Source organism: Homalodisca vitripennis, chromosome 4, assembly GCF_021130785.1.
Source record: "Homalodisca vitripennis isolate AUS2020 chromosome 4, UT_GWSS_2.1, whole genome shotgun sequence".
Classification (NCBI taxonomy): Eukaryota; Metazoa; Arthropoda; class Insecta; order Hemiptera; family Cicadellidae; genus Homalodisca; species Homalodisca vitripennis.
The window spans coordinates 150,135,898-150,197,226 of record NC_060210.1 but is presented as its reverse complement, the minus strand read 5'-3'; the positions used below and the strand labels follow the sequence as shown (position 1 = coordinate 150,197,226).

The 61,329-nt window shown below is 32.0% G+C and overlaps 1 protein-coding gene across 5 annotated transcripts; it reads right to left on the bottom strand.

The window, feature by feature from the left end:
• Positions 1-10,550: 10,550 nt before the first annotated feature.
• LOC124360330 (Golgi integral membrane protein 4-like) lies at positions 10,551-55,892 on the bottom strand. Of its 5 annotated transcripts, none has more exons than XM_046813864.1 (12): positions 55,144-55,890; positions 46,909-47,087; positions 44,975-45,133; positions 44,327-44,473; positions 39,674-39,772; positions 35,911-36,015; positions 34,645-34,692; positions 29,148-29,387; positions 28,276-28,406; positions 23,511-23,602; positions 18,591-18,661; positions 10,551-10,766 (listed from the first exon to the last, which is right to left on the bottom strand). In XM_046813864.1, exons 1-11 carry the CDS (start codon positions 55,322-55,324, stop codon positions 18,606-18,608), a joined length of 1,437 nt encoding a protein of 478 aa, XP_046669820.1. In that variant the 5' UTR covers positions 55,325-55,890; the 3' UTR covers positions 10,551-10,766; positions 18,591-18,605. The 5 variants fall into 5 exon arrangements, with proteins under 5 accessions (XP_046669820.1, XP_046669818.1, XP_046669819.1 ...); XM_046813862.1 differs by lacking the exon at positions 18,591-18,661 and adding an exon at positions 19,940-20,022 and having other exon boundaries at positions 10,551-10,764; positions 55,144-55,889; XM_046813863.1 differs by having other exon boundaries at positions 10,551-10,764; positions 18,588-18,661; positions 55,144-55,889.
• Between the last annotated feature and the right edge of the window lie 5,437 nt (positions 55,893-61,329).

Genomic DNA, 61,329 nt, shown 5'->3' with positions numbered 1-61,329 from the left:
TGTCATTGAAAAAACAGATAGTGATCTGAATGCTAGTGATGCTAATAACACTGTAAACCACATGTGTGTCATCTAGTAGTAGTAATGCTAAAAATACCCTTGGTACTGATGTGGGCTGGGACATATGAGGGTAAGTAAAAAACCTTTCAAGTCGATCAGACTCCAAATTTCAATTTCAAACCACCTGATGATGCAAAACCTATTACATTTTCTGACCATTACTTGACTGATGAAGTAACTGAAATGATGGTTATTGAAACCAATCACAAAGAAATAAAGTAATTTCTTAACTGCGAGTCAGCCGTAAGAGTAGCCTAAAAGAATGGAAAAATACTAATTCATAGGAAAGAACAAATTTATTGGTTTGCTTGTATGTATGGGTTTAGTATCACCTCCATGTATAAGTGATTACAGGACACAAACTTTTGTATAGCTCCTCTGTTGCCGGAAAAGTAATGTATAGAAACAGATTCCAGTTGCTTTTACGTTTCTGGCATTTCAATGGCAACAAAAAATATGGATGATAATAAGCTTTTTATTTTTAATTTGCTTTCAAAGATTTTAAAATCATTAAAGATTTTACGTTTTCAACATTCAATGATATTTCAAAACGTGGATAAATGGATGGTGACAAATTTAAATCCGTCACATACATTTATCAGTCACGTAGTTTTGAAAAAATTCAAAATATTATCTTAACTGTTTTACATGGCTATAGCCAAGAAGGATATAACAGTCAAGAGTTAACTGATAAGAGTTAATATAATAACCTATATTTCAATTACACTTCATATAGAGAACAAAATACTTCATGCAAATTATAAATTTAGATTTCATGTTAGTAATAATGTATCAATCACATGGACAATAACATATCTTTCATGTGGATAATAACTCGTATCCACTCCCTAATAACAAACCTTTTCATATAAAAGAATCCATCTTTCATGTGGGTTATAACACTTTTTAAACTTTTAGTAAACTCTCTAACAAACTTCAGTCTACTTACGTTTTTAAATTTTTTTGTAACATACTTTAATGTGAATTACTCCTTACTTAGCTAAGCATTTATATATAAATGGTGTTCTTTGCAGAGTTGAACGATGTTGGTGAATTAAGTTTAAAAAATACAAGTTAAATGAATTGGAAGAAAATAAGATATATAACATTTTGAATTTAGACCAAATTGGAACAAAATTTGGTTTGACAACTACTGTAGAATTAGAAGATATTAATGTGAATTTACCAAATAGATTTTTAAATGTTTTGGATGATTAAAAAATTAAAGAAATAAAAAAAGATCATTTACATTTAATGGTTAAAGATAAAAAGATTATCAAGAAACAAATATTTATTAAAATTTAATTTTTTGAATAAAATGTAATAAGTTTAAACTGTAAAATAATTTTTTTTTCTTCAATCAATTAGTTTGCTTTCTTCTTCAATATACTTTTTGTTTATTTTTGCGGTAGCTGAAATGTTATTGCCTAAATTTTTGGACAAAAATTCAAATATCTTATTAAAACATTGCTAAATTTACGATCATTCTAAAGAAATTTTGAAAAATGTTAATTTTTTAATAGTAGCATAGAAACCACCTTTTTTTACCTATTTGATGTATTTGTATTTGAAATTGTATTGTCCCATTTTCAGTACCAACAACCTTAAATATATATCTTCTTAAATAAAACAAGTGTAAATTTGATAAAGCATGTACCTTTTATAGCAGTTTTAAAACCCCTTGCTAATCGGTCAAAATAGGCTTGCCAGTATAGAATTTACTATGTGGCCAGTTGAAGTTAATGTAGGTTGTCGTGTAAAATTTGTTATATCCATGAAGAAATAAGGCTAAATAAATATAAATGTGCATTTTAAAGTACATTAATAATGGTTTTAAAATTTATTTAATATACTAATATTAATATATATATATATTTTATTAATATTTGAATTAGTTTTTTTTAATTTTCTAAGAATACATATGTAATAAAATTAACTGAATTTAATAAGAATAAAAATATAGTCCTGATTTTATGCATAGAAAGCAAATGGGTTCACCTAAGATCGTAGTACTTTAAGGGAAGCGACTGTCTGAAGACACTATAGAAATTTACAAGAAATAAGAATAGTCAGTAACAATGGCTGACTGACTACAGTCCCTAAAGAAGTGTCTCCCAAGAAAGTAGTGTTTTAAGTGGTAATACCCTAACAAATTAATATTACTTTGCACATCAATCTTACCTTGGAACACTTGTAAATAATTAACACAACATTTCTACTAAGAAACTTCAAACTTACAAAAGAATCACACAAATAACTGACACTGTCAAGCTAGTGGTCAGTAATCACTTCAAGAACTAATACTTTGTTAAAGACATTTCTGTTACTATAAAAGTAATACAAAAGTAAAATCAAACAAGAATTAATACACTGCTCTTTTATTAAATACAACTACATTATCAACTGGCCACATAAACATTCATAAGTGACGTCAGAGGCCATCTCATCAACCAAGACGTCTAAACCTCCAACTCATCATCAACAAGTGCAATACAGCTGGCAGTGAGGCTTAATCATTTCAACAGTGGCAATCATACCAGCACTGTGGAAACAGCAACTCAACACCTGTGCTGACTCTGCGGTGGCAAGCATTCCTACAGAGCCTACCTCAACTCTGTAGTACAGCATTACTACAGCAGTACACATGGCTGGCCGACCATACTGTATGCATTGCTGACAAGGCTTGATTGCCTTAATAATGCTCTAAAAGAGGCAGATACAGCCTACCGAGCTACCTGTCACCAAGCCCTACTAGCTGAAAACATGGACACAGCACAAATCCAAAACGACCAATCCCCTGTGAGAATGTGCAATCTAGAAGACATAGAAGCTAAAGTACAGAACCAGGGGAACCCTGATGAAACCGACCTTGAAACCTCATTGACCTTAGCTGCTGAAATCGGAAATGCCTTACTCCAAGAAAACGACAATCTAAAAAAACAAATATGTGATCTTAAAAAACAAAATGTCATCCTAGAAACCAACCTAACCAGCATGGAGGCAAAAACAGAGGCATTGCTGAAGGAAGAAGAAAAATACCTAAACAAAATTGAAAGACTTCATGAGGAACTTGAACAGACCTCTCAGCAGCTTGTAAAAAGTAAACAAACTCAACTTGACCTCCAACAGATCTTTGAGGAGCATGACATCAATCAAAATCAAATATTTACACAGCAGTTAAATAAAATAAATGAACTAGAAAAAATAAACGTAACGGACCTTGACAAAAAAATTATAACATACCCAAGAAATAAACAACCTTTCAAGAAAGCCACTGTCATCTAAAAATTCAGAAACTCAGACATGCAATGAACCCTCATTATCGACCACATCAATCTCACCAACACTTCTTCTAGAACTGGACCGCATAAAAAAGAATCAAAATTATATTGAACACACTCTTAAAATTATTGTAGAGCAACTGAAATCTAAAATTCCAGAACATGAGCCAAAAACTTTGGCTATTAAGACCGGCTACCTAAAAACAAACAAACCAAATATGCACTCAAACAAAGGTCCAAAAAATCACTCAAAAAAATCATCAAAAACGGAACTTATTCAGTGTCTCACTGCAAGTAGCAAAGAGTAAGTTAAAGAGTGATGAAATAAAACTCTTGACTGAATGTCAAACAGAACTTACAGAGGTAGACAACAAAACCCTTCCAGAAAAACCGTCTGAACCTACTTTAACAAGAGAAACCACACACATCATGCCTATAACACTGATTAATATCCCACCCACACTGTCACAGACCGGGGAAATCAGCCAGATTCCTCCACAAAAACTTCACACACCTTCACAGACTGGGGGAGTCAGCCAAACCCCGACAGAAAAACTGCCCACACCTTCACAGACCGGGGGGAAAACAGCCAAACCCTGACAGAAAAACTGCCCAACCATACACAGACAGCGATGCAGCAAAGTGACGATGAAGATATGGAAGACACTGAAACCTGAAACTAGAGCACCAGCCAACAAGATCATACAGAATATGTCCATAAACAGTAACAGTGGCCGCATCCCCTATCTTATTCACGAGGATAAGAAGAATTTAGAAAACATCAAAATTTTTTCCTTTCCTCCAGAAGAAACCCCCCTCCTCACCAATCAGTATCAAAACGACAAAGACCTTCCTCAGACATGCAGCCTCCTCTTCTACGACATAGATAGTACAAGCCCCAAAAAACCCTCTAACTTTCCCCTACAAATATCGACAGACACATACCACAGGCTTCTAAACAAGAAACTTTCCTACAACAACTTCGTTACCTCACAGGACAGCCATGGCAACACGCATATCATCATCTGCTACTCAAACTCTCAAAATAACTGGAAAAAAAGTTTTTTATATTCTTGGAAGTAGCCAATGACTGCATTAAGTTCCCTGTACTTTTCTCCCTAAAGATAGAAGAAATCCAAAAAACACTAGAAATCAACCAAGTAAACATCAGAGAGCTCCTCCATGTAATTCTGAAATACTCCTGCAATGCTTACCTGCACCGGCTCCGTATATATACAGAAGACAAGAAAATGAAAACCATCGTAGATGATATACTTGACAATATAATCGATAAGACCCAAAGGAAAGTTGCAGGAGTATCACCAAACAGGGACTCTCCAATCTACAACGCCTGGAGAACCACACGAGGCTCCCTCTCACAACCCAATCATTACTCTCCACCTCGAGCAAGTAATATGAACAAAGCAGGCTATATGCAAGGAGCTTTGCAAGAGCAAAAACAGCTATGGAGGGTTAAAGAAAATCTCATATTGCAAGACCTCAGCACAATATATAAGGAATTTGACATAAGCCATATCCAGGATGACAATCACAAATTACAGGTCTTCTACAGAACAACCAAAGAAAAGTATGTCATAATTAATCTTAAAACGGGAGAGTTTTTAACAAAACATGACACCCAGAAAAACTACAATTTTGGTTATGATGGGGCACGACTCATAGAATTGACAAAGGAAAACAGCCAAAAATATGCAGCTGCACCAAATAATATCTACATGAATAATAATGTCCTGGTCTCAGACGAAACGCAACTTTTAAATGACCTGAAACTTTACAACAGTGTCAAAAATGTTGACATAACCGCCACACCTGATCTCAAAATACATCTTGTTCAGGGTGTACCAGACTACGGCAAAACAACATTCATACTTAATAATTATCAATACGGTGACCTCATTTTATTCCCTACCAGAGACTCAGCTCAAGACTTTCAAAGACGCTTTCACAAACTACACCCAGAGGAAGACAAAAGCATTAGCAGAGACACTTTCAGAACACTACATTCATTCTTGATCAATTCCACCCACCACATATAGAAAGGTAACAGCTATAGGAGGGTTTATCATTGACGAGGCACTTATGCTGCATGCCGGGGAAATCCTCTTTGCCGCTATCCTTACAAAAACCCAAGAGATAATGCTCATTGGCGACATCAATCAGATTCCTTACATAAACAGAACAGGAAGTTTTGAAGTAAAGTTTCCCAAAATTTCTGAAATTGCAGTTATCACAAAAGAACTGAATATAACCTACAGATGCACAAGAAGTGCCACAGCTATCCTATCTGGACACTACCCTCAAGGAATAATGACAACAAGCGGTATTGAAGGTGAAATGAAACAACAACTATTTGACACTCTTGAAAGTCTTCAGCATACCACTGACAAAAACAAACACACCTGCCTTGTCTTCAAACAATCTGAGAAACGTGAGCTAATTAAACTGGGGTTTAGAACATCAACAATTCACGAATTCCAAGGAAGGCAAGCCGAGGACATAGTCATAGTACGCACGTTCACAAAACCTGAAGACATCTACAACTCTACCCCCCACTGCCTTGTGGTTGTAACAAGACATACAAGATCCTTTCTGTATATTTCACCAAACACAGACAATACACTTAGTAACTGGATACAAAAAGCAAACTCTCTCAACTCTCAACAGCTCTTAAATTGCACCGTAAACAAGGAAGCTGAAAACTCACCCCCACCTAAGGAAGATAGAGTTCAAAATAATTTTTTAGCCAAAATCCAATTTCCCAAAGAAAAACACAAATTATAGTTGAAGAAAAAACCACTGATGTTCTGGAACTCCCTCTACAAGAAAATAAAAAGCACTCAAAACCCAGAAGAACTAAACCAACCGACAAGGGACTCAAACTCACCCTTGCCCACCAAAACATAAACTGGCTATCAAAAAAGACTGACCGATTATCACACTTCCTCAGTGACACTCAACCGGATCTTATAATTATCACAGAACATGGCCTCTCACAAGAAAACCTAGAGAACACAAGGCTGGATGGCTACACACTAATAGGTGGCTTCACACGGAAAACTCACATTAAAGGATGAGTGGCAGGGTATGCAAAAAATGGCCTGGAAAAGCATATAAAATTCCTTGGCGCAAGCAACGAAGAGTCTGGGCTAATATGCGAAACTGCTCTTTTTGAAGTAAAGCTAAAGAAAGAGACCATCCGCATACTAGGAGTGTATAGGCCCCCAAGAGCCAATCTAGAACAAGCAGGATTTTTCCGGACATTTGCCATCGTTCAGTGAAACAAGAAATCAGTAACACTACGTTTCGAGATCTGCAATCTGATCTCTTCTTCAGGTAAAGAACTAACCTAATACATAATTACAAACTAGTTTAAAATAAACAAATCTTACCAAAGCGATGTGGCACGCCTAAGTCAGGAATCACAACCTACATGTTGTTTGTCAACTTCACTAACTCTATAAACATGCACTTAATAAAAAACTATACAAAACACTAATCATTAAAACTTAACTACGGAATACAGGTCACAATACGTCTTCACTCGTCTACTAACCACCTACGACTGACCAGAGGGACTAGCCAATGGTAATCGTCACGGCTGGCTAAAACAAGGAAATTTTTTTTTTATTTATTTCCGATGGCGGCGGAAATAAAAGGGAAGGGGGACAGGAATTGGCCCTTTCGTTATTATTAGTTCATGCGAGATGAACTTCTTAAAACCATATTGTGACTTCGCATTGGTTTATTACAAACATCTGATCCGTTTGATACTTTTGGTTTTTTTCTTTAGTTCATTTTTTAGAATTGGCAACCAAAGCGGCCTAATCTCGACTGATGGATTGGTCTGCCAATTTAATGTATGTTGCCTCAATTAATTTCCTTTTGAAGAAATGTGGTTCCCAATGTATTATGTTGGCTTCATCCCAATTCATATGATGGTCTTCGGACCAACAATGGTGTGCAATTTTATACTTTTCTGTGAGACCCTTTCTCGTGTTTTCTTTGTGCTCTTTTATCCTTACGTTTAGTGGTCTTTTTGTCTCGCCTATGTATTCCCTATTGCAACTACATTTTATACTGTAAACACAGTTTTTGGAATCCTGTGTGCCATTTTTTGGTTTTGTTTTTACGAGACTTTGTCTAAGAGTGTTGTGTGTTTTAAATGCGGTTCTAATGTTGTACTTTCTACCTACTCTTCTAATTTTCTCCCATAATCCCGGCACATAAGGGATTGACATAAACGCAAATTTATCACAATTCTGTTTTTCTGACTCAGGAATGATTCTTCTGGTTCGTTTGCACTTATTTATAACGTAGTGTTACTGATTTCTTGTTTCACTGAACGATGGCAAATGTCCGGAAAAATCCTGTTTCCTTCACAATACTTCCATCGTCAAAAATAACCTTCAAACATAGAATTGATTCTCGGTACGGACCCGGAACCAGTAAAAAAAATCAAAGACCTTGAGAGCTTGCATCTTAAGTTAACTAAAACACATTAATCATTTAACTTTTTTGCATAAATGTAAGGCTGAAAACCTTATGCCTTATCTTGTTTCACTGAACGATGGCAAATGTCCGGAAAAATCCTGTTTCCTTCACAATCCTTCCATCGTCAAAAATAACCTTCAAACATAGAACAAGCAATTGAAATTTTATCAGACCAACTTGAACATGCTCTTCACACAAAGAAGCCCACTGTCATCATGGGTGACATAAATATTAACAACCTTGACGAACACGCAAATGACTCTGACAACAATAAGCTTGAAGAACTCTTAACCTCCTTTGACCTTACTAGGCTAAACCTACCACCCACTAGACTTACACGAATCAAAAAGCTCAATAGACTGGATCTGCACAAACGTCGACCCCCAGCTCATTCAAACCTCCATACTATTAACTGGACTCTCAGATCACACGGCTCAAATCGCCACATTTCAGTTACCATCACTAGACAAACCAAAGACAACCGTAGAAAGAAAAAGAATAATTAACAAAAACACATTACAGCTCTTTAAAACCAGACTAATGGACCAAAACTGGGATACTGTCTGCCTAACACAAGATGCCAATCAAGCCTATGACATTTTTCACAACACAATACAGACAATAATGAACGAAGTCTGCCCTATTAAAACAACTAGAAACAAGGGACATAAACAAAGAAAATACTGGGATGACGAATGTACCAGACTAAAAAGCCTATATATAGAAGCTCTGGAAAAAGAACTCTGCACAGGCCGACCTGAGGACAAAGCTGAAACTGCAGCAAAGAAAAAAGACTATGACCAAAGGCTTAAAACACTGAAGAAAACACAAACATCTGACTACATTACAAATGCCGACAACAAGACCAGAGCTTTATGGCAAGTAATAAACAATGAAAGGAAGGCAAAACCCAACCAGGTGAACAAATGCAGACGGCAAGACACTACAGGACCCTGCTAAAATAGCAAACTGCCTCAATAGTTACTTTGCAACAGCTGCTGAAAGGACACTCCAGGCAAACAACATTAACATAAAAAATAGCAGCCAGGAGACACCCCCAATCACTAACTTCAAACTTCAACTCCAGCCTGCAACCCTTACAGATATTAGACTCTCTAAAAACCTAAAACTTCATCAGGAATTGACGAAATATCAGCCAAACTTGTAAAAACCTGCAAAGAAGAACTCACTATTCCACTAACAGCTGTTATAAACAAGTCTCTTTTACAAGGTGCCTTCCCAGCACAACTAAAAATTTCCAAAGTCTATCCAAAATGGGTCAACCACCGACACAAAAAGTTACAGACCAATATCACTCATCCCCACATTCTCAATCATTTTTGAAAAAATTGTTCACAACAGACTTCTTTCTCATCTAGAACAAAATTCACTTCTAACAAACCAGCAACACGGTTTTCTCAAAGGCAGGTCTACTACTACGGCCTTAGTACAACTCACTGAGTACATAATTGATCAACTAGAAGATAGCTGTGCAGTAACTGGCTTGTTCCTGGATTTCAGTAAGGCTTTCGACTGCCTCAATCAAAAACAACTCCTCAAAAAACTAGAAGCCCTGGGCATTGAGGGGATGGCGGGAAAATGGTTCCAGAGATATCTAACTGACAGACAACAACTAGTTGAAATTCAGCATGTAGAGAACAACACTCTTCATAAAATACATTCTGAAATGACTGCCGTGCAAAGAGGAGTGTCACAGGGATCAGTTCTGGGACCGGTCCCTGTTCCTCCTCCTCACAAGTGATCTCCCAAACTATCTCCAGGAACACTGCCAAATCACAATGTACGCAGACGACACGGTCCTCACACTAAAAAATAAATCGGTAGAAACTCTAAACAGAAGCGCCAACACTACTTTCAATAAGACTAAACAGTACTGCACCCACAACAAACTTGCACTCAACGAAAAAAAAAAAAAAAAAAAAAAACAGAGTATGGGGAGGAACTTCCAACAACAACCTTGAAAGAGTCCTGATCCAACAAAAAAGAGCTGTAAGATGTCTTGCAGGCCTTAGATACCGAGAAAGCTGCAGAAATGCCTTCAAAGAGCTGAAGATTCTTATAGTAACTGCACTCTACATCCGTGATGCTATTCTCCATGCCATTTCAACAAGCCAAACCAGACATAGAGACATACATCATCACAACACTCGAAATGCTGCAAGTTTTACTCTGCCACCACATCACCTAAGTCTGTACGAGAAAAAACCATCCTACAAAGGAGCACTTCTCTACAACCATCTGCCCGAAGAACTCAAAAAAGAACCAGCACAACGCCTCAAGATCCAGCTCACAACATGGCTACAAGACCGACCTTTCTACACTGAAAAAGAATTTTTTGACAACCAGCTCTTTTTTTAACAAACTGACTGTAAAATAAAAAAATGTTTGACGCATGTACTGTTCTCGATGAATACGTAAATTAAGATTATAGTCTATTGTATATAAAATAAAACAGGGATTATGTATCTATTTAATAAAACATCAGTTTTGTACAAAACCTTTACAAGACTGATTAAAAAGCTTGGTATGTTTCACTAGTGATGTTTCAACAGGTGGTCTTGGCTGTGACCAGACGTATTACTCCCAAGTTTAGAGGTTAAACATTTAAAATTGTGAATTTTCAGCACTAATTTTCAACTAAACAAACCTTTAAGGGGAAAAAAATCAAACATTGCATGATATGTACACGTTTACTGAGTTAATGCTATTAATACATTTAATAAAACATTTTCACATGGATTGAGAGACTTTGTAACAATTCGTAAAACTAAATTATACAAAACATGTGTTATTTACAAATTTACATGATGGCATTTCCAGAATGTGCTTGTTGAGTGGGTTATTTAGGATTCAGCATTATACCGCCGCCGCCTCCTCCATTGTGTTCAAACTGAAAACAAACAAATAATTACAATAAACAACAACAATACTTACAATTAATTTTTGTGAAAATACAACTTTCAAATACTAGAGATTGGTAGAAATTGTGTACAAGACATTACTGAGGGATCTAGAATAATAATTATAGAAAAGCCTCAAATAATAATAAAAGTTGTTATTCCCGTCAACTATAATATTAATATTGTTAATGATTGGGTAACTGAAGGTATGTTGTTATCACAACTAGACTTGAAATGCATAGAATATTATTTTATCCCTGTGAACAAATGAAAAAAAAAAATACGTAGTTGAACAGTGTAGGGAATTTAGGGTTGATCAGCATTTACAGAGGTACAGATTTTTATCCTTTAGAACTTTTTAGAAACAAAGAATGAATCATATTTTTTCATGAAGTATTTTTTACAGTGTGAATTAACTTTTAACTGAACAACAATGGTCAGTTATAACATTTAATGTTGAGAATTCGCTATTAGATATTGATTACTGTTATATTTTATGTTTATTTGACATCAGTGTCTTAACTTCCATATTGATATTTCATTACATTACAAATTGTTCTATTTATTACAAATTAAATTTTGTACTTCAGATATGACATATACTGTGTGTTCCGAATTGTATGCATACTGAAGGAATCTTGGAAACATAAGAGTACAGCAAAGATTAAATGAACAAAGTTATACGTAATAACAACACCAACAAATCAATATTACTAAGTTAATTATTGGTTCCATTGTTCACTTGCTGCACTACGAGTAAAAAAAAACTGATTTGGTGAAAATCTTCACAGTTCTCTTATTAGTACCTATATTATAACGTTTTTTACATCAAACCTGCATAAAATTTCTTCGTTTTAAAATATTACAATAAAAAAAGTTTAAGACCAAAATCATGGTGTGTAGGGTTTTAGTACATTTTATTTAATGCAACAATCCTTTGTTTCTTAATTAAATGAAAGTAGATTTTTTACTGATTTAAAAACTACATATATGTTATACTTTCTTGTGGTTTTCATAAAATAAATAATAAATGACTGATCACTTGATCACTGCACTTATTCTTAGGATCAGCTGTTACAAAATATTCCATTCATTTTTTAGTAAAAAGGATTTTTCATTCCAATAATTGTAGGATTGGTAAACTTGTCATGTTTGATGCTCAACTATTTAACAATGTATAAATATGTACAAATATCAGGTGATCAGTCAGGTTTACCAACCATCCGACTAATGGAATAACATTTTCTGTATATCTTATGGCTTCCAAGATACCTTCAGTGTGAATAACATTTGGAACACACAGTATACTAAAGGTTATTTCCAACAAAGATGTAAATAACGACAAGTAAAATTAAAATACAGATTAATGTTAAATGTAATTTATTTTTTATTTTTAATCTGTTGCCTTAGCTTATATAAGATTTTGTAAAATACTTTTAGAACAAAACAATAATCATAAATTTGATATTTGAAAATGATGATTTAACCCTTTTCACCTCTAACTATTCTTTTGTTAGATCCATATTTCAGTCCAAATTTAGTTTCACATAAATTATCATAAGTCAAGTTTAACATTAAAAAAAATGTAGACAAGTAATGATTATATTTAAATTATTATGCATCATAGAGCAAAACAAAAATGAGTTTTAGAATGCTGAAGTAATTTACAAGCACAATTTTATAAGTATACAATAACATTGAATCATTATAAGTGACAACAATAATTAATTCATTATAAGTGTTTGTAAAAAGTATCATAGTAAATGTTTGGTATTTTTCATCCAAATTTGCCAAAATGTGTCATACGTTAAATGTCTTTATTTTCTATTTATGACACTCTCAAATAAGTCAAAGTTTTATATGTTATGATAGGACTAATATAAAGAAACGGCAGTAGTGGTGTAATCACATCACTGTGACGGGCCAGGCAACTCAGTCATGGCATTAGGTAGCTATGTTTACAAACACAATTTCAGAGTTTCTAAATATGTATTTGAAAATGTTACAGAGTATATTAAACATGCCAACCTGTTTTAGAGTTGCTATACCAACAGTGATGTACAAGCATCCTTCTAAACTAACAATAATGTGTTTCCTGTTTGATATTTTCAGTTGACAGCCACATTGAAATCTACCTTTTCTTCAAACTAGCTAGAAGAGATATTTGTGACTTCTTATCACAAGTGTGATGACGAGAAAAAGTCTAAAACTCAATGTACGAAAGGTAGAGGATTTGCTTCCTACATCTTGAAAATAATTCAAAAAAACCCAACCAAAACTTTTAAATAATATAAATAAACTGTATAATCAGTTGTTTTAGTGTTAGAAATGTATTATATAAAGCCAAGACATATTAACTGAGCTACAAAACCAAAGCAGAGGGTTAGTTTAGAAAACGAGTAAAAAGTAATTTTAAATTCCTTACCTGTAAATAACTAACTTTTAAAAGCTTTTCATCATATAGGGTTTAAGATTAAGTTATGAATAATGTACAAAATTTAAAATGTAACAAGTGAATTGTCCACTTTAACTGAATAACAAGTATCTATCTAATCATCTACAATATACCAACATTCCCAAAAATACTGCACTAAACATATCATATTTTGATTTTTAACATGTAAAATACAGTTTATTTTAGAGGGAGAAAACAAAAACGTTACATTTATGTTGTTTGGCAACATTAATATACAAATGGTAATACATTTTACAAACTGTTTCCGACTATGATACTAAACATTGAAACTCATGCTTCACTGTAGTTAAAAAAAAGCCCAATTTAGATGAACATTTTCTGGTCTAAACTCAAATGAAAAAAATTAAATGTCTGTCACTTGTTTGAATAAATATTTATTGTCACTCATTGTGTATATTATTATAGTACAAATATAAATATTTACTTGAAAAATAATTACAAAATATATTTTACTATGCTTACACAATTCACTCTACTATTTTTTTAAAAACCAAAACAATTGGAGGGACGGCAGGAAGCCGCAGCAAACCACCAAAACAAAATTCACATAAATCCAACTTAAAAAATCCAGCCATACCATTTAGAGGCAAGGAAAGAATGAAAAACACTAAACAAGTTTCAGTTAAAACCAGTATTCAGCCAGAACACTAAAAACACGGAAGAAAGACATATTATAACAATTCTGATGGGTTAATGTCAGGGACTCCACACTTTTTGCACTAGTATGGGCACTGATTCTGGCAATATCTTACAGTGATATCTGATATGAAAAGGGTTCAAAGATTTTAGTCAAAGGCTTGATAGAAATGAAAGTGAAGGAAAACAGGATTTTTTCCGGACATTTGCCATTGTTCAGTGAAACAAGAAAACAGTAACACTACGTTTCGAGATCTGCAATCTGATCTCTTCTTCAGGTAAAGAACTAACCTAATACATAATTACAAACTAGGTTAAAATAAACAAATCTTACTAAAGCGTTGTGGCACCCTTAAGTCAGGAATCACAACCTACATGTTGTTTGTCAACTTCACTAACTCTAAAGACATGCACTTAATACAGTTGTACGTGGTTAGTAGACAAGTGAAGACGTATTGTGACCTGTATTCCGTAGTTTAGTTTTAATGATTAGTGTTTGGTATAGTTTTGTATTAAGTGCATGTCTTTAGAGTTAGTGAAGTTGACAAACAACATGTAGGTTGTGATTCCTGTCTTAGGCGTGCCACAACGCTTTAGTAAGATTTGTTTATTTTCCTAGTTTGTATCTATGTATTAGGTTAGTTCTTTACCTGAAGAAGAGATCAGATTGCAGATCTCGGAAACGTAGTGTTACTGTTTTCTTGTTTCACTGAACGATGGCAAATGTCCGGAAAAATCCTGTTTCCTTCCATCGTCAAAAATAACCTTCAAACAAAGAAGGGGAAGAAATGAAAAGGTAGAATTTGTGGTTCTTTCACATAACTACAAAGTCAACTTAATACACATGATTATTATGGGTGCAATTATAATTAAAATGTGTTTTATATATGAGCACAAAACAACTGGTTGTGGACTTCCTAACTCAAAAATGGATGCTAAAAGGAGTTTGAAAACTAGTAGTATCAGGGCCTGATACCAATTAAAAGGTATTTTCTTTCCAAGTTCAAAAAGATTTCCTTTGGAAAACCCAAAATATATGAATTTCACCATCTTAAGACTTTCAGAATCCAAATGTGCTTTTTGTTTTTGGAAAGGTACTAAGATGTATGACAAACAGCTCAAAACATCTTGCATGTTTTAAATGTTAAACCATAAAATATATTAAAGTCAGTATCAAACCTGATTTATTTTATAACTTTGAATCCAAAAATGTCAAAGCTTTTTTAATTTGAAAATATTATTTAGTCTGGGAAAGAAACTAATTAGGAATTTGCATGGTATTTAAAAAATAAAACACAATTTTTAACTCAGGCGGGATAATACAGATTTTGCTTTCTATTGTGAGTATAACTGCAGTTATTGACCAGGCTCTAAAATAATATTACAAAATATACGATATAATAAAACCTGCTTGAATATGTTATTAATTTAAATGGATTTGTATCCTACATTCATGTACCCTTTTGTATTTTAAGTCACATAATAATGTCTCCTTTTCTCTTTTCTTCGCTAAAAACGTAATGTCAATTAATGAGGCAAACTTTTACTGAAACACTAATATGGATGAGCAAGAAAACAAAGAATGCTATAACCCATTGTTGGTTGATGCCAAAGATCGAGGCAACATAGAAGCTCTCACTGAGCAAATTGAACCTATGAAAGTAAAAGTAAGTTAATGAACTTGTTTATTAATACTAAACTTGTTTACATAATATGTCATACAAGAGGCAGAGGTAACTACTGGACAGGGATGCACAGTGTGGTGGTTTATGAACCTTTCCTTTCCATTTCCCATTTATGAATGTTTCCTTCACAGACAGAAATTTTAAATGTGACTGTTTCTTTCAATTAGCAAATGTTCAGTTCAAAAAGCCACTCGCATGAACCTGTTCTTGGCATTTATTTTTTTTACTGTCGAATAGTTTCTGCCATTTGACGGGGTGACCAACCAGTGAGAAGACAGAGTCCAGTGCTAAAAGTGGATTGTAATTGGCGAAAGATAAATATATTATGAGGGTGTGAATAGTTGCAGTTTCAATGTGATTTCAATGTGGCATGATTTTAAATTTCAGAATGTAAAAAAGATGTTTGTTAAGGAATGTATCCTATTTAAAACAAATAAACAATTTGATGATTAAAAATACATTATGTAATGTGAAACCTAAACACAGCGTTCTTATTTTTTAAAAGATAAAAAGCATTCTATAACTTATGAAATGAAGCTATTATTTACCTATAGTATGTTTTTACTGGCCCATATGCTATTAATTATTTTCTCTTAAAATACACAATAATATAATAAATATAAATAACACCAGAATTGTAAAAAAGGCGAACTGACTGGACAGTGCTATGGGCGAAAGAAATTGCCTTCAACTTCGTTTTGAAAATGTTGCCAACCCCGCAGTAGTGATGGGAGAATTGGATACAGCCCGGGTATTCACATATTCAAATACCTCAGAGTGAATTCGAATACTTTTGAAATGAATACAATTTCTCTGGAAGAATCGAATTCAAACATACAGTATTCATTCGTTAGGACTAATAGTATTCAAATAAAATATTCAAGAGCTGTATTCTTATTTATATACATGTATTCATTGGAGGATTATAGATGAATATATACATGTATATATAAAACATATGTCTGGACTATGAAAAGAATAATAAGGTGAGATTCATGACTTAGAATAGGTAATTAAAAATGTTCAAACTTGACAATATGTATAATTGTACAAATATTCAATTAATAAATACATTTGAAAATAATAATTACAATAATATATATGTACATATCTGGACTATGAAAAGAATAATTTCATAGACAAGTTTAGACATGTACGAGGGGGTACCCAAAAAAAACCGGAATTGTATTGCTGGCAGCCGGCAGCGTGTAGTACACATTCCTGCCGCTAGGTGTGTGTCGCGCAACCCATTGCGAGCTCAGTGACCCCAGTTCCGTTGTCCTAGTGCATTCTGTTCGTTCGTAGTGACTGTTTTCGCTAACCCTGTTTTGTTCTTGTTTCGTTTTTTGTCATGGCAAGTTTAAGTGAACAACGTGCAGCTGTGAAATTTTGTTTTTTACTTGGTAAAAATGCTGCAGAAACTATTTTAATGTTGAATACAGCTTACAAAGATGATGCTATGGGGAAAAACTCAGGTCTACGAGTGGTTCGCTCGATTTAAAAATGGCGACATGTCGATTGAAGACAAACCTCGTTCTGGACGTCCATCAACCTCTCGAACGGACGAAAATGTTGAGAAAATTCGTGAACTTGTGCTCACCGACCGTCGACAGACAATTGAGGAACTATCAGAGAGTAGTGGGTTAACTTGGAGCTTGGTTCAGCGAAAAGTTCGCCAGAAAAGACCCGATTTGTGGCAGACTGGAGACTGGTTCTTCCACCACGACAACGCACCGGCACACACAGCCATCTCAGTTAGGCAGTTTTTAGCCAAAAACGGCATGGTTCCGCTGCCCCACGCACCTTACTACTCGCCTGACCTCGCTCCATGCGACTTTTTTTTATTTCCACACATGAAAAGAGAGGCTTGAAAGGTCAACGATTTGACAGCGTTGAAGAGGTTAAGAAAAAAATGAAGCTCGAGCTTGCAGCCATTTCTAAAGATGACTACAAAAAATGTTTTGATCAATGGAAATACCGTTGGGACAAGTGTATTAGTTGTAATGGAGATTATTTTGAAGGAGATAAGGTCGTATTATAAAAAATTTGATAATATATCATTTTTATAAAATAATTCCGGTTTTTTTTTTGGGTACCCCCTCGTATGTTAGAAAAAGTATTCAAATACCCTGTATTCGATTCTTCCATCACTACCCCGCAGCACAAAATAAGTTCTTGACAATTGTTTCGATGCATTAGATCTTCATTTTCAAGGAATATTATTTTTACTTAAATACATATAATTGTAAAGGAGTTTATCAAGTTTTCCCAGACAATGTGTTTTATGCAATTTCCTGGGCCCGAGATAAGGGTTTGGGAAAACGTTTATTGTAAATAAAGTGGGACATAGAATAAAATGACACTCACAGTGCTGAAAATTTAATCAATTTCTGCATTTGGTGACATTTGGCAATGGTGTGTCAGTCACGTAATATCAGTCCTGTGATTGAATAGAAATGACATACTAGGGAGTTTCTTCAGACCGCTGGCGCAAGGCTTTCATAATTGTATTTTTGAAAAGCGTTTACAAATCTCGTTACCTTAGAGAAAGACCTATAATATATAATTATCTGTAATGTAACGAGATTAGTAAACAAATAATATATAATAAAATAATAAGTAAAATATATATATATATATATATGAGTTAAATATCTTCCAGATATCCTGCCAATAAATAGCACTTTTATCCAAAAATTCCTAAACTACATCAGTGATGCGCTTTTGCATGAGACACTGCTTTTTGTAAGTGCATCAACGATGCACTTCACACACTGCTAGTGTTGAAGTTTATAATTTGTTTTTTACAATCACTTAATTTCTTACAAAATGTAGAAGCTGCTTTTGTTTTATTTCAATTTTTGCAAATTTAATATGTACTTTATTTCCACAAAACCTATGCTTACACATCTCCAGTTAATATATCAAATTAATTATAGCATGCAAACCAAAAACACATATTTATACATGAATTAAAAGTACTAATTAATTCCAAAGTAAAAACTACATCTATTACCTTTTTTTTACTTCTTGATCAAGCAGGGTTTAATTTAAGTGGTACTTGAGAAATCAAGACAGGCTTCCCTACACCTTGACATCAATAAAAGATTAGTTTAAAGAACACGTACTACAAAATAAATCAATAAAAATTAGTCTACTTAGTGGTAGCAACACACAACCACAAAACGTATTAACTGAAGGGATGAAGGAGGGCAGCAGCTATTTTAAGACAACAAAAGTGGTGCACTGTTAAATTCTTCTACTTAAGGAAGGAGCAGAGTGCCAGCCCTGTAAATATTTTCTTGTTTTAGTTAACCGACTATTAAACCTTTACCGTTATAGTTCAAATTTATAAATTACTACATTTTATGTAGTAATTTATAAGACTAAGGGCAGTGAAGACACGTTTATTGACCATAAAGCATATCATATTGATCAGATCTCATTACTGAAGTACAGAATTGTCTTTATGTTAAACAAAGCTTAATTGTGATAGTTTTGATAAGATACAATTTGGTAAAATAAATTAGGAAAATAAGTTTAAATTTGTAGATTTTGTAAAGAGGCTACTAGTTCCTAATGTTACTAAAATATTCTTTAGAATAAAATACATTTTCAAGCAGTCTCTTACCTAAAAATTACAAGGAGATTCAAAGATGAATTTATAAGCAAAGGTACTCTTTCAGAGCTGACTACAAACATTCATATTTTTGCCAATTGAGTACCGAATGAGTTAAGCTAAATTTCAAGAAATTTTGGAGGACTCTCTATAGTATTTACAACTTCACAATCTAGATGCTCTGTTATTAATGATTGATGTATCATCAGATTAATACAAAATCTTGGCAGGGACAGATGATTACCAAGAACAGAAGTCCAAGGACGATTCCTTGTGGTACATAATCTATGATTGGCATAGACTCGGAATTTACGTCTGTTAGGCATTATACTATATTGCCTATAATTTTCAGATTAAACTAAAAATTTTCTTATTTTTTTATATTACAATATATAATTTGACAGTTTACTCAGTATTAAATCGTAACTAAAGGACTTTGATGAGTTCATAAAATATGATCACAGCAAAAACGGGTTTTCAACTGCATTCAATATCTATTTCATGATCGCTCAATTATGTTCACAAATCTTTCTTGTAAAAGTATACACAGGTTATGTTAAACAACTAATTCATAAAACTTGGAAATGATAGATGGTTTACTAAACAAATAAAAGCCACTATTTGTAAAAAACCATTTTTGAATTTGATTTTTGTTATTTACACAAGAGACGAGTTACAGTGTGGCGGACACTCTGAGAGGCATGTTAGTGAGCTACATGCAGGGCCAGGGAGAAGGGAAGGGGACTTGCCTGGCGAAACTTAGCCATTTGTTTGGGCTGTTTGAGCGCAGCGTCACCCCCTAGATAGTCCATCTGCTCTCCTTCTTCGTCCTCTGATACACAACAGGCTAAGTACTTGTACAAATCAAAGAACTGCTTAGCTTCTACTTTAGTTATTGTTAACAGTTAACGTTGCTGGCTCCAGATAGTGAAAAAAGTATATAATACAGAAATTATATTTGGGAACTACTACTAAATTGTGTGAAGTTTTAAATTATAGAACTTGGGGATTTAAACAATAAATTTCAAGAATATTAGTTAGATTTGATTTAAAGAAATGTTAAATTGAAGCTTATTTTATTAAGTACTACACAAGCAGTAAAAAATGTATTTGTAATGTAATTTGTTCTATGACAAATTTGTCAAAGAATCCTGTACATAAGCTTCCCGTTAAAAAATCAACTACATTATTTTAAACTATTATTTGTGTGTTCATTTATAAGGATTCTATGATACAAATGATTCTATGAAGAGAAACAACCTTCCAATTTTTAAAGGTAAGCCTGCTCTTCCTATCTTATCAAAACTGCCTTTAAATTATTTACATGTAGAGTATTATTTACAATGTATTAAACATTAAATAAACCAAGAAATTTTATAACTTTATAAGATTAATGAACTAATTAATTTTAACCCTTTCACGGCTGGATAAAGTAAGAAGGCCTACACTTATTTCTATGATAATATACAAACTGTTTACTTCTAAATTATGCATTTGATAATAGTTTCATGAAAAACTTATTTTTATTACTCTATGTGGTATTTTATTGATAATGCTACCAAAATGTTTACAAAAGGAAAAAACATCCTTTATTTTCCTGTAAATATATAAAACATAAAAACATTTACTCTGGTATTTAATAACACTGCATTTTGATGACTACAATACAGCAAAATTTGATACCGTACCAAATAATATACAAACAAGTAAAATATAATCAATTTATTATTGATTAAACAATGTAGCTGACAACAAAATCGGTTTTTCTAAAGCAGTATTTTAAGTAAAAAGTGTTACAAATATCACACCACCTGAGTATTTCGGTTAGCAAGATTGTTTCATGAACGTACAAATTACTTATTTTAAAGAACATACCAATAGGCTGATTTCAAAGAGAAATACAAATCCAAGAGAGTAAATTGCCACTGGGTTTTAATGCAGTTAAGCCACTATTATTTAACTGGCAATTGGCTAAAACCGATATTTTTATTTGCTTGGGGTGTAAACAGTAGTATGCTTTGAAGGTAAAATATTTGTAAAAAATGTTTACAAAATCCACATGTAATATATAATTTTTAATTCTCTTAATCCTGTATTCATTTTTTTTTGTATTTGTTTTATTCTAACCATTTTATAAGAAACGACACATATTATTTATTACCATTATTATAAAGTTGAATATCTAGTGAATCATTAATATTATACAGAAACTGTCCACTGTGGATTGGGTTAGCAGATATCTGATATCTGCTCTACAAGGTTAAATCCTTTGATACAAGAGATATCAGTTACATGCATTCTTTATCGATGTTCCTGCTACGTTTTAATAATGTTAGCCATTTGTCAGGAAGTGGATTTTTATCAAACTGAACTGTTGTTTTCATTGGCTCAGTTTTGCAGCAATGGTGTATGATGACAAATTATATGTAAAGAGATTTACTTGATACACATTAATTTGAGTTCCAAGTGTCATGTGTAAAAATTGTGTTGCTTCAGTAAAGCTCTATTGTAAAGTAGAGTGATAGTTGTAGTGATACTCTATTGTAAGTTAAATATTGATAAAGGCTATTTCATTTTAATAAGATTTTAGGTATGTATTATTTTACAATATCATCCTTAATTAGTATTAAAAATAATTTTACTTTTTGAAAACATTTAAACTTGTTTAGGAAAAGTTAAGCCATAACAATCTTAAACTGCTATCAATTTTTAAAAGGTTAATTTCTAATTAGTTAAGAAATATAACCATGTTATGTTTATATTATTTGATTATAGTGCCATGAAAAAATTTGAATCTATATTAATAATGCTTATACTATCCATGACTGTCTCCATAACTTTAATAAACCAATCTAAATTTTCTGCAATGAAAACGATAAGTAAAACTAATTAAACACATTTAGACAACCAATTCTACACATATACATTTATATTATTATATGAAACTCCACTTGATATATATTTTCAGCTCGTCTTTTCTTAAATTCATTTCTACCTACTAAAATATCCATAATGTTTTCCAGAGTAGTAATAAACAGGTTGTTAAATTTTTTTATTTAAAAATAAAGTACTATTTTACATTAGCTTTAATTTAAAATTTTGTATAGACTACTCAGGAGGTAAAACTGTCCTTGCATAACTTTTCCTGTAATTTATTATTTTCAGCACTCCTTTGATTTGTGTTATTTATAACATCAATAAATAAATAAGTGGTATACAACATGTTCTTTTTAATATTTAGTATTAAAATCAATGATTTAGGAAATATATTTTGAAATCAAGCACCTTTCAGCAAATACTGTAAGCTGAATACTTATTGTAATGGACAATTTTCTGTGGTTTAAGCAAATGCTATTAATTAGCTTAATAAGTTATTAAGTTAAAGAAAGATTTTTTAATACATTTCAAATAACATATAAATTCTTTTTATTGCATATAATATTTAAAAAATAAACTCTTGGCTATATACACATTAGAAGCTAAGTTTTAATTATGAATCAAACTTTACAATATATATGTCAACACTACATATATATATATATATATATATATATATATATATATATATATATATATATGCATCATGTATTCATTAAGAAATACATAGAAGAAGTTATATAGTCTATTTACACACTACTGGATGTGTGTACAGCATAATAATGAATACATTAACGTAAATATCACCTGTTTCCAAAGAATATTAATAATTTTATTATAGTACTCTATTTTTTTTCACATAATGTCAAAAGTTCTAACATTTTTAATTACTTAAGTATGTATTATTTTGAGTGACAGATGAGCCGATTTCCCTGTAAGAATGGTTTGTTTTGTGTATGTTTCAAAATAAAATATATTAATTATAATTAACTGGTCTTATGAAAAAAATACTTTGTATTATTTATTTTTATATCCATTCTTCAGTTGTAAATATAATAAAGTAGATAGATATATTCATTAATTTGAATTGCTATAAAGACAGCATTGTAGAAATGTTTTGAACAAGATTTGTGTGAGATATTGGCGCAAACGTATGCAAAATATTTCCTGTTGTGATAGTAATAAAGTTAAACATTGACAATCATAAACAATAAAAAAAATTTACTAGGAATCAAACCATGATTAAAACCCAAACGATGGAAATAACATGTATTAGTAGTATGAATATGTATTTCCCTATTATTATAAATAGCAGAGGTAACAATATAAAAATAAATTGTATATTCAAATTTACATTTCAAAGATGCTACAGTTTTCTGTTGAGCAAAAGTGGTAAGAAACTTAAGTACACAGTACAGTCAGCAAAATAAACATTACACATACCTTCCTCCTCCTGGTTATCCTTGTCATACTCTAATCCTTGGTAGTCATGATTCATGTGCCGAGGTAATACTTTGTTCTCTCCTTCTTCTCCCCTAAGTATGAAAATGTAGTGATTATTATCATTGTATAAAAAGTCTAAAATTACATTATTTTTCAACTGATCAAGGTAAAAATCTAACCAAACCAAAGAATTTTTGTCTCATAAAATGCAATTCAAAAATGGTGCTAGAGCATCCGTTAATTCATTGATAAAGTAGGAAATTTGTATCCCCTTAAACAAATTTGCTATTTCTCGTTATAAAAATAATTCAGATTACTGAGATGATCATTGCGTAAGCAGGATATTGTGTTAGTAGTCGTCGGAACAAATGTAACGGATGTTGGCTACAGTTCTCGAGTTAGGGGTGAGCTGACTCAGATTGTAAATTCGTTTAGCTGCAAAATAATTTTAACTGAAATACCTAGGCTGGTTGGGATTAGTGATTATAAGTAGTGATGGCCCGATGAAACTGCAACAGTTTATTTGTAACAATTTTGACAGTGAAACTGTTGCGTGATGATGGTTGTTGCAACAGATAGAAAACCTCTCTGTATTTTACGTTAAGGCAGCAGGTAAACTTCCTTGAATCCTTGTCCTAGCTGTTCGCAACAGTTTAATTTGAAACAGGAAGATGATGTTTACATTTTTAGAAGGAAAACAAAATATTTCATGTTTAACTTTTCACGTTTTTGTTAGCATTACTGAAATAAAAACAACATATGTATTTAATTTGTAATTATAATAAATTGTTATAATGTGACTATATCCTTTCTTTACTTGGAAAAATTTTATATTTGCATAGTATAAATATGTATTTCCCTATTATCCATCATTAATCATATTGTTTCTGTCATTGTTCTTGTTTTATTTTTATCTATTATACTATTTTCATTGGTTAATAATTGTAATGTTTGTAATTTTTTAATTACGATTGTAATTGTAGCAGTACGCAGTACTCCTTCAATATTGGAATTATGATTATTCTTTAGATGAAACACTTTAGTAACTTAAAAGTAAAAATGTATTAAGTATTTTAGTTTGCTTGCACTATACTACTGCACAAATACTAGACTAATGTTGAGTCCCTCTATATAATATTAATTGAGTACTAATCTAATACAGATAGCTGTTATATCTGTCCTAACTCTATTTGTAATGTAGAGAGCTGATGCTCTCTACCCTAGTGAATTCCAAAACTAGAGATTGCCAGAAGAGAGGAGAGTGGCTCTTGCTCTATATGGGCAGTGGGCCCTTGTCCTGAGGTAAAATTAATGTTCTTCTTAATGTGAGATCCAGTTACGATTACACTACCATAAACATGGGGGTGATCCCTTAGTTTATTGTAGACCTACTTTCTATTCTCGTCTGGGGGTGAACACACTCTGAGAACAAACACTTCTTAATAGGCTACCCTGTCATAAAAATATCAGGGACAAGGAGGTGGTGACACTGGGGTTTTGGAATTGCCAGTTCGACCCTGTCCACACCACATGTGAGATCCCAACACATTACACAGTCGCCACTTGCCAATCGATCAGTTTAGTTCAATGTTCAGTTACTACTTCATCAGGATCAGTCAATGTTTGTCTCACAAAGTGATCTATTGTAGTTCCAGTGTCGATTACAGTTCTTATGTTTTTTAAACACTTTTGTTTATTATAAGTGTTTACTTAGTTAACTGCAATGTCTTTTGTGCGTTGCAAACATAGTCCCATTTGGTCGTATTTTTTGTAACAGATGAAAATAACAAAAAGTCTAGATGCGATCTGTGCGGGTTAACTATGTCATCGTGCCACAATAACAAACATGAAGACCCATCTAGGATGTAAGCACTCTACGATTGACCTGAAATTGGATACTCAGCCTGAGGTTAGTAATAAAAATTCCAATATGGAAAAAGAACTTTTGCTGACAAAACCATCATCCAGAATGGATATGCCAGAAATTCAAGAAAATGAAAATGGTTCTGATTTAAGAGAAAGTCAAATTAAACGTCATAGTTCAAATATCCAAATTAAAAATTCACAAATTAGTATTGCATCCTACCTACCTAAAAAGGTTAATGTAAAGCAAAAAAAGAAACTGGACAAACTTATTTTGAAACTATTTACCACTGACTTCCAACCGTTTCCTGTTGTAGAAAATAAGGGGTTCAGACAGTTTGTTGAGGAATTGAATCCTTCCTACGAAATTCCTAGTAGAACATTTATTTCTAATAACTTTATACCAGCAGCCTACAAAAGAATGTAGAACAGAAGTAACGCTGGGATTAAAAAATGTCGTTAGAGTCTGCCTTACTACTGATTGTTGGTCATCAGTAACTAATGAAAGTTATTTGGCCCTAACAGCTCACTACGTTATTTCCAGATGGAATCTGTTTTGCTAGATTGTGTTTTATTTGAAGGCTCCTATACTAGCGTCCATTTAGCAAACAAAATAAAAGGAAATTATAGATACTTTTGAAATTTCTGGTTAATAATTGCTTCCCAAGAATGGCGACGTCGGTTCCTTGCAAAAGGATCTTCTCAAATACTGGTCTTATCATTAATGATCAGAGGACCAGACTAAAGGCAACCAACCAAGGTTAGAGAGCTTGTGTTTTTAAACTACAATTCCAAATTTTTATGTTATTGGATAATCCAAAATGTTGATACCAACATTAAGTATTTAATTGTGTTATTATATCACAAAAATACATAATTTATTAATGATATTGTCTTAAGATAGTATAATTTTTAAAACACTATTTGACATACATGCGTTTCGGCACTAGGCCATCTTCAGTTTACATTAACCTAATAAATTATATTACAGATATTAAATTTATAATAAAACAGTTGTAATTTTGATTAGTGTTCTTGATTCAATATTTTAATTTTTTCAAATATTAGGGTTGTCTTTTTTTAAGATTTCTATTTAGAACATTTTGAGGATCTTTACTTTAATTTAGCTAAATATGTAATTCATCTTTTGTTATATTTTCCCTTTCCTTTGATATTCAGATGTTGGCCACAGTTCTCTAGTTAGAGATAAGCTCACTCTATTGTAAATTTGTTTAGCTGTAAAACAATTTTAACTGAAATACCTAGGCTGGTTGGGATGAGTGATCACTTTGCGAGGAGTGGCCAACATAAAGCCGGCAAGATGTTGGTTTGTTCTAAGCTTCCTGACTGGCTTTATTCATCTTGTTCTAAACCATCATAAGGAGTGTAGCTTTAATGACTCAAAAAACCTGGCACGGTCAAAAACTCACCTAGTATAAGCATTTGTTCACCAAAATATTTGGTCAATTGCTAACAAAATTCCTATTTTGAGAAATCAAATCCTAGTTGTTTAGTAAAAAGGTTGATATATTGACTCAACCGACCAGATGTTGTATGTGAACATGGACGGGCGCAGGACTATAAAGCATGCCAAAAAAGTAGTTTTTAATGTTTTTGGATGCATGGTGCTAAATGCTTATGTCTTTTATAAGTTAAATACAACACAAAGGCAGCTGATAAGGGCTGATTTCATGAAAGAAGTCATATCAGATCTTTCTTCAGAATTGTTAGTTAGTAAGCTAATTCCACAAAATCTTAAGGGTGGTGGTAATGGTCCATCAGTTGGTTTCGGACTCAGGAAATTACCTGAGAAAAAGGAACAACTGTGCTGAACCTGTTCAGGAGATAATCGTCCTGAAGGAAAGAAGCGGAGGTCTCGCATAACGTGTGTATGGTGCGGTCTTAGTGTACATGCTGAATGCCTTGTCAAACATGTTTGCCACTGAAGTTTCAAAAATAGAAAAAGTGTGTAAATAGTGTAAATTTTAACTTTTTTATCATTATTGTGTTTTAATAGTAGTCAGTTTTTTAAGAAGTCACACAAAAATTTTATACAAACAAAATATTTAATGTGTGTGAATTCCCCGGATTTCCAAAAAACTGCCCATCATAAAAGTAATTTTATATTATTTTTTCCAATAACGAGAGAATTTTTTATTATATATGCTTCAAATTTTCTGGATTTATTGAAAATAATATGTACTTTTAGGATAAATCACTGCCAATACAAAGTTTCCATCAATACTTTTAGTCTATTAGCGACAAAGTAGTAAATTTTTATTTAAAAAAAATAGTAAAAAAAGAAATTTTCTACGAATAATTTTTTAGGCTATTTTATATTTTTCCATAATAGGACATGTAAAGATCTAAAGAACAAGAATAATTCAAGTGTATTATTATTTAATAAAACTATGATTTTTTAGTAAAATTCTACAAAAACGCTTATTTAAGCCATCAATTTAGGGATCATACATGTAAAATGTCACATCTATTTTGGAGATTAACATTTTTTTGTTGATCAGTTAAAGGTTTTATATGTGGATTAAGACACAGAGACAGTTATCGGGTGGTGTTTCACAGACAATGCCTTTTAACTTTACCACCACTGATTATCTACTTTCTATGTGTATATACCTTCAAAATCTTGCATAATTTTCCATTTCATCAACATCAGTATCCAACCAGACATAAGGATCTTCACATCATACCAACACCAACATGTTTAGAAAATCCATTGCTTTCCTCAGTCCAAAATATTTTAATAATCTTCCGGACAGGATTAACAGCTGTCGCAGTATTAATTCATTTAAAAAATCTACAAAATTTGTTATTAAAAATGTTTTTTGTACTGTCAGAGGTCTACAGTTACTACAGTAAAGTCTATACACAGAAAGGGACTCACAATCGCCAACCGTTATGAAGAGGGGCTGCCTCCTCCTCACCTTCCTCGTGAGCTCCGTTCTGGGGGCCTTCCTCATCCCACTGGATAGCATTCATAACCTTATTCTTGTTCTCTTCCAGATGGGCATGGCCCTAAGCATAATTAATAAATTAGCTGAAATAAAAGTATGTTTTAAACATACATTACACTCTTAAGTTGATTAGCCTGTGAGTAAAATAATGTAAGTGATCTCTCATGGGAAATTCTTATACATTTTGGAATATTATTGAAAAATACTTAATTCTAATATTTATGTCCACACTCAAAATTATTATTTTATATGGAACTATTACTACAGTATTTAGATAATAGGTTGAGACTGGAGTTAATATAAATCAATGACATCTACTAGTACTTATTATAGTTTTCAATACATAGTACAAAAAAAATCCCAAATATTATGAAGCAATGCCATTAAACGCTACAATAAATTCTTATACTACTTTTTTACAATATATCTTAATTTGTTGAAAAATAATAGAACTGTTATTTATTAAGTGGGATAAACAAGTAAGTAAAAGTATATGAAACACATCTAATAAAATGATGACAGTTAAAAAGTTTGTATTTGGAACCAAGATACTTTTAGCAAAAGGGAGCTTGACTGTTTACAAATTTAAAACTAGAAATGAGTTTTTGAACTACCTAAATGAGTTGAAGATATATAATCTAATAAAATAAGTACCAAATCAATGAATGAGAAGTTCTGCTCAAATCAAGAACAGTGTTATAACATTATTTTAAAAGTGTTAATTAAAACATTAATTAAAAGTTATCATTTAATTAAGATATATCACTTAATTAAAACGGTAACATTATGTGTGGAGCTATACCTGATAGGCAGGAGCAGGAGCTGCAGGTTCCTGTATGGGGTTCATAGGTCCTGCCACTTCCCCACCCTGATTTTCGTCGGCTAGAGCGTCATGTCGCTTGCCACTGTCCGAGTACTCTGGCTTCTTGATTACCGTATTCTCAGGAGACTGATGTTCCAGGTTGTGTGGCATCGGGATCTGTCGGTTCACCTCTGGCTCCTCAGGCTGTTTCAGAGGCATCTGTAGAGGGGCGGCAGCAGCCTGCACATCACATTTGTTACCTGTCAATCCTCATACTCGGCAGCTAACTGACTAGAGGAATCTAATGAAATCAATAATCATAAAATACAGTCAACTGTTAGGGCCGGACCAACAAAGCTATGCTAAAAACTGTTATGCATTAAGAAAGTAATAAAATTCCTGAAAATTATATACAAAATATTAACATTAATATTTATAATATGCGTTTTACAGTGATAAATATATTATTTGTGTGTGTGTGTGTGTATATATACAGGGTGCGGCAAAATAACCTCCCTATTTTTTAAATGGTAATAAAAACCACAGTATTTTCCAAAAAACAAATTTATTCATTTTAACTAATTCTATGACATGGGAAGTTTTTTCTACTTTCTTTTAAAAAGAATATCAGATAAGTGGTGGCCGTGGTTATCAATACATTGTTGCAAGCGAATTCTGAAACTGTCGTGGACTCTCTCGAGCATGGCTTGAGGTATGCGCAGAACTTCCTCCCGTATAGCTTGCTTCAGATCTTGCAGGTTTCTGGGGCGATGTTTGAACACCTCGGCCTTTAAGTAACCCCACAGAAAAAAGTCACATGGGGTTAAATCGGGTGATCGCGCTGGCCACACAATGTCCCCTCTCCGAGAAATCAACTGGCCAGGAAACATTTGCCTCAAAATGTTCATTGCTATTCGGCCAGTATGTGCTGTGGCACCGTCCTGCTGGAACCACACATTCTCAAAAGCCCTCTGTTGTAGGGCAGGTTCAAAAAATTCTGCTAGCATGTTGGCATACCTGTTTGAGTTCACAGTAACAACATTGCCATCTTCTTCAAAAAAATGAGGGCCAATGATTCCACATCGTGATAATGCGCACCAAACAGTCACACGTTCACTATGAAGAGGCCTCTCATGGATTTCCTTTGGGTTGTTTTCACTCCAATAGCGAAAATTCTGTTTATTCACACTTCCAGACAGATGGAAATGCGCTTCGTCACTGAAAAAAACAACAGCGTCTGGTGGGAGACTTTCCAAGATTATTTGACACGCTTCCATACGACTCTGCCAATCACGTAAAGACAGCTCTTGGACAACAACCATCTTGTAAGGATGGAAATGAAGATCCATGTGTAGAATTTGACGAACACTACGGTCGGACATTCGAAGGGCGGCTGCATGTTTGCGAGCTGATCGTTGAGGAGACTGCAAAACTGATTGCCTAAACACATTAATGTTTTCTGGTTTACGAGCATTACGAGGTCTTCCACTTCGTTTTTTCACAACAGAACCAGTTTCTCTGAAGTTTTTCACCCACAGCACAATAGACTTACAGTCCGGTACTGAATCACGAGGAGGAATTTGAAACCGCGTTCGGAATTCTTGTTGAGCCATGATAACTGAATCATTGTTACGAATGAACGCTTCGACCGCAAAAGCTCTCTGTGCACTCATCCACACCATGATGGCGACTGACGACTGGTGCTTACGGGCGGAGTGTCATTTAAACTTCCCCTTCTCCTGCGTCAATTGCGGCTATCCCCACCATTCTGAATGCCTCCCTCTACTCACAATAAAGCAATGAAAATAGGGAGGTTATTTTGCCGCTCCCTGTATAAAACTGAAATTTAAGAGCAATAAATTAAATACATAAAATTGAAGAGTTAAAAAAAACATTAAATTTAATAACTAAACATATTTAAAATTGTAAATTGGATTAAATTTATTATTATTATTACTATAAGAGAGCACACAAATGAATTCATGTGTACGAAACTGTGTGTGTATTCCTATATACAGTACAACATTTAACATATGTAAAATTGCAAATTGGATTAAATTTATTATTATTACTATAAGAGAGCACACAAATGAATTCATGTGTACGAAACTGTGTGTGTATTCCTATATACAGTACAACATTTAACATATGTAAAATTGTAAATTGGATTAAATTTATTATTATTACTATAAGAGAGCACACAAATGAATTCATGTGTACGAAACTGTGTGTGTATTCCTATATACAGTACAACATTTAACATATGTAAAATTGCAAATTGGATTAAATTTATTATTATTACTATAAGAGAGCACACAAATGAATTCATGTGTACGAAACTGTGTGTGTATTCCTATATACAGTACAACATTTAACATATGTAAAATTGCAAATTGGATTAAATTTATTATTATTACTATAAGAGAGCACACAAATGAATTCATGTGTACAAAACTGTGTGTGTATTCCTATATACAGTACAACATTTAACATATGTAAAATTGTAAATTGGATTAAATTTATTATTATTATTACTATATAAGAGAGCACACAAATGAATTCATGTGTACAAAACTGTGTGTGTATTCCTATATACAGTACAACATTTAACATATGTAAAATTGTAAATTGGATTAAATTTATTATTATTATTACTATAAGAGAGCACACAAATGAATTCATGTGTACGAAACTGTGTGTGTATTCCTATATACAGTACAACATTTAACATATGTAAAATAACAAAACTTTTATATTCTATTATTCCATTACATTCCTTATTTTGCAGTAACTAATTGAATTGATCAGTATATTTTAAGTATCATAGGTGAGAACATTTTTATTACAAATATTATTATATCTAAAAGGGGAAAATCTTACAAGATACAAAGAGTAAAATGTAGTTATTAACAGCCATTTATCAATTGGAGATTATTTATTTATGTCATATGTGATCGAGCAATGTGACACATTGACTCCTTAAAAAATTTTTAAGGTAATGAAAAATAAAACATCTGGTGCTAGGTTTTTTGCCGTTCCGTGCTAATCAATTCTGGTCTCCCCCTCTAGACTTAAGTGATATGAGGTTTAACGACTAGAGACCTTTAAGGTATCACAAGTGAGCGCAGAATGTGTCGTCAATGTTCAAACACAGGCTAGGCATTCTTTAACTTATAGACTGTTGTAACTCCTAAGTTTTGACAGAGTGTGTCAAACCTTATACAATCATATGAAGTTTGGTTGAAGTTAAGTTAATACATCGAGAAAAGAATTATTTACACATCAAATTTTCTTGAAGCAATTGAAGCACTCGTAGTGGTGGGGGGACAGGGGGAATGACTGAACTGCACACATACAATACACCCCACTTCACTGTATCGTTTCATTTTTATTTTACCAGATAAGTTCACCTGCCTTTAATGTAGCCTAAGATTAAGCTCATGATTGTGTGATTTGACAATAAAGTACATTCTATTCCATTAACATGTCGCCTCGGTGACCTCTTCAAGACAATTAATTCAAATTACTATACTCTGTCCAGACAGCCAGGATTATAGCATCTCGCTGACACACACAAGCACTATTGATCAGGCTGAATTCCCAATAATTGTGTTTCCGATGTGCATTAAAAGCTTTGTAATTCTTATTAATTCAGTTAATTTTCTATAATATCTATTCTATATACCAAAATGAATATAATAAGTCAAAATCCATAGTATTATCCATTATCCGATGAGCTAACATTTAACCCTTTGGAGACCAGTCTATATTACAAGAAGTAAACCAGAAATAGCGGGCTATTTTGATAGGACCTGCAGAATTTCGGGGGAATGGCTATATTTTAGGAACCACAAATAATATCCTTTATCTGTTTTTTTTTTTTATATTGTATATTATAAAATGGTCTACCACAATATGTAATTTACTTGCAAAAAACATATTAGTATGAATTTTTAATACTTATAATAAATATTTAAACTTTGAAAATGTTGGAAAAAATAGTTTCAAATCACTCCTGGCCAGTGATAAAAAAATATTGAGGCATAAAACCATAATATTCTAACAGTGAATATATCTGTACACAACTACAAAAATACGACTGTCAAGAAAATTCTCAGTTAGGAATATTATATATTTAAATACATTTTGTACAAAATCCGAAATACTACATTTTCCAACAATGGATGGATAAAATTGAACTCATGTAAACTAAACAACATGTTTCAGATAATATTACTTTTAGTTCAGTACACTGACAAAAAAACAAAGTATTTGCAAAATAAAAAAATTAATTTACGTTAAATGTAATACATATTATATGGATAACAAATTCCATGCAATCTAGATTTTCTAGATTTTTTCATATTGCCACCACTTTTACTGCATATAGCACATTGTTCCTTATTTCCTGGCAGTTTGAACACTCATTGTTCTTTATGTAAATCAAACAAAACACAAATAAAAGAAACACAGTAACGCTATTTACAATCTGACCATACAGGAAGAAGACGAGTGACATTGCATGTATACAGACATAGAATAAACAAAAAGTCAAATACTATTTACAAAACTGTTATATTTTGTTACTTTGGTTATCTATTTAGACATTTTCCACAAAAATTTGATCGAAATATGTCACTGAATAAATGAAAAGCATTTATTACGAAACTTTGGATATGAATGTTGAGTTTAGCTCCAGTTAACCTTCCTCTTGCATGCAGCATCTGAAATCTGATGCTGTTGCGGACTTAACTCCTGAAATCTGAAGTCATGTCCATCTGAAGGAATCCAAAAACAGTCGGCAATGAAAAACGTAGAAGCTCATGAAATTCCCCACATCACTTCGACATCAGAGATACCCAGACTATAAAAATATGATTTCATATTTCAGGAGTCAAGTCTGCAACAGCATCAGATTTTAAGATGCTGCACGTAACAGGAAGGTGAACTGGAGTTAAACTCAACATTCGCATTGAATCAACCCTTCTCACCATAACTTCCGATATATAGGTACTTCGCCGTATTTGCTACTATTAATCGTCTCCAAAGGTTTAAATTCTTGGAATTATATTAAAATCATAATTAAAATACTTTTAACTTATCACATGTCATATTTAGACTCTCTTTATTTATTTCACAGAGTAACTTTAGTCATAATTACATAACTGATACATATTTTAGAAAAAACAATCTAATCAAAATATTTGTTAAAACTTATGCTGCTCAACAATTGAACCTATATTTGCTACTTATATGATTAGTAACATTATTTGTAACAGAGTTGGAATTACATACGTAAATATTACATATTTTTATCAATTTTTTAATGATTGTGTATAAATGTGGGTGTTGCATAAATGATTTTGGGTCAATCCCAGATACTCAGGAACTGACTGTATACTGACTTTAATGTATAAGTTAGTAAAAATCGATCATAGCAAATTTTTATGAATAAAGAATGAAATTTGTGTATTATTAAGAAAATGTAACAACTTACTTGTGTAGGTTTACTATTTGTTTCTCCACCAGATATTGTCTTGGTGCTCTAAAACACAAAAAAAAAACTATTATTTATATTACTTACTGTAATGAACAAACTACCAGTAAACAAGTAATTAACATGGGAGCACTCTTACAATACAAAAATTAAAAATTAAGTTAAAAATTGTCACATCTTTACAATATTATATGCAGGGGTTTAGTTTTTCATTAAAGAAGGTTAAGTAAGTGGCTAAGTAATCCTCTTGTCAACTATCCCTCCACGTGACCTTGATCTGGATAAGTCACTGGCGATTGCAGGAGCATGCTGTGCCTTCTTTCACTCAAACAATAATCTGATTGTGAGTAATTTGATAATGCGCGTGCCATCATAGCGTTTTGACCATTAGCAATTTTTTCATGTACGTGCAAATTTCTTTTTAAATTCAATTCTTTTCCACATTGTGTGGTTCAGATTTCTGTTTTAATGCACATCTTATTGTCAACGTGTTTAGTTTGTTTCAAGAAAGTCAAATATTCTCATATCAATAGCAAAAATTCACAGAGATGCAGCAATTTGCTAACAGCTCCTGAGTAGCTAAAAGAAATTAGCTGAGTAGCTACGAATTTTTATGATGTTGGGATGAAAATATTTAATAAATATTACTGAAGAATATTGACACATTTACTAAAGTAACATACCAAACAATACTTAAAAATATTATTATATTAAATGGTTTATTTTATGAGGGTGAGAGACAATCCAATAAAATGCGAGCAAATTGCAGCGGGGCATGCTATCACAGAAATATATAAGCGCATGTGCTCATTAATTTTAATTAATTAGCCTGAAGCCAATCATATTACCATGTCCCCATTCAGAAGTGTGTTTTTGTACTGTGAAATTAAACAGGAAACTGTTTTGCAGTAATTTAATTTAATGACAATAATTCCTATTATTTGTTTCGTTCATTTTACTGTTATGCAGTAAGAAAATTCAGTAAAATATTTAATAGACATTGATCTCTTATCTGTTATATGAAGCTGTTAAAGTCATGAATAAAAAATTAATAGACATGTAGAAGGTATTTACATCTTAAACATAGGTGCCACATGTAGTCAATCATCTCCCTCTACTGATGCAGTTTGTCAAGATACAAAAAATAATGTCAATGACAATTTTTAAAACAATTGTTTTGTCACAGTCATTAAAGGGGTTAAATGTACAGTTTGTAACAGTTTTCATCTTATATGAAGGATGTTCTGGTCTAGAAGTTGTTCTAACCTTAGTCAACGAGGGTTTAGGAGAAGAGACATCATGATCAATTACTGCCTCTGGATTGATGACAGGTGTTGTTGCATTGACGCCCGCTTTGTTTACATAAACAAACTATAACAAAAAATAAATTCAAACTATGAACTAGAGGAAGAATAAAGTTGAATACTCATCCTAAAAACAATCAGACAAATAACAAAAACTACTTCCAAAAAACATCTTACTGTCAATAATTAACTTTCTTCAATTGAATGGGTCCCTCGAACAACGTTGTAACTGACAACTTTTATGAAAATTACTTTTTCGCAGAACAACGTTGTAACTATCATTCTGCATCGTGTGGTAAATTTTGTTTTGAATAAAACCGCCCTGGCAGCCCTGAACGGCTGATCGAATTGGCGGGAAACTGCCATCCACGCTCAGAACAACGTTGTATCTAGCATGATGTCGTCCGAACCTGGCGTTGTCATTTCACCCGGCGTTCAAAATCGTTTGAATAAGGGAAGAAAACGCAAAATGAAGATTAATCAATGGAAAGACACCAACCGCAAAAGAGCCAGGGATGCTGGGAACCCCTACATTTCCTAGAGGAAGAAGCCCGTTCCTGGAAAATTGCCACCTGAAATGGTAAGCAGAACAACGTTGTATCTACACTTTATAGTAAAACAACCTGGTATAAACACGTCTTCACAAACACTATGTTTTTTTAAAACTAATAATAATAACTAAACTAAGATTCCAATGCATTTTTTAATTAATTGAAATTTAAATTAACCTTTTGTGTTTGATTGAAGCCGATTAAAAATCTGAATCTATTGCTCTGTTCAACACCATACATCACATATATCTCCAAACTACTCTTCTGATTTGCTCAATAATGTAACAAAAATTTAATTATAACAAAAATAATAAATTGAAAAGGCACCTATATTAATACACTTTGTTTGCTTACAGGGTAGACAATGCAGCTGCAAGTTCCAATGTGGTCAACTTAATCATGAGGAAATCCTACAACACTTCAAGAACTTTCATGGATTGAGTTACAACAGCCAGACTGCATTCCTCGCCAACTCGTGTATCAAGGTAGTTGATATCAATCGCCATACGGTGAGTGAAGATATTTCCAAGAGGCATTGTACTGTTGAGTATTATCTCCCCAGAACTGATAGTAACATTCGCATTTGTCAAAAAGCAATGTGCCACATTTTTAAAATCACTCCTCGTCGTATCCAGATGCTTGTAGACAAAATCAAATTTAATAAGCCCTTATCTGATAGCCGTGGGTCCCATGGTAAACATGGACATGTTTCTGAAGAGACCAAAGAGCTTATAAAACAGCATATTCTCTCATTCCCATCCATATATGGAAAATCACTATTCACGGAGAGACAGCCAATCAAAATGTTTGGATCCGTCATTGAATGTTAAAAAAATGTGGGAACTTTTTCGCATTCAGCATCCAGAGAACAATGTAAAACTTCACTTATACCGTGACATTTTTAACAGTAATTTTAAATTACGATTTGGTCTGCCAAGGTCCGATACATGTGCCTATTGTGATCGCCTATACATTCAACTTGCAGAGTGTAAAAATGAAAACGAAAGAAAGAAAATAGAGGCTGAAAGTAAAATACATCATTTTAGGGCAGATGCTGCTTACAAGGCTCTGGATAAAGACAAGGTAGATGCTCAACAAAATCCTACCGATGTAGTTTTGTGTGTAGACCTTCAGCAGGTTTTGTTTTGCCCTAATCTCACACACAACAATGTATTTTATCAACGACAGCTCTCATGCTACAATTTAGCAGTACACGACATGGGCAAGAATGAAGCTTGTATGTTTTTATGGAATGAAACTGTAGGCAAACGGGGATCAGCGGAAATAGCATCATGTATTTTAAAGTATATTGAACTCAACTTTCAAAAGCTCAAACCAGGCCAAACCCGTACACTGAAGCTTTGGTCAGACCGCTGCATCGGCCAAAACAATAACTGGAGATTGATCGGTGTAATGCAGCACCTGGTGACCAATCATTTCTTTACTACCGTTGAACAAAAATTCATGACTACAGGTCATAGCTTCCTCCCATGCGATCGAGATTTCGCTTTGATAGAAAAGGCAAAAAAAGGCAAGCACGTTTATGTTCCCTTCCAATGGGTTGAAATAATAGCTCATGCAAATTCAAATCACCCTTTTACTGTTTGTCTTATGAACACTGAGGACTTTAAAAACACAGACATTGTGTTGAATAGCTTGGCCACAAATAAGTTCAATATTACAAACCACGTTTGGTATCAAATGACTGCAGACGATCCAACTACTTTGCGCGGCAGGACGGCTCACAATGTCTTACAGCCATGGTATGGTCATGTATTATCCAAAATAATCAGAGAACGAGATGATGTAAATACATCAAAGACAAGCACTTCACAGAAGAAGAGGCCTTCAAAGAAGGAGGTGCGTAGATATCCTCCCGTTGTAGTTCAACAATTCCCACGGTTATATGAAGGCACCTTACCAATCAAAGCTGCTAAGAAAAAAGACTTACTGGATATGTGCAGGTACATACCTCAAGAGTATGTTCCATTTTACGAGAATATTGCGGTGGAATAACCAATATAGTTTACATGAATAAAATGTAAAATTTTACATGATTGAATATTTTAGTAAAATGAACAATGAATACTGTAAAGTCCATTTTTATAAATACATATCAATTGTGTCTTACTTAAGTATTACATAACAATAAACTACTGTTTATCTGAACTCTAGTGTCATCTTTTCAAAGCCCATATTTTAAACTGTGACTTGTCCGAAGAACAACGTTGTAACTGACGTTAGTTACAACGTTGTTCCATAAAATTTGGATGTAAATCCACTTTCAACTCAAGTTACGCAATACATTTAAAGTTAATATTTGTTATATAGTTGTTATTTTATACAATGAATAGTTTTACATCAAAATAACTTCATCTCCACAGAAAATATCCCAACCAGAAAGTTTTTTTCACTTCCTGAAAAATTTAACTTTTGTCAGTTACAACGTTGTTCGAGGGACCCATTCAATTGTATCTTCATAATACATTATAACCATGCCTTTTATTATAATCTGAAAAAATATTTTTTTTAATAATAAAATTAAGAGAATTTGCATCTTTCACTAATAACCAATACTAAGTCTTTGGCTGTTTTGCAATAATATATCGCTGAGTGTTTTTTTGTTTGTTTTTTTTTTTTCGTATTGAGTGCAAAAATATGGCGGTGATTTAGATGGTCATGGCGCATGTCATCTTATTTTATTTATAAGTTCACCATATTTGATCCAAATTGCTTGAAATTTTCAGGATCTGTTCATAATTATTTTTATTTATTCAACTACCAATATAAAAAATAAAGTATAAACAAACAAACACAAAATGGTACAAAATGTACAGCTTTTTATATGCTTAAAAAATGTTTGTTCTCTTAAAGGCAATTCTATTAGCTGAAGAAGAAGACCAATTTCAAGCAAATAACAAGATGAATAAAAAGTTACACATTTTTAAGTAAAATGCTGAAAAAATTTGATTTGAGCTGAACAGTTTTGGGTATCACACGTGTTAAAAATCCGAAAATGTTTTTGGAAAACGTTTTTTGTGAACAGCCAAAGGGTTTAATAACTATGTAAATAGCTGACAATACTTCAAAAGATACATTAATTTGTTCAATAAAAGTAAAGTTCTGAACTGCTTAATAATTTAATTGTAAACTAGAATGTGATCTAGTTGATACCTTTGGTGGTTCAATGCCAGACTGGTTGTCTCCCACACCCCCAACACTGACTCTCTTCTCCACAGGCTTGTTCCCTCCCATGCAGCTCTCTAGTTGTGTCTGTAATTGTCACCAACAGACATATATTACTTTTGGCTGTGTTAAACATTAAAAATATATACAGTAGACTCTCTATAATCCGGCATTGAGACTTGTTACTGAAAACTGTGTTAACAAACAACCTACCATTGCTCAGTTATCTCATGGTTTAGCTGCTGTTCATGTTAACAGTGCACGTTATCAGTGTTATTGCTACACTGCTTAGTGTTGTAGGAGGGTGGTTTGATAAGTGTGGTAAAAACACACTTTATTTCTAAACAAAGAAATAAAAAATAAATAAATATTGACTTTGTAGCAGTTTTTCATTGCTAGAAAACACGGATAAAACAACGTTTTCTAAAAATGAAACCTAGCTAGATCGATTTAACGTCCCCAAAACCCCCTGCATACTAAATTTCATGAAAATGACTGGAGCCATTTCCAAGATACAGTATATATATACAAGAATTGCTTGTTTATAGGTACTGGATATTATTTATCAGGCAATATTCAGGGCCCAATAAGTTAGCTATTTTAGATCAGATCATGTCAAGTCCAGTGTTACGGAAAAGATGGCCTTGCCCATGCCTTCTACAACAGTTCCAATGTCACAGAAAGGATGGCCTTGCCCATGCTTTCTACAATCAGCCAGCTTCTACTTTATTTTCCCATTTAGCTTATTAGCTATTAGAACACTTGTTAGGTACCCCCTGTATTTAAAGAGATTTTTTCACCATTTTTTGCTTTTCTCTTTATGAATTTGTGAAGCTATTAACGATTGAAATTTCCTCTTTTCATTCTTACAGAAAGTATCTGACAGCAAAATGTTTTTACACCCTTAGAAGTTGTTTTGGAAGACTAAATTAGTGGAAATAGCTACATATTTTCCTGAGAAAACTTCTAGAACAGTTTCCAATGCTCTAGACTCATTACACAAACTAGTTGGATATTCTATAATTTTAGAGTCAGAATTCTTCAATTAAAGAAAAAACACTTCATGCACAAACACAAAAGTCCATCTCAATCAAAATTAGTTTGGATCTCTATCTGCTACTAGAGAGAAACTGCTGAGAAACACAAACTCTACATCCAGGTTTCAGTTACTGTAATATAAACTTAAATCTTCCCTTTATTTTAATATAAAATCTAAATTAATATGTTAAAATATACTTTAAAAATGTATCAATTCTTTTGGCTCACCATCAAATTTTATTTTCAACTTTTCTGTAATCTGTGTTCTATACACACAGTTAAAAGTTCTTTGATTGAAATTCATTGTTGATCAATGATTTAAAGGGATAAAGAGATTACAGAAATGTTTACACCTGAAGAAGAGGATGGACTCAAACATTGTATTTCTTCCATTGTAACACTTAATAATGCTCAAAATCAAGTTCTTTGATTGAAATTCATTGTTGATCAATGATTTAAAGGGATAAAGAGATTACAGAAATGTTTACACCTGAAGAAGAGGATGGACTCAAACATTGTATTTCTTCCATTGTAACACTTAATAATGCTCAAAATCTGTAATGTAATAATCCTTTTTCATAAAACTTACAACACCTTCTAACTTTGAATGAGCAGCTTCATTTTTTTTTTATTCAACACCAAATGTAAGCTTGATCTATCAGTAAGTAATGAACTTCAACACATCAGAGCAATTCAGAATCCATAATAACTCAATTCATAATTATCAATGACATTAATAAAAGATGCTTTGACCATGATTTCCTCTTTTGAGAGACAGCATAAATTCTGCCTATGATAACATACATACATAGAGTGATACATAATAGAGTAATGAAATGTTGCATGATTTAACTAAGCCCTTATTCTAAATACTTCAGAGGAGGTCTCTGAATATAGCACCCGACAGGACCTTGAGCTCTATTTTTCTTCATTAAGGCTTTAAATCTTGATGAAGGGGTTTTCGTACTTCAGTTTGTTTATAAAAAAGAGGTAAAACAAAATTTACAATTAGCTATTGTCAATTTCTAAGTAAACATGTATTTTTTTTAAATTTGTTCATCTTTTAGGTTACGTTAAGATTTTATCTAGATTTATTTATCTGTAATTTACTGGACACCATTTGATTTAAACAACTATAATTAAAAATATACTCGCTAAATAAAGGAATTTTTAATAATTTATAAACAGAGTGAACGGTCATGGGATGTATAAATTATACTTGTGCTCTTGGATTTAACAAGCTTTATCTTAGAGTACATAATGATTATTGTTTAACAAATACCGCTAGTTGAGCTAGCTATTAACTCACTTAGGTTTCTGTTTATTAATTGATCAATAACCAAGTACAGACTTGCATTGAAGTAAATTACTTACGAATTAAAAATTACGAATTATCAGTTTTCCCCCAAGGATTAATATTTATGCAAATAAATTGTTTGAATTTTGAAAATGAATTTTGCTGTATAATGTTCACATACTGTACTGACTAAAATTCAATTCTCTGGTTTAGTTATTAAAAATAAAAAGGTAAAAGTATTCTTAATTGAAAGGAGATTGTAGTGTAGAACTCAATCCTCAATACCAAGAAGAACAATAATTTTTTTCTTTCAATAGTTACCTACTAATGCTTCTAGTGTGAATGCTCTGTTTCACAACTATTCTTGTAAACACATACATTCAAAATGTCATAATAAAAATAATCTTTTTATATCTCAGATAAAAAAAAACATAATTTACAAGGTAAATTTAGTGCTCAACTTCAAAAACATTTACTTTATCTCATAAAAACATTTTTCAAATTATCCATACTATTTTCCACTTTTACTTACTATAATCAACATTTCCTGAATAAACCAAACTATCACCGTAATAAAGTATTTAGTTAAGACATACACTTTCAAATATTTTATGAAAGGCTTATAAAGTACTAAATTTACTTTACAAATATCAAATGTTTATAATCACTTTATATGTATTTCATTTCTTTTTTAAATAAATAGAAAAACAATTGCTTGACAACGATAAGAAACACAAATACAGTAACATCAATTCTGATGATAACAGATAATCGGAAAAAAGTAATGGAGAGAGAAAAAGAGTGTAAACTGTGATCTTGGAATTCAGATTAATTTTAAATTAACTAGGCAATAAATATAAATAAATCAATTGAAACAAATAATGGAAAGCAGCATATATTTGACTTTTTCTAATTATTTATTAATTGGTTTAATACTCGATAATGGACAATTATTGCTGACCCATTAAAATTATGGACTTGATATGACTAAAATGAGAAAGGTAGAAATGTTACATTTCTAATTTATTGTGAAAGGCAAAAGTTAAAGACCTTGACATATCGTCCTGGGAGAGTTATTCTAAACCATATTTAGTCTAGTTAACCCTTTGAACCCCAGGCGACGAAATATCGTCGCCGAGAAGATATGCGAAGATCCCCGCGGCGACGATGTATCGTCGCCAATGAAGTTGCGAGAATCCCCGGGCGACGTAATATCGTCGCCATGGTATATGCGTTTAATACATATTTATTTGAAATCTTAAAATACTTATTTTATGAGTATTAATACATATTTATATGTATTTTATTAAAATACTAATTTTTTTTATTTATTTATTTACTAATTTATTTATTTAGGTAATATCAGTGATTTTTGTGTTGTACGCCTAGAGGTTTTTACAAGTCGCATACTTTTATATAAAAATTCAAAAAAAGTTTATTTTTAGAGATATCAATATAATTTTTTTTGTACATACACAAAACTAAATTTAGAAAAATAAAATGTGGGTGCCCATAGTAAAAATATTTCTTATTTTTTAATAAAAAAATCTTAAAATCAATTTTTTTGCTTTAAAAATCTATATACATATATTTTAAAATTATTTTAATGCTGTTAAACATTTTTTTATACTTCAGACTAATCTTTTTCTGTGTATACAATTTCATTCTGGACATTTTGGTGTGTAATACAAGACAATAGCATAAAAATAGCAAAAGTATTAATTTTTTACAAACAGTATGCAAAACAGCTGTTTCTGCTCCGGGGATTCTCGGTAGTTCTTAGGTCAAATGATTTTGGTACGTTTTTTCCACCATCAATATTTTGGTCTGGGGTTCAAAACTACCTGTACATGTTTCTGTATTGTATAAAAATTACTGCCAAATGAATTGTAACAATGGTATACAATCAGTAAATGGACTTTGGTTTTTAATATTTGTGGATATAAACCAGTGTTTTATATGTTAAACAAACAATGTTGTCTTTAATAAACCTACACAGCTTACTATTTAATTGAGTATTGGTTTTTAGATTAAATGTTCTAAAATTAGTAATTGACATTTGTCAGTTTAAACATTTATTTAGTAAGTATTTATATTGCTTTATGTATATTGCTTCAATTTAAAAGTAAGTTTTCAGATTGCAGAGAATATTCAATTTAACACCACGTTATGAATCATGGCCCAACATCAAACACATACATATGTATCCTATGTTTGTATTTGTGAAACAAATTCCAGGTAGGTTAACACAGGTGAGAGGTGAGGTAATAGTTCCGTCAGCTGATGATACAACAGCTGTTGCTCACCTTGGTGTTCTCCAGCTCTCTCTCCAGCTGGAGCTTCACCTTCTCCAGCGACCCAAGCCGGCTAGACTCTGGAACCTTGTCTTTCTTGAGCACCTCATACTCTTCAGCTAACTTGTTATATTTTACCTCCAGTTCCAGATTTCTGTTCTGGAAATTATAATACCAAAGAAATACATTCACATAAATATAGCATAAATATCTTTAAATAAATATTTAAAAGACTAAATTAATGTAACTGGTTACATCAATACATATTTCAGTCTTGAGTGTTATCATCTCTGTATGACATAATACTTCAACTTATTCAGATATTAGGCATCATTTAAATTGAGTGGCAGGGAAATTTTCTTTTGTTAATAAAAATTCATATTGTGGTATATTTGTTGGTGATATTCAATTTACCACAAGGCCTGCAATTAGGATATTCTTAATTTTTTTTACTTTTCTAGGTGGTTCAATAGATATTGAATTGCTTTAGAATTTCCATCCTGGAGCTGCGCGTTAAATCTATGTTTAGAATACAAAAGATAGTTTCCATAAATCTATACAAAAAATATGCTCTATTATTAAACCATACGTTATTAAAAATACATTTTATATCAATTTTCTTTACGTACTAACAATAACAAAACTCCAATATTCACTTACTTTAACGTTTTCAATAGCTTTTTCTTTAGTTGCCCGAAGTTGCTGTTCCTCAATAAACTTAGCTGTGAACTGTTTTTTCTGGATGTCAATTTCATCCAAGAGTTTGAGATTCTTTTTTCGGAGTTCATTGTTTTCTTCTTCCAAATCCTTCTGTTTACTCTGAATAATAAAACAAGTGATACAACAATACATTAGCGGATACATTCAAATACCACCTGAATATACAGTATGCACTGAATGTACACCTGAATGTATTACAATAGAAGCAAAGCTAATCATAATTAATTGAGTACCTTAATTACAAAGACAACCAACTCTAATGTAACAAAATTTAGTCAACGTACAAATACTATTGAAAATTGTGAAGTTAATTATATTCAAATTTATTTAAAAAAAAGGAAAATACAGAGGAGAATCATAGTTCACTGATTTACAAAAAAAACTGTCACATTCCATTTTATAATATAGTTTAGCACATAATTTTAAAGATCATTATGTAAACATTTATACACAATATATACATATTTAATAATGGCATCTTAATTGAGAGATCTAAGGCAATTTTTCATTGTTTTTAACATAATTCAATAAAGTATAAAGAATATCAGAAACTGATAATTCATTCAAATTGCATATGATTTTACTCGAATGTATTGTTTTAAGAGCTAGATGTAGGGAAACAATGTTAAACACTTTTAGTTTTGGGTTTCCTCATTTTAAAGGTACGATCAATAGGCTTCCAAACGCTTTTTTAGTTTGGACTTTATGTTAGTCAAGGACTTTACCATGACTTACATTTATTGGACTATCATATGTATAGTATAAAACAATTATATCATATTATATACTACTTTATTCATGAATGTTCAAGGAGCATTTCCTTATAAATAATAACCACATGTGTATTTTAAATATAGTCACTGCATGCTTGCAAACATTAAAAGAGAATCATAAAAAGTAAATTTAAAGTATTTTATCTGTACAAACATTATGATTGGTGATAGGAAAAAACCAAATATATAAAAGATAGATATTTTATTTTGAGTAAAACCAAAAAGAATAAAAAAATAGTTCAAAATTTGTTTACATATGATGATAAAAATCCAAAGTAAAAAGTAAGTACAGATGGTAAAAATCGCAACTTACAAAAAAAATAAAAGTTCAATGTTCACTTTAATACTATTCAGACTTTTAACTAAATTTTTTCAACTAATTTAACTTTTAGCTTCTAATAATATAAAATAAAAAATGTTACTAAACCATAAATAATAAATTTACATGTTTTCTGATTCATCACTGCGAGCGCAGCTGATGAAGTACATGAGAACATTAGAATTAGTTCAAAGATTTCAAAACATATAAACAATTAATGGAAAACAAAAATGATCAGAAAGTTTTTTTTTAATCTGCATAAATAGGACATTTTATTGGTCCAATTTATATTTACATTCTCTTTCTATTGGTATCAGTATCAATATGTTTGAAGCATATTATTTTAAAGATGTAATACAAAAAACGCAAGTTGTGTTAAAATACCTGATATTGAGCGCTGCCATCTATTTTCCAATTGCAGTGTTAATATCCAATAAAAATACTGAAAAATTTAAATCAAGCAGAATTTAAATAGGTATTAATTATTTCTTTAAAATGAGACCTCTCCTATAATTTGACGATCAAAAGTAAGGTCATAAAAGTGTTTTAAGATTAACATGCTCTAATGGCAATAAAACCAAGAAAATATATATATATATATATATATATATATATATACATATTTTTAAGTCAATTTTTATATTAGGACAAATTTTTAAAATTTTCACATTTACTTTTCCAAAATTTTAAAACTGAGGACATCTTAGAAACAAATATGATGAGTATGCAAATATGTGGAAAAGGAGTTTTGCACAATTTATCGTGTGATAGTACTTGCCTACCTGCAATAAACTTGTGCTTTGCTGAAGTGCGCTGTACTTATTGGCTGCCTCGACTAACTCCCTTTCTCTGTCATCTTTATCTTGTCTTGCTCTGTTCTGACATTCATCTCTGGTCTGCTTGTGATCAGTCTTTTCCTTTTGTAAAGACTTTTCTAGTCTCAGTTTATACTCAAATATAACTATAAAACACATAATATTGAAAATAACAATCATAAAACAGATAAAATAGTAGACATCCACCAACGATGTGAAAGTGAAGTTCCTATTTTAAGTGAAGTTTATGTGGTAAAACCAATGAAACACCTACTAAACTACTCAGCAAACATTACCGTACTTCCAAACTTAAGTCCTTTCTTATGATACAAACAAGCAAATACTTAGATGATATAATGATGATTCTAATGATATAAACAAATACTTAAATACTATGAAGATTAAAAAAAAGAAACATCCAAGAATATATTGTCGCTCACACTAAGTAAACAGCTCCAACCAACTCACCCAAAATGATCTTTTTTAAATTCAGTCACCAAATTGACCTATAATAATGTTAATTCATTTCTGATATATGATATTTTTAACAAACTGCTATTTTATTGACAGCAATATGCTAAGAAATAATAAATAATTTTGCTAGACAATAATGACATCACAGCCGACTCAAAACTACTGAACATTCTGTAAATTCCAACACAATAACTTACACGATCTATAGCGCCACCTGTTAGAAGGCAGATAGCAGGTTAATAAAACAGGAGCATTGACCAACACCTGCTGACAGTGCGTCTGTGGAGCTGACCACAGTCAACACGGCCTCCTCTCACTGCATAATACAGTATACTACTGTGGCTATTACTTTGAAATATTGACAGCAGAAATAAATTATTTTCTTTATTTAAACAGTTATATGATTTTTCTCATTTGACAACAGCAGTCAGATAAAATTTTTAACATTTTGACATCAAGAAACAGCCAAACTTTTAACAACTGATTCAATTTTAAACCTGAATCATACTACATTTGACATAAAGAAACAGCCAAACAACCTGGAAGCCAAAGTAGAGGAGTCGGAAACTAATGAACTAAACACACATATCTACCTTAGGGACTCTTTAAAAAATAGCTGAACTTGAAATCCGACTAATTATAAAAAACAAAGCATGCTTGAAGTACAGACTATTTTTGAAGAATATGACAAAACACTGTGCGAATTAGTTACAATGAAGAGACACACACCTGATAAAAAATGACAGAATGACTGATAGTGCAGATAAGACAAAGATGTCAATTTTTGATAATAGTGACCACCACAGTAAATGATCATTATACAGGGTGAATCATGAAGATATCCATAAACTGTGGGAGCTCATTCTACATGTAAATATAATGAAAAAAGGTTATATAAACATGGGTCCATAAATTGTCCGTTAGCGGGTTACGGCTAGCGAAAGGTATTGCCCAGATTTCAGTTCACCATGTCTTACCAAAACCTTACTGAAATTCTGGTAAGCTAGATTAAGGGGCGAATTCAATCGTTTCTTATGGATTTTGACCTCTTGAATTGACCCCTTAATATAGCTAACCAGAATTTCAAAAAGACTTTGTTTCTATGATGTTTATACAATGATGAAGTTTATATCATATTGTATACACTTACAATATTATATAAACTTTGAGTGATCACATACTTAATCTGCTTACAAAATTTCTGTTCTCTTAAAGAAAATTGTTTCAGTGAATAGGAGTTTTTGAGTTAGCAACAAAAGTATATTATTGTTTATAATTCCTATGCTTAAATCGCAGGATATTCTGAATTTTCTTCACTCTGACTTTACACTCTTAGTGTATAGACACTCAAGAAGGAAGTTATAGCATTTTTAGATGAGAAACGCCAGTTAAAAAGCAATCCGCATAAACACTTAACTATGGAGAATCTTGCAACTGTGCCACATCATAGTGATTTACTGATTTCCAGATACATAAATTACAATGTTAGTATGTTAGTGTTTACTTAGAAGTGAAAAGTCAATCTTCCCGTCCTTGGTCTTGTTTATTTTATTCTGTTATTACTATATGAGATACACATGTTCAAACAAAACCTGGAGTACTGTAATTTAAAATCGCATTACCATAAAAGTAGATAAAAGAGACAATATTTTATATATACATAGGCCTATATATAGATATAACTTCAGATGTTTTAATTTCTTTTGTATTTGTAAAACAAATTAATCTGGAATATGACTAATAACATTCACTTTAATATATTAATATATAGTTCAAGAGTTATCGTTTTAGTAGAAAATTGCTTCCTAAAAAGCATTGCCAGTCAGCCTTTAAAGGAAGTACTGTCTACTGCACAATTTTAACTTTATTATATTGAATCACATGAACATCCTACTTCAAAGTATTGTTAATATTTAAAATGGAATACAAATTAGCTTAAAACTTGACCAAAATGAATTCAACTGATTGGAAATGTCTTAATAGAATCAACTGAAAACAATTAACCTCTATCTCCCTATTTAACTCCATAACCCGTTCTTCCACTTACAAATAAGACTTCGACCACCAAAATTATCCCACAAGGTGAATCACTTCAAGAATTTGAACAAAGCGTCACCAAAAGTGACACGCTATATAGTAAGAAAAATTTTAAAATGGCTGCCAAAATAGATATTGCACTGTTATGAGACAACTAAAAGACCAGTTTAACAACCTGGAATCCAAAGTAGTGGAGTTGGAAACAAATACATAAAAACACATCTCTAACTTAGATACTCTTCAAGAAAAAATAGCTGAACTTGAAATCAGAGTAATTAAAGAAAAACAGTGCATGCATGAAGCACAGACTATTTTTTGAAAAAGATGACAAAACACTGAATTAGTTGCAATGAAGAGTTGGAGTTGAGTTGGTGTATACCTGATAACAATTACAGAATGATAAAGTGTAGATACTCAAATGGAGTTTCCTATTTATCAAACAATGCCCAATTCTTATCAAACCTGCTCTCCATCATCCTCTCTTCTTGTACAAATTGGGTGCTTAAAAACAGTCACGCTAGAAAAGTATTTAGTCTAGTGTATTTAGTTACAGCATTTAGTATTTTTGCAGTATTTAGTCTGCAGTTGTGCTAGAAGGAAAGTTCTCAAGCCTAAAAACATTTATCAAGAACACAATGAACAGAGAAGGAACTTAAAAGCCCACATACTAACATACAAACAAATTCAAAGAAAGAATTTAGTGTTTACCTACAAGTTCAAAAAGTTTTTAAAACTAATCCTCAAGCTGAATTTACTACCAATAAGATTATTCCCAAAACTTCGACATCACCCCCTCCAACAGCAATAAAGAACAAGTAGTTGTAGTTGAAGTCCAGTTGAACAGCTCAGAACAACCCTAGCAGCCGAACACCACCTTGCACCACAAACTCAGTAAAGAAGACATCCCTCATGACAGCTATTATAAGGCCCCCAAGTCAATCAATAGAAGACTTTATCAATGAAAACTTTTAGTTCTTCAAGCAGAACTTAATGAATAAGTATAAACGTTACAACAATGTATGAAACAAACAACATCCCTTTAAAAGAATGAGCTGCTATTAGTGAAGAAAACTTTACTAATTGTAACTTAGACAAAATTTCTTTTTTTTACCCTTCACACACTGCAAAGAAAAAGCCCAATACCCAACCACAAGCAAGCAGCACCATAACCATACATCAGAAAACAGATACAGTCTTCAATAAAATAAACTTTTTTAACATCCTCCTAGACAGTTTACAACCAGACCTTATAGTTCTAACTGAACAGAGCCAAAGAAAGGAGGCAATAAAAACATGAGGCTAATATGATATGAGATAGGAGAACCATCTTAAGGGAGGAGTTGCAATTTTCGCCAAAGACCAGTTAAATCACAACATCGAAACAATTAACATGAATATCTTGTGAGAACTACTCTGTGAGATTGCAGTAGTAAAAATAAATCTTGATAAAAGTTTTGTATCCATCTTGTTGTAGTATACAGAAATCAGGACAACATTGAAGCCAGCTTAGAAATAATCTCATACGTGTTGAAAAGTATTCCTACAGAGAAAACCACAATAATACTGGGGGATGTTGATATAGATAGCTTAAAAAAGAATCACTGAATACACCCTTATTCAGGATATACTGAGTGGAAATAATATTGACACACTATACAGACCTCCCACCCACAACACTAGCGCTAACCTTACATGCTCATTAATTCAACAAAGGAATAAAAACCCTAACCTTACTATAACAGACCAGACTGACCACACTTATACAAATACCACTGAACGTGAAAATGATAAAAGAACTGCAGCACAGCTAAATAAAAGAATATAATCTGAGGCTGAAACAACTAAGATGTCAGAACCATGTGAATGTGGTGTCAAAAGCTGATAAATCAATAGTACTATGGAATATTATAATCTCATAAAGAAATTATGAGAAAGAAATTATTAAAAGGAAAATCCTTCATCTCTTGATATCAATGGAAAATAAATTCAGGTCCCAGGCTTGTTTGCTAACTACCTTAACATTGTCTTTACAAATGTACCTAATAAAACGCTTCAATCAAGTGGACAACTTGATAAGCCAGAGATATTGCTGAGTTTTGACCACATCTCCACAAAACATTTGAATACATGTAAAGAAGAACTGACCAGTCCCTCAACAACAGATCATTCAACACAGGTATATTCCCATCAAGACTAAAAATAGAAAAATTGTAAACTTAATAGAAAAATAGATACAACTTCCATACAATTCCAATTGAGGAATGAACCATAAGTTATGGAATATTTAGGTAAGAAACACCAGTAACAAAGCAATCTGGATAAACGTTTAACTATAGGAGATCTCGTTGCAACTATGCCACCTCATAGTTATTTGCTGATATCCAGATACATACATTACGAGTGTTAGCATTTACTTAGAAGTGAAATGTTAATCTCATTTTATCTTCCCGTCCTTGGCCAATTTACTTTATTCAGTTACTTTTATACCAGAAAGGCCTACGCATGTTCAAACAAAACCTGAAGTAGTGGAATTTAAAAAATCATAAAAGTAGATTTATAAGGCAATATTGTACATATTTCTTGTTATTTATTTATTTTGTCTTTGCAAGAAAATATAATCTAATGATCATTTTAATATATTTAAATAGTAAAAGTGTTATAGATATAATACAAAATTACCCTTGAAACAAGCATCGCCAGTCAGCTTGAAGAGAAGTACTATCTACTGCATAATTTTAACGTTATCATATTGAATCACTATAAACCGTACTTCAAAGTTTTATTGATATTTCAAATGGAATCCGAATGTGCTTAAGAAGTGAATAGCATAGTAATATATTGCCTTACCTAATTATTAACTTCCTCTTCGTCTTTTACTAAATTTGTCTTACTTTGAATAAAAGGTTATTAATTAAATTAAAGTGATTAAATTAAGGTAGGACCTATGTTAAAAAATTCCTCGAAATGGGAGATAATACCTACCTTAATGTAGGGAATTTCTAATGTAACTTATATTAGATCTATGATAATGTACTAAATTTAAATCATACATTTATTAAAACATATCTAATCATAACAGTTAACAATATTATTAAATTGAGGAAACTAAGAAAAATGTACTAAACCGAACTAACTGAGTAGCACGCACATGCTTAGACCCATCCTATGCAATGGTCAATTCCTCTACCCGAGGGCCTATCGTCCATCTAAGAGCCAACTGTCTTGTCCGCGGATTTAATACACTACCCAAGAGCAAACTGTCCTACACAAGAACCTGTTAACCTCCCAAGAGCCAACGGCCCTTCATCATTTAGCATTTTCCATCCAAAAAATTAACAACAATTTTCAAGTCTGAAATTTGAAAGGAAGTGGGTCTTATAAACTAGTAACTAAAGTTAATATTAAACTTTTTTATCATTTAAAATCCAAGGAACAATTGTTGGCCTTATTTAGCCTAAGGTAAAATAAATAATGATTATATATAATTACTTATTCCTACAAAGGTTAATATCTTTAAACTATATGATTAACATTTCCTTCTATTATTTTTGTACTATGTATCTTAATAAATATTTAGGACTAAGCCTGTAAGATAAGCCTACTATAGGCCTACTTTACTGATGGTAACTAAAATAATATTAAAGTATAGGTGTATGGTACGATAAGCAGACCTGGTTTTTTATATCGAACAATATTGCTAATTACAACCATTGATATTTATAATCTATCAATTCTGATTAAATGATTTGAACAATTATCTAAGTTTAAAATCATTTGTATCAAACGTGAAGAAATTGATTGATTGTAGCCTAAACAAAATATTTGATTAGTGACGTCACCTAAATAAATATGAAAGTTAACGTTAGAGAAAAACAGTCTTAATAAACAAAACAGAGAAATACTAATGTCCTATTAATCAGACTGTTAATCCTATTAACTGTTGAGGAAAACTAATGCCGGATGTTTTTTATTTTATTTTCTATTACTAATTTTGTAGTAAAATCTTATCTACATCATATTTAGTACGCTACTGATCTGATCAAGAAAACATCTGTTGTTGTACTTGGTTCGAACGTATTGACAGCTAGGTAGCTAGTTAAGCAGTTGTAGAAGTTTTTCAAAGTGGTAAAAAAATAATTTTCAATAAAAATTATTAAAAGAATTTCTTATTGTACAACAAAAAAAAAAAACTATGAATTTTTACTTCAAATATGGAACTTACAGCTAATAATGTAATAAGGTGCCAAAGGGTCTAAAATGGGTTCGGTATCCCTCAGTAGTCCCCCAAGTTATTCCTCTCAAGTAGGTTTAGATTAGGTAGTCATAAATATGTTACTAGTAGAACCAAAATTAAAGATAGCCTTTTCGAGTGCTCACGTGATCTGTGCTTGAATTTGGTTACTATCTCGAGGGATGTTTTTCTTTCTTGCCAGAGGTGCGAGGTGGTACCTAAGGCACCACTGAATTCCACATTAATGGCCAAGGCCATTTCTTATAGCTACTTACTCAACCTCAGATCCAGTTCCCAGACCATCCAACTTATCGGACGTTAGACGATCTGGCACGTGATCTGAGGTCGGGAAAGTACCAATCGGAAATGCTCCTAGCCATCACAACGGGATCAAGTGGCAAAACCCCTCTCACTTCTGGTGATAAAGGAAAAACATCCTTCGAGATAGTGCCTAAATTCATGCTCAGATCACGTGAGTGCTTGTTAACTTTTATAAGTATGTAGGCTATGTTAACTTTCTATAGGCCTAATACATAAGTTAGCTATTATCTAATTATATCTAGCCTAATAACAAATAGTATATAAGGACAAAGTGGCTTCCTTCTCGCTGACATTGCTTCCTTTTCAGAGGTTAGGATGCAAAAAACAAGTAATGATAATCATGTAATTTTCACTGTACATCAAATAAAGACTATTCTTTTTAATAATGTAGTTTTTTTTAGGTAAGACCTCCAAATTTATCCAAAAATAGTGGCCTCCGGAAAATCCCAAAGTACCAAATATAGTCATGAAAGTAAATATAATTATTGAATAAAATAAATTAAGTAACCATGTCATTCCCCGTTACGATTAGTATCGCAACAACATGTAAGTACAGGTGCAGATTCTCTCACATCCTTAAATCTCTAACATAAAAAATCGTCTCCTGCACTTCGGTTCTGTAATTTCCTATAGTTAAATTTCTAATAAAAGTTTCTTCTCTTTCCAATTTCATGTTAATATAAAACAGTTTGCCTTATGAACTACTAAAATTGCATTAAAGCCAACAAAAAAAAAAACGTTACACTATAACACACAGGCAGGAAAAATGCACTTAACAACAAATGTTCAAGATCTACTAGAACTGTAACAGTGGTACGCAAGACGCATGGAAGAGAGATGTCCTAGAGACACACGCTACAATAAATAAATTTCGGACACAGTACAAGAAATTCACTAAAAGCAGAAAATCCCTGATTCGTGTGTCACGCAGTGTTAATAACTTTCTAAGTTTCAAACATGATAGTTTTATTTAGCAATTTAGATACATTGGTGGTTATGTTTTCAATGTTTTAAGTATCAATCATTATACTAGACGATATAGAGACCGGCTCCGTTTATTATATACTGTATATGTATAGTGGATTGATGTAGTCTAGGCATGCCTATATTATTTATAAAAAATAAACAAAAAAACTAACCTTGTAATTGTGCAGACAATGATTCACTTTGTTGATTACAAGAAGCAAGTGATTTTCGGCTATCATCTAGTTGAAGCTGACTTCCATGAAACATATAAACTATCATTCCAAATGCTAAAACAGCACATATATAAACAAAAAGTCTACTTTTTGTGCTTCTGACCAGTCTTGCAGATGTCATTTTGTCTTCCTGTCACTTCACTAGGGTTAAGATTAAATAGAATTTGTTACCAAGATTTAATCTTAGTCCTAATCCTAGGCCTACATACCTATAACATGTTATGCTAACATATTATACTGTTCCTATGTAAGAAGTTACTGCTTTAACGCAAAATTTTTTTATGATCAGCTTGAGCTTAACACGTATCATACATTATATAGTAATTAATGTAAAAAGAAACAAAACGGGACTACAACTAGTAAATGTTTAAATCATTAAATATTGTGGAGAACACTTAAAATCACCCCTCTTTCTGAAGAAGGTTAGTCTAGATTTTTGCACCGACTACTACGATTGTTTATATATTATTACATGTTTACTATCGCACTGTCACGACTTGTCTCAATAATTAAAATACTAATTTTGAAATTGAAGTTATAAATTACTTTTAATTCAAAAGACTGATCGAACGCAGCTACACTTGTATAAGTACGAAACACAACAAACTGTTTCGTTTCGTCTGTCACTTGACTGTTGACTTGTTCGTTCTTTCTCTGTTGATAATTCTCCTTCCTTTCTATCTATCCCCACTGTCGGTGTTTTTCATTCCTCTTTCTACCTTCTGCTGAATGCAGGTCTGCCAACGGGTTCAATCCAATTACAAGTCTACTAAATTTGTAACGCTTCAATTAATTATTACATTTTAAAGTGGTTTGATACTATTTGAATGGGGAGGAATAAGTTAATGGGAAAATATGATGATTCATTACAGTATAATAACTGACTTATGAGCTAATATTATAAAATATTTTTTCAACTTTATCAGTGATTGTTTTTGTTTCTTGGGTTGGTAACCTGAAATAGACTAATTAACAGCTGCTATTATATTATGACAATATTGGCTCGTTATTACGATTAATAGACACGTCGTATTGTGTTAGAGTAAAAGATAACAGCAAAGTAGAACATAATTTATTTTAAACAATACGCTAGTTTAGCATGTCTTAATGAGTCCACTAACTCATACGTAAAGAGTACTGAAAGAACAACTGAACTAACTTATTCTATAGCCAAAACTTCTTCTTATATTAAAATAAATATTATTGTTGCAATATATGGATAAAATTCTTATTCCCATGACTACCATTGACTATACCAAAAATATTTTCTATAAGGATATAATTTATTACAAGATTAATTATAGTAATGTTTTTTTATAAACAAGTGATGTAATCAGTGATCTCTATAGTGCGGTCGAGGTTTTCAGTTAGAGGGGGTCCAATAACATACCGTCTCATATTTCATAAGGAATCTCGTTTATTAAGATTATCCTTGTATTTTACTTCTTGTTTTATTTCCTACAGACTATAGTTTTGTTTCTCTGTGCTTTTACTTTACGGTGTATACAAATGTAAATATAATTTATTTTATCGTATTTAATGTATCTTATTTATTTTCATAGACCATAATGAAGACATACTGAACGTGTAAAGCACACGACTATTTGGGATACACTATGTAGTTTTTATTTAGTAATGAATTGTAGCTAACATCCCGTACAAGGTTTATTTAAGGTACCAAATTGAACTAAATTGTTTCTAACCTTTTATTGCTTTGACTCAATCAGGATTGTTACTCTGTGTTGACACGGTTGTTTCAACGCGGTATGCGCCAGAAAACTTGTAGGCTGTATTAAAATATATCTCGTGAGAATATCTAACCCACAAACACTAGGACGCTCTATTTCGGTCGTAGAATTATGGGAGTGTATTGTTTTAAAGATAGTACTATGAATCCAAACGCTTTTAATACTTTCTTCAATGAAATGTAGCCATTTTTCTTGCGGTTAGCCAATAACAAACGAAAACTCGTCTAGTTCTATTAATTACATAATAAAATAAAAATGCTCTCATTTATGCATACTAAATAATAATGAATCATCTCGTAAGTTAAATATCCTAATGTAATTTAATTAGCAGTACAGTAATTGTATTATCTCTTGCAACTTATAATATGGACATATGCAATATAACGCAAGCTTGTGAAAATGATGACTGCTATACGTGTTTTTAATATCCAGACTATACTTCGCGCACGCACGCACACACGCGCACACACACACACACACACACACACACACACACACACACACACACACACACACACACACACACACACACACACACACACATATATATATATATCATTCCACATAGCTCGGATGAATTCGGTAGCCAGTCTTATGCAACAAAACGTTTCAAGATGGTGATCATTCACATTCGATTAAAACTTCTAATTTAACTAATTCCCATAATCGACCCAAAACAGTATAATTTTAAAATATGTGATGTAGTTATAAACAATTTTATTCTTTTACATAACTTTTTTATATCTCTTAAGGTCTCAAGATAGCGTTCATTCCAATTTTGGAAAAGAAATGGTTATATAGTAGTTATTTGGCTTTATAGCGCTTCTTACTTATCTTTTGATAATTCTTCGTGTTTCAAGATGGTGGCCTTTTAAAATGTTGAAGTAAGCTACAACATCGAGCCTATAAGTAAACATGTTTACAGATATAAGTTGGGATTAATTGTAATTAAATAAAATCTATGTTTTTACAAATAAATTGATTGCTTATAACAATTTTTGCCTTGTAAGATTTCAAAATTATGGAGTTTCTAAATGTTTGAAAGTGTTATATCAACATGCCAACATTGATATTACCCCTTCAGTGTTGTGCGAATTGAACATCTAAACTAAATAATGCATCTCCAGTTTGACATTTAGTAATAACGGCGACATGTCAAATATATCTTTTTTCTGATTGAGCTGGAAGGAGTGTTTACTTTTAAAAATAATTAAATAAGCTTGGACATAATTAACCTGTTTTAATGATCCTACAAAAATGGAGTCCTGATATGTGTGGAGCGATTGTAGTTAAACAAACCATTGCCACTAGTTGCTGTTAACAGATTATGAGATACCATAATACATTAGGTCAACTTAGACTTATAATCAAGTCTGTTAAAAAAAATTAATGTGAGGACAGTGAGCATGTGAAACCTGATAATTTAAAAACTTTTTGAAATGCATTTTCACAATTATTGTATTTTTTATTAAAATTTCTCTTTACATTCCAAACTAAACTATTGGTAAAGACATGTTTTTCTGTTTAATTAACTGCTCGAAATGGCCACTATTTATTTCCTGACAAAAGAACAGCATTGGTTCAGATGCCATCCTCGCGCTCTTAAAAATACCTGGTGTAATAAAATGACAAGAAGGTGTTTCCTGGCCTCTTTCGTTTACTTTTTAAGAACATCCCCTCCACGTCGATCCATCTATCTACAAGAAAACCGTTCATTCATAAAATTCTATACTGTTTCATGATTTGTGGCGGAGCACCATCTTACTCAAATACAGGACCATACTAATTTTGAGCAGTACTGCCCTTTTAATGTAGCAACACAAATTTTACTGGTAACCTACTTTTCCGTTTTGGTATTAAAACATTGTTGGTAAAATATTGTAGGCTACCATTAGTTTGTATTATCAATTAAATATAGATGTATTTTAAAATATTTTACACACTTTCTCATTTGAAAAATTATGGAATTTCATTAAAAGCCTCCAATTGCTTTATAGCATACAAAAAGCCCTAACTCCGCTTAATAAATTAAATAATGTAAACTTCACAATTGAATTAAGGTTATATGAACTCTTATTTGGAGTTAAGGTTTTCAAACTTATAAGATATTTGAGGGACTTGGGATTTTTAATAACGTTAACAATTCTATTTTATTTAAACGTTTTTATTCAATAATTGCTCAAAGTAATGAAACATGTTTTGAAAGCCATGATTGACAAAACTACAATAAAAGAAGTTTTGAACTAATATGTAGTTAAGGTACTTTGAATTATGAGTACAGAATACCATCTATTGCGGGAATAAAATTCTGTTAAAACATTTCTTCAAGTATAAATTCTCGTCTATGAAAAACGGTCCAACAAATGAATCTCCTACAGCTCAGGAACATACGTTAACTTTCTGTTTATACAGTGAATCCAATAAGGGCTGTTCTGTCGATTGACTACTCCATGTCACGAAAATGCCGTTTCAAGGCTGAAACAGACTAGTGAAACGTATTTATTATTATTATTGATCTCCACCAACAACTGTTCACAAATTTGTAGTCTCCTATCAGGATCATACTTGTTCATTTCTCGATGGAACTGGACTTTGCAAGGATACAACTTGTGTTCCCTTCACACGATATGCACACTACTTTTCGAAATACCTACTTGAGCAGCTGTTGTTCGCTGAATCACATGTGTTCATGGTAAAGTTCAATAACTTTTCAATAACAATGCGCGGGCGACCTGATCGTGGGTCATCTTACAAACTAAACGTTATTGTATCCACTAAAAGCGTTATGTATCTAATGCTATATCCGGAAACTTGTTAATTAAATGCACACTTTCAAGTAAATTCTTCTAGATTCACCGTAACACAAAATTGTTCAACCTTATTTCCATTAGAGCTAAACATTGTCAATAACCAGTTAAATTGCACACTGTTAATAGTACAATAACAAATGGTGCAGTTTGGCTAACTTTGGAACAGTAACGAATAACAGATAAGAAAAAAATTACCTTCCATCTGGTATTTCCATGACACATAGCAACTGAATTGTTATATATTTTTTGTAAGCTTTCAATTCAAGATCTGTTCAAACAGTAGATTGAGAATGAATCAGTTAAGTGTAAAAGATACTAACTATTGGTACAGGCCAACATTAAGTTACAAGTTTGGTAAAACTGTTATAGTATTCGTATAATCCACTTTTTCTTTTACAAAACCTTTAGAATAAGGTATCATCACTTAATAGATGTTCAAAATGGAAGATTTTTCATATGCTTACTTACAGTTGTTTGTTTAATTCAAAACTCGCTCCCCATATTTTAGACCACCATTGGCATAGGATTATCAGGAAAAATTTTAAACATACCATTGGTTTGATCATTTAAAGACCTTAAAATGAGGGGCGCAAGAAGTTCCCTGCAAACTCTACTTTGCGGCTGAAACTCTAAACTACACCAAAAAGTACTATATCTAAAGCTAGAATAATATGCTAAAGCTTATTTGGTTATTTTAAAAATAAAACAAGGGTTGTGCGAATTATATATATATATATATATATATATATATATATATATATATATATATATAAAACCTTATCATATTATTTATTTTCATATCTGTAAAAAAATGCCTACGCAGACAAATTTGAACTGCTAATATGGAATAATTTAAACGCAAATATAAAAAGCTCAGATTGGGAATTGAAAATTAGAGTTGGCTGTTGCATTTCTAAATTGGTGAATTACATTACTTGAAAAATTATTTATTTATTTAATTTATATACAAATATAGTGTGAACTGATTAGACAAGAAGGTTCCCGCATGGACAAAAGTCTGTGTGTGACAAACCCATTCCATCTTCACTCGAGTTTGCGATCACAATATTAAAAAAAAATAGGTATACTATCTGGGAAAAATTTGAAGTTCTTTGATAAAATATGACTAATGATATCATATGATAACATGCTCTGTTTGGATGTATATAAAGTAAAAGTCAAGCAGAATAAAAAGTAATCTTATTTTGCAATTATAATATAAGTGCGGCAGTGGTAATTGACCATATATACTGATTAGATATACGACGAATCTACGTGACAAATATACAACAAAACCATGATATGAATTTGAATGATTGCCACTGTCAAGGGTCAGAGCAGTGTTTACCTTCTAGTCAGCCAAAACCAGTTTCTTGATTTTTGTTCGATTGGAGTTTTTGATTTTACTTACATAAGAACCATGTTTAACTTCAAACATTTAGGATCTCATTTTTGGTCATAGCATTAAGCTTTGCTTTTAAAGGGAATGCGGGGATTGTAAATATTGGTTTTTAAGAGCCAGTTTTACCGGTGACATTTTATGTTTTTAAAAGGAGAAAGCAGTATGA

Coding starts and splice junctions, on each gene's coding strand:
- LOC124360330 (XM_046813862.1), bottom strand. CDS start 55,324: ATGACATCTGCAAGACTGGTCAGAAGCACAAAAAGTAGACTTTTTGTT. Junction 34,693..35,910: donor CTAAACCCTCGTTGACTAAG/GTTAGAACAACT, acceptor TTTGTGTTTTAG/AGCACCAAGACAATATCTGG. Junction 23,603..28,275: donor CTTCATAACGGTTGGCGATT/GTGAGTCCCTTT, acceptor TTTCATACTTAG/GGGAGAAGAAGGAGAGAACA.